Raw genomic sequence first — 72,089 nt, 5'->3', positions numbered from 1 at the left:
CTTAAGTTCACGTACTTATTTGACTACTTGTGTTTCATTATTATGGCACTACTATTTTATGTCCAATGGTCTACATAAATGTTGGTAGGTGGGTGGATGTTTTTTTGAGTGTACCTTAATACAAAGTGGTATGCTCACATCATTCTAAAATATAAAGTGAAAGTAAGTTCAAGAAACCTCTAAAGACCTTTGGAAGAGATGGTCACAATGAAGAGCTTGTAAACTTCTATTGGCTTCCAAAATTGATCATTTTTCATAAACCTCAATATGCTTATCTTAAGAATATCATTGGTAACAAACAAAGAGGTTGAGTAAGAACCTTCATTCAAACATTAGCACAATGACACAGTATTTGGTATTTTATAATGAACGCATATGGCTCTTTATATGTCACAGAAAGAACATCATGATAAGGATTTTACAAACTCTAACTTAAGAATGTATTACTTAATAGTCAATCACTAGACATGTTGCATAAGGATACTTCTCTTTCACTACTAGCAACCTAGAATTTGATGTTAAAGAGGAGAGCTTTTGAAGAAAAGGACATTATTTCCAAAAAGGTGACACATCCTTGGCTTAAGTCGTAGATTAAAAACTCGTCAATGAAAAAGACTCGCTCTTCGCTTATTGAAATCAGAGAGGGAGTTTATTTTCGATGAAGTTTTTTCGTTGGGGGAAAATTTGTGATATTTAATCAATGCAAACAGTTGACATATTCTAATCTGGGTTTTGTTTTTTCACATGGATAATGGAGTTGTATTCCCATGTCATACATTTTCATTAAGTTTACATGTTTATTCTCCAAAAACCTATGTAAGTTAGTAAGTTCGTCCATGCATTTTTGACATAGGTTAGTTTGCAAATGCTATTATCTCTTGCTAATTCAAAACATGAGTTACATTGGATGATTTTGTCATTGGAAGAGAAAGCTTTATTTAGGAGCCTAACAGGGCACATGTTGCTTATAGCTTTGTACTTTGCTTTGCCTTACATAAGCAACCTCCACTAAGATTGCCAATGACTTGAAGGTCTTTTAAAAACTAGGCGATTTCCAACCATCCACTTGCAAAAACGAGGGTAGCACTGTAGTTGAAATTGTTGTTTGCAAAATAATTGGTTTCTAATGGCATACCTATGATACATGAACGCTTGCATGATCGATTATTTGTATCTCTTTGTTAGAGTTCACTTCATTATTCTTTATGATATTTGTCCTAAATAGGTTCCATGTCTTCTCCAACTCAACATTTAAGTTGCCCCTATCACCAAGTATAGCTTGCTTCCAAATAATCCTGTCATGCAAGCGAGCCTTCCTCACCAAGCATGTGGTCTCTCACATTAGACATTTATTGGCCAATTGTCCAGGCAGCATACATTGGGTCTCTTAAGTTTCCAATGCAGCATGCTACTCCCACTTTTGACGTTTCTGTCACTAATCATCTCATGCAAATAAGTAGGTCCATATCTATGTTAAGATCACTTGCATCACCTATACGAAGAAGTCTTGTGATCATCCATAACAATGCCACAATTATTTGACAAGCACTAATCGATACTAACCATCCATCTACATTGTTGGCACCACATTGCTATATCAGCCCACCAATAAGCTCATTTTTGCATTCAAGTCACTTGATCTAGGTACCAATATGCTTCAAATTGATACATAATATGAAGAGTGTATCTCAAGGTGAAGAGTGGTAATAACATTTGGTACAGGTGATATGCTTGAAAATTATACAAAATATGAAGAGCGTATGTCAACATGAAGAGAAATGAAACAATGCGACTCATTATGTTGTGCCTTGTTTTCTCATTGTTTGGTCCATTTGGATGTAATGGCAAGAAGCTCTAATAGATGAATATGCTCCATTATATTGCCAATTTCAAGATTGCACAAAGTTAGTGTGTCTTGCATGCTTAACGTGTGAAATGAATGTTTACTCAAGGTTAGCTTCCTGTGTAAAATCAACTTGATATGATTATGTACATTCAAGTCCCGTTCATTTACATATCTAATTAAGGGGTACCAATCAAGAACTAAGAACCCACCCAAAATCCTTACACAAGGGTTAACTATGCATCCAAAACTTGGCCACCCCCTTGCTTTGAAGCACTTTCAAGCTTATAAACATTCAACACCCATGACATCGTATTCACTCTTACTTGTTGTTTGCATGCTTGGTAACTACATGTAGACAACAACATTGGCATGCATGTTGACTAGAATGCCTCGCTCACCCTAGACGAAACACACATGTGTCATGCCAAAAATTATGTGTTGTCCTATTCGTTACACACAAGTCATAAAAACAAAATATGCGATGAATTTGCAATGTAAGAGAATGATCCACGTAGCAAGGTTTACTCAAACGCCAAACGACATGTGTATTGAGGACTATCCAATTTCCAAAGAGAGTCTCGCACTACATCATGCTCAAGGGTGTGCTGCTCATGAGTACAATACCAACATCGTGAGTCTAGAAGCCAACACATGTGTCACCATTGACCCATTGGGAAATGAGAGAGTGAACTGGTGCTTCTCATTCTCACTGCTGTATTCACAATCAAAAATGGTACAGATGCCCTTGTAATTCTCGTCATAGAGTTGCACCATCCTACCAATCAGGATAGATGCCGCTGTATGTGGTGCATACCGTAAGGTAAGGGGAAGCAATGCATGGCATGTATGACATGAAAAAACAACCAAAGGGTCCACCAATAATGTTTTGGTGCAGCAGCGAGGACAATATATGCATGGTTTTGCATTGAACCTCACGTGGCCCCTTCCTCATTGATGCTTGCGTCTCAATACACCTATAGTGTAGGGATGCTTGGGTTGTGAGGAGGATCCACATTCCTCATTTGGACGAGGATGGTCACTCTTGCCATGTCCCAAGCGTGTATGTGTGACATTTGCCTCAACTTGATAGATCCCACCCTTCACAAGCATATCAATCTCATGTGGGGAAACGTGCGAACAAGAGACTCCCTCGCACTTTGCAATTGGTGCATACAAACTTCCCTTTATGTTGAGGTGTAGGATGGAGCCTCAACCTCAATGCATTTCAGGAGCCCTCTGAAGTCCTTAATAGAGGACACAAGATCCTCTTTCTGCACACCTCCATCAGGGCATGGCCTCTCCAAGACTGGATTTTCATCACCGCAAGGACTACGTGGTGTGTCATCAAAGGCCCGTGCACTATCGATGATGGACAGAACCTCATGAAGGTGAGGAAAATATCCCCTCAATATGAGCCGCAAGCCATAGAGATGTTTACAATTTGCAACCCAATCAACGAAATCACAATAGTTTCCTTGCACACTTACATTATACCATTTGTCTTGTTTTGTTGCACTTTCCATTTTGAAGAGCATGGTTCCCTTGTCAACGACTTGAAGAGACAACTGATCAACCTTGTACCACTGGAGTATCCTCTCCCCTATCACTAATCTAGCTGTGTGGCTCTTGCTCGACACATAGACTTTGAAGCACTCAGAGTCAACAGCCAGAAAATAATCACTTTCAAGAACATAATGTATTGCAACAAAATGATAAATAACATTCAAACTCAAAATCAAGCACATTATCTATCTCCTGCTTTTGTTTGAAGAACTCAAGTGCGGTTTCACCCATTCTCGATCTTGATGACGAGTTGCCAACAAGGGCATGCAATAGATCCAATATAGACCTATTGATCTTGGCATCAAATAGAGTGTACTTGACGTACTGCCATAGTCTCTCAATTAGATTGGTGGTGTCAACATTACCATGTGGAAGCATGCGACCAAACTTGGGCCATCTTGTACGCCAGATACAATCTTTTCCACACCATCCATTGGTAATGTATCGTACCACATTTAGATGAGAGGAGTAGCGGTGCAGTAGCTGTTGAAACAACTCGTCAATTTGCAATACTGTTGGATATTGCATGAGATTGGACAAGGATGCGTATACATGATCACGCTCATCCGACGGAACCTTGATCCACGAGCACATGGGACATTAATCACTACCAAGCTCATTGAAACACACGAAAAGTAAACCCTAAACCAAAACAACCATAGCAAAGTGTACCTGTGGGAGAAGATTCTCAACCCAAGCCTTCTTTGTATGGAACCAATAGAGAATAATATGGCATGCAACTTGGTGTCTAGTGCCATTGAGGTAGTTGGCGGTCCAATAATGAGGATCATCGAATATAACCTTTGAGAGTGCCTCCAACTCTTGTCGAGACTTATTGATGACAAGTGCAAAAGGGCGAATGTCACCCATTCTAGAGAGAATTATTTTCATTGTGATCTGCAAAGCGACGACCTCTTGGTTTTGACCAATTGTCACATGTACACAACATAAATCAAACAGGAATGCCCACTCCATGCTGGTTTGATAGAACCACCGCATAGAGAGGAAGGCCAAACACATTGGTCTTAAGCATGCTATCAATCGCCCAAGCACTATTATTTGAGAACCTCTTGCTCATTTCTAGCATCCATTCATCTTAGACAACCAATATGAATGTTCTATCCTTGTCCTCTTTCGCATGTGGATTATATGGTTGGCAATATAGCACCTGAAGGACCCAAGATTGCTTTATCAAATAGATGTACTAATCACTATAACATATAAATGTCGAGAGAAATATGACAAGTACCTTGTTTTGGTCTCGTAGATGAATCGCCTCCAAGTACATTGCAGTCCAATCATCCTTAGAAAGTTTACCTACAAGATGCCAATAGCGTTGATGCTCAAGGCAGTCCAAGACCATCGAACAATAGCTTAAAAGATGAGAACATACCTTCATTTCACATTTGGTAAGATAGTGTTTGCACCTCTCTTGGAATCATGAAGAACCTATACGTCACAAGATCTAATGGAGAGGCGTTTTTTAAATGAATTTGCTCTTTCGTCAAGCTCATCTTGGCGATGCGGCAGCATGTCCCCATGTCAAACAGATCGCCCTTGCAGCAATCAACCACATATGGATGCACTGGCAAGTGATACAAATCACTGCGAGAACTAGGTGTATGGCCCTTGTGCAGAGCATGTACCCGTAGAGTAACCTTGCGGAGACCATCTTTATACTCTATTTGCACCTTGAATGGGCAACCACATTTCTTCAAGGTTCTCAATCTACAAATTTGAGAGCCTTTGCAAGTTGCGCTGCCACCATGATAACATGCATATTCACTATTGTCTTCCCTAAACCATGCGTTTTGGTTTAGCAAACCTTGACTAGCTTGGCTTTGTGTTGAACCATGATCTCTTGAAGTTGGCACTCCACAAGAGATATGTTTGAGGTAAGCTCCAAGATAGGTACTTTTTAGTCAAACCATGGGGCTTTGTGGATGCCTTGCAAGTAGAAGCACCGATGAGCTCTTTCACATAAGCGAGAGGGATGCCATGCTTTCTCATGTCCCTACACCAATTGGATTTGATGGATTCAATCGCGGCATTAATGCGTGTGTGGGCACCTGTAACCCTATTTATGTGATTTGCAAGGAAAATACTCTCCCAGTCCTCTATACATGCAATGTGCAATGATGGCTCCAATTTAAGGGCTAGCACAACTTGTGCATCATCGTTTCTCCTCGTGCAAATACTTTCTTCGATCCTTTTCCACTTCTTCAGGTCTAATAGCTCCCTTTTGTTGTATTGCTTGAGCACCCCAATGTGATGGCTTTTTATCCATTCAAGTCACTTACCATCAATCCATAGCTCTCCCTGTCAAATGAGAAGTACTTTGATGAGGTGAAATTAAGCGCGCTTGGTGCAATGTAGTTGCTTTCTTGTATTGTTGAATCATTGCCTTTAGCAAATAAGTCAATCATCTCAACCTCATCGCTTGATGATTTATCCGATGTTTTTTCATCGATATCAACTTCCTCAATCTCAGGATCACTCTCCATAATCCATAGCCGTTGACTATAATAGCACATATCACCCATATATCATGAAAACATCATCACAACGTCGCAATGCATCCATTGCAAATATAAGAGAAAGAGATAGAGCTATGTGTATCTTGATAGGGAAGCTATGACCAACGGATTGCCAAGATTTCAACTTGTGATGCCCATGTATGGTTGGCATGTGGACCTCAGAGCTCCTACACAAAGATTCCTTCAATATGCATTGTGTGCAAAGACATTATCTGGATAATACTGAGAGCGCTTTTTACGTTGACAGTTTCCCGCTCTCTTCGCGTTTTCGTTGGCCGGGTTTACTATTTGGGTTGGGTTTACTTTTGGTCTACTTTGGAAGTCATACGAACAAGGGACTTCCCATGCCCTTCTATTGAGCTCAGATGCGCAAATGTCTCGTTTTTAATCCACCAATCACCCCTCAGCAACCATATAATTATCTGAGCCCCACTATATCCATTGAATTTGTCATATCCTTTTCTGTTGTCGTGATTACCCTGCCCCGTGCAATGCGCCTCGACGAAAATCACGGGCCCCATCCACGTGCTGTGTGACTCGCCACCTTTTATGACAACCCACCTTTCCGACAGATTGGATTTACATACCAGGCTGGGTTTACTTTTGTGGGCGGATTTACTTTGGCCAAAAAGCAGCGACCCAGATTGTGTTAGATATGATCAATGCCCCACCCTCATTAGGTGCTACCAATGATCCATGGTGCTCAAAGTTGTAAGGCCCCATTATGAGGAGAAGCCAAATGTGAGCCTGGACATTGGTTAAGTCCTGACTTGTATATCAGATGAGGTCTATGTGATCGGATGGCAAAAAGGTGACCGTTGTGGGTCTAATCTTTGGGTTAGATGGAGTGGTTAAGCTGGTAGCAACTCGAGGCGCATTGCATCGAGTTGCGAAGTAAGGGAGTTAAAAGGGGCCCCTATTGTGGGGTCCGGGGGCCGCGGAAGCAGCCCCAGATGGTAAAGGGAATATTCCCTGGAATATTCCCTGGCCGACTAGTGGAGGCTTATATGGTAGGTCAGTTAGGCCAACCTCATGACCTTCACAGGCTATAAAAGCTAAACCCCGTCACAGCCATCGATCACTCATCTTTCACCCAGTCAGAGTTGTTGTTCCAGCTAGCCTTAAGCTCTTCACCTATCTTCTGTCTAGATCGCCATCTAAGCTTCACACAGTGGAAGCGCACGGGTAGACAAAGCCATCTTTGTATCAGTTGTTTGGAGTTAAAGAATTTACTGATTCTTCTCTTATCTGTTGTGTACTCTCTATCTCTTTCTCAGATTCTGTTCGCTACGCCGTGTAATATTTTACAGATTGTCCCCACGATCCACGGTTGCCCTCTGTAACGAACCCTCCTTCTGAGGCCCATTATGGGGCAGGCAACACACACCCCGTGGAGCCCGCCTCATGAGGGATCACCCCCTATTCAGCAGTCCCACAGTTTTGCGGAAGTGTTTCACGACACGACATGGAACGCGGAAGCATAACACATCATGAGCAGTGGAAGGTAACATGTAATGGACAAGATGACACGACACGGAATGAGGGTAACACGATATGTGTATTATGATGTGCAACGAAGGCACGAGAATATTTACAAGAAAGCCGAAAGGCTCGCGGGACAAGATTTCACGTGTAGAGGGTGGATGCTATCAACGCGCATCACATGACGCCATCACATGGGTGAGGGAGGCATACTACCCTTATACACACCTCTCCTTGAAAGAACTTGATGACTGTGTTGAGGTTCGAAACTAGACTCACATGCACCAGGAGTGGTGTGATGAGACTCAAAACTTTGGGGGTCTAAACACGTCTCACTATTAAGACGGCCAGTGTCTACCTACTAGACCTAACCTATGACCACAAATTTGGGGGTCTTTGTCGACTCACTATCAAGCTGACCAGGGTCAGCCCACTAGGGTAGTATGCCTCCCTCACCCACGTGATGGCGTCGTGTGATGCGCGTTGATAGCGTCCACCCTCTACACGTGAAATCTTGTCCCGCAAGCCTTTCAGCTTTCTTGTAAATATTCTCGTGCCTTCGTTGCACATCATAATACACATATCGTGTTACCCTCATTCCGTGTCGTGTTACCTTGTCTGTTACGTGTTACCTTCTGCTGCCCATGACGTGTTGCACTTCCGCATTCCGTGTCGTGTCGTGAAACGCTTCCGCAAAACAGTGGGACCACTGAATAGAGGGTGATCCCTCATGAGGCGGGCTCCATGGGGTGGGTGTTGCCTGCCCCATAACAGGCCTTAGAAGGAGGGTCCGTTACACTTGGTATCAGAGCAAGCTCCTTGGCTGGTGCGCAATGACCCCTGAGTGAGTGAGCTTGGTCGAAGTAAGATGGGTAAAAAGAAGAAAGGTGCAGGAGAAGTGAAAAATGAGCACAAAGAAGTGGATAGAGCCCAAAATGAGGCCGAAAAACAGCGAATTGAAGATCTTTATGCACAGAAATATAAAATTTTGGCTCAATGGTTTGATTTTGAAGATGAAAGAAGAGTTCTCTAGGCCACAAAAGTGAAGTGGCTGCAAGGTGGCTATCTCTTTTCAGAGAATGAAGAATTAGATCTAAATAGTCGGTTGAAGCTTGTTAAGCAATAGCAGATACATCTCAAAACAACGCTTGAAGAGGTAAATGATAACATGGTCGATTGGTTTGAAGAGCACAAAAAGAATTTTGCATTTGACTTGTTAACTTTGGAGCGGAAATTGAAAATGGATATGATAGAAGAGTATGGTGAAGTCATTGCACAAGGGGGTATGCCAGATGAGAAGTGGCAAACAGACACAACCCCATTACACCAGACTACAACAGGTGCTGAAGGGCACCTTTCCGATAGTGAAAATGACTCAGAGAGTGACACTACTCACAGTGACTCAGAAACTGACAGTATACATCTGGATATACACTGGATGATAGTCAATGCCAAGGAGCAAATGAACAGGCTGATAAGCCACATCGGGCAGATTATGATCAAACCCCATGTCAAGACGAACTAGATTGGTCCAACGGGCCATATGTAGGGAAACAGGATGAAGAACTCGTGGCGGCACGGATGAGTGTAAATGAAACCGTGACCATGGAGACTCCAATATGCATATAGGGGGCCAGTGCGCCTAGCTACATGGTGGATGGAGTACTTATTGAAGAATATGAAGTGTGGCAGGCGACCTCTGGGTCGGATTCAGATACAGAAGAGCAGCTTGAAGAACTCGTGATGGCACGGGTGAGGTATAAAGGAAACCGTCGCCATACAAACTCTAGTGTGCTTACAAGTGGCCTTCGGGCCTAGTTATATCTTTGATGAAGTCCTTATAGAAGACTGTGCTGAAGAAAAGACGACCTTCGGGCCAGATCCATTACCAGACGGAGTGATCCTTGAAGAGTGCAATATGCTAGACGAGGTAGTTCAGGCCCATTCCCAAGTAGTTGACCGTTCGAACTTGCATGACCACTTTCTTGATGAAGACTCCTGGAGTTGGGAGGATAAATGTTGAGATATCGAGCTCCACTCGTGATACGCCAGGGTGACCGTTGTGCATTTATGTCACCGACTTGTCAGTTGTAGACGCGGTTGGTACACCGCCCATGAATAATAGCTAGATGACAGCTATCCTTATCTACTCTAGTTCGTGGCTTGGTTAGTATGCCACTTTAGTTATTTGAGTTTGGTTTTGAGACCCATATATAGGGTTCTTCTATTTCTTTGTATGAGAGCTTTTTTGGCTTACACAACTAAGAAGAGGAAAACTGTTTTCAGCCTCCACCTCTGTGTGTATTCCCCCATTGTGCAAGCAAGAAAGCTACAAGTGAGACTCCTTCCTTCTCTCCCACAATCTTGACATGGTATCAGAGCCTTGTTCGTGGTAAGGAGCTCAAGAAAGCAAGCCAAGCTCGCGGTGTTCTGGTAAGAGGAGCAGTGTTGCTTTCATTTTCTGTTTTGGGAGCAGATCTCTGCAGGTAGCACAGCCGAAAATTGCAAGAGTGCATTGTCTCAGGTTGAGACGCCCTTCGCAGTGAAGCAAGAGGGCAGTATATGCTGCGGGTGAGGGCTTTAGGCCTTGGCGACCCTTTTTTTTTATTTGAGGCCATTTCGGGGCCTGTTTTGGAGGCGGAAGTTTTCTGCACGCACTCAGAAAAAGGCCCAGTTTTATGCTGTGCAGCCACTATTCTACAGGTCGGTGAAAAGTTACTGTAGAAATTGCATCGTATGCTTGTATGCAGAGACATTGGGAGTTACAGAATCATCCTTGTTGCCTGTTGATGCAAAATCGTCACTAAGAAGTGACTGTGTGGTCAAATACCACTTTCGTCAGTTTTGCAGATTAGCCCTTGTGAGGCTGAAGCTGTGTTCTTTGCAGTGACAAAACTTTTTGCAGTGTTCTGTAATGGCGTCTGATTCTCTCTCACAGATTGTCACTGAAAAGCTTGACAAGAACAACTTCCAAGCATGGAAGTTTAGAATGATGAATTTTCTTATGGGAAAAGGATATTGGGAATTTGTTGCAGGAAATGAAGAAGAATCAGTTCTTCCTGATGTTCCCAATCAACAGCAAATGCAGGCATTCAAAGCATGGCATGAGAGAGCCAGGAAAGTTATGTACTGGCTGTCTATCAGTATTTCAGACTCTATGATTGTGCATATACAGGATGCAAGTACGCCAAAGGACGCATGGGATACTTTGTCAAAAATGTATAGCACAAATACTCAAGCCAAGAAAATGCAGCTCAAGCAAGAGTTGCATAATGTGCAAAGAGAAAGTATGAGCATCAATGACTACCACATGAAGGTGAAGAAGATTGCAGATGCACTTGCTTCCATTGGGTCGCTAGTGGAAGATGATGATTTAGTTTTTGTGACCTTGAATGGTCTAGGAAAGGATTATGCACAGTTTCGGACATCCATTTCAGTTCGTGAAAGATTTCCTGATTTTGAGGAGTTGATTGCTCTTCTAATTTCTGAGGAGCAGAGAAATGGTGGTGCATCTTCTTCAGGAGGAACCTCAAAAGAAGTTGTCTTCTACTCAAATGCTGGAAGAGGTAGAGGAGGCCGATTTGGAGGCCGTGGTAGAAATCAGAATATGCAGCAAACTCAAGAAAACCAGTCCTATGGAGGAGGACGTGGTAACTCTAGAGGCAGGGGGAGCCAAAGAGGTCGTGGTGGATGGCAAAGAGGGCAAAATGCAAACAGCAATGTTGAATGCTACTACTGTGGTAAAATGGGTCATATGGCTAAAGATTGCTATAAAAAGCAGAATGACATCATGAATGGAAAACTGCAACAAGGAAATTATGCATCTTCTAGTAGACAGGGTGATGACAGAAATTAACATTTGTTCATGGTGCAGCACATGAACAATTCTGTGACAAGTGCAGAAGAAAGCAACGATGTGTGTTATGTTGACTCAGGTGCATCAAACCACATGACAGGTCATGTAGAATGGATGGAGGATGCAAGGAAAATGGAAAACCAGGATTTGTGGAGACTGGTGATGATACTGCACATCCTATTGTGCATATTGGAAAAATTCCCTTGTCTATGCAGGATGGGAAAAAGAAATACATGTCCGATGTATTTCATGTCCCGAATATCACCAAGAATCTGGTTTCTGTTGGTCAAATGGTTGAGTAGGGCTTGCAGGTCAGATTTAATCCTCATGGATGCTTTGTTGAGGATATGAAAAATAAAGGTCGCTTGATAGCAAAAGGAAAGAAGAAGGGCAGAATGTTTACGTTGGATGCAGACATGTCTGAATTGAGTGCAGCAATGTTTGCAGATGGGACCGGTGTAGTTGCAGATATTGATATCTGGCTTAAACGCATTGGTCATGTTAATGTACAACGACTTAAATCAATGCAGGCCCAAAATATTGTTGCAGGATTGCCTAGATTCAAGGTTGCAGAAATGCATAAGGTATGTGAAGCCTGTCAGTTTGGAAAACAGGCAAGGAAACCATTTCCTAGACATGTTCAAGAGAGTAAGAAGCCATTGGAATTAATCCACTTTGATGTGTGGACTACTAAAGCTGCATCTCTTGGAGGCTGTCATTATTTTGTCAATTTTATTGATGACTATAGCAGAAAAGTTTGGGTGTATTTTATGAAAAAGAAAAGTGAAGTTTTTGGGCATTTCAAAACTCTTAAAGCTATGGTTGAAAAAGAAACAGGCCTGCAAATAAAATGCCTAAGGTCAGATGGAGGGGGAGAGTACCTCTCAAATGAGTTTGCAAGGTTCTTGCAGGAGCATGGCATAAAGCAGCAATATTCATGCAGTCATACCCCACAACAAAATGGTAATGCTGCACAGAATTCACAGCAGCAGTCACAAAATATTAGTGGACCTGGAGTGTCCTCTAGCAGTGGTTCATATTCTTCGCCATGGACAGGCAGATTGAGATCAGGAGAATCTCCTCAAAACAATGCAGATAGTGGTATGCAGGTTTCACGAAAAGGAAAAGAGAAGGTAGATCAGTCCATGTTTGATGTGAATGCAGGTCACTCTTATGTGGATGGTGAATCCAGTGGCTCAGAACAGAGCATTGATGATGAGTTGGGTATTCCTTCTATTGTTACACCTGGAGTAAGGAAGACCAGGGATGTTTTGAGAGCACTTGGGAGTGAACCTACTTTGCGCAGGTCTACCAGAGCTAGGTATCCTGTGGATAGGCTGGAATATGATGGATTTACAGCCATTCACTATGCATATATGGTCAAAGTGATACAGGAACCAGAACCCACTTCTTTTGAGCAAGCCATGGAAAAAGAAAAATGGGAGAAAGCCATGGATGAAGAAATGGATGCCTTGGAAGCAAATGCTACATGGGAGTTAGTACCTTTGCCTAAAAGTAAGAATGCAATTGGCTGTAAGTGGGTTTATAAGGTGAAGCACAATGCAGATGGTTCTGTGCACAGATACAAGGCAAGGTTAGTAGTCAAGGGGTATGCACAGACATATGGCATTGACTATGAAGAAACATTCAGTTCGGTTGCAAGGATGGCAACCGTAAGAGCAGTCATTGCTATGGCTGCATCAAAGGGATGGTCTTTACATCAGATGGATGTAAAGAATGCCTTCTTGCATGGTGATTTGCAAGAAGAGGTCTATATGGAGCAGCCACCAGGTTATGTGCATGCTGTTCATCCTGAGTTTGTTTGCAGGTTGAAGAAAGCCTTGTATGGCTTGAAGCAAGCACCTAGAGCATGGTCTGACAAGATAGGACAGTATCTTGTCACTATTGGCTTTCAGATTTCCAAGGCAGATTTCTCACTTTATGTGAGAAAAACAGAGAAAGGTATTATGCTACTTGTCATTTATGTTGATGATTTGATTATGACAGGTGACAGTGATGAAGATATCCTTCATGTGAAAATGCTATTGAAACAGAAGTTTGAGATGAAGGATTTGGGAGAGCTGCGTTATTTCTTGGGCATTGAGATGATTAGATCACCAAGTGGGATACAGCTCTTGCAGAGGCAGTATGGATTGGACATGCTGTCCAAATATGGGATGACTGGCTGTAAGCCTATTTCAGTTCCTTTGGAGTAGAATGTGAAGCTGAGCGCAGATGCAGGTGAGTTTTTGGAAGACCCTACTATGTATAGACGCATAGTAGGAAGCTTGATTTATATGACTATTACCAGGCCAGATTTGAGCTATGCTGTTGGACTGGTAAGTCAGTTTATGCAGGCTCCAAGGAAACCACATTTGGATGCGGCTAGACGCATACTCAGGTATGTGAAGTCCATATTGCAGTATGGACTATTTTATGAGACTGGGGTTCAGATACAGTTGCATGGATACACTGATACTGATTGGGCTGGTAGTATTTCTGATAGATGATCTACCAGTGGTTATGTGTTCTCTTTTGGGAGTGCTGCAGTCACTTGGAGCAGCAAGAAACAGCCTACAGTTGCCTTGTCGAGCACAGAGGCTGAGTACAGGGGTGCAGCAATGGCTGCATGTGAGGTAGCTTGGTTGCATAAGCTACTTTATGATATGCATCAGTCTATAGATGGGCCAGTTGTCATTTATTGTGACAACATGAGTAGTATACACTTGGCAAATAACCCAGTCTATCATGCTAGAACAAAGCACATTGAGGTGCATTATCACTATGTGCGGGAGAGGGTTTTACTAGGTCTTATTGATCTAGTTTATGTCAGCACAGAGGATCAGGTAGCTGACATATTCACGAAGGCATTGGGCACAGAGAAGTTGCGCAAGTTCAGAGACCTGCTTGGTATGCAGGAATTGGGATTGAGCTCGAGGGGGAGTGTTGAGATATCGAGCTCCACTCGTGATATGCCAGGGTGACCGTTGTGCATTTATGTCACCGACTTGTCAGTTGTAGACGCGGTTGGTACACCGCCCATGAATAATAGCTAGATGACAGCTATTCTTATCTACTCTAGTTCGTGGCTTGGTTAGTATGCCACTTTAGTTATTTGAGTTTGGTTTTGAGACCCATATATAGGGTTTTTCTATTTCTTTGTATGAGAGCTTTTTTGGCTTACACAACTAAGAAGAGGAAAACTGTTTTCAGCCTCCACCTCTGTGTGTATTCCCCCATTGTGCAAGCAAGAAAGCTACAAGTGAGACTCTCCCTTCTATCCCACAATCTTGACAATAAATGAACGGCCACATCATGTATTGAAGACTCCTCGAGCCGGGAGGATAAATGAACGGCCATATTACTGGATGATATTTGTAAAGACTCCTCGTGCCGGGAGGATAAACGAATGGCCATAATTCACCATGCAGATAATCCACGTTGCCGAGAGCTGAGTTTGAGCTCAAGTGATGATTTTTCTAGTGAGTACAGTTATGACTCGGATGAGTCCAACACTGAAGATGACTCTGCGGAGTCCAGTGATATAGATGCAGATGCAACTAATGAAAATAGGATTTCGGCCTGTTCTATCTTGATGGAGACCGCCATGACAAAATTTATGCAAATATGGACTGAAGCCCAAAGAGAAAAATAACAAAAGGGCCACATGGAGCCGAGTTCAAGCTCGTGGCTGGGTGATTTTCACAGTGGCACGCAGTCAAATGCGAACTTGCGTGGCCAACCTATTAGTAAGCTACTGGAGGCCAGGGGCGTGTCAGACGATGAGGAATCAGAAACCGAAGATCTTTGTAAACGCCCCGAACAACGTAGTATGCTTAACAATTATGATATTTGCTTGTTTTCGAGATTTAATATAAAAGAGAATGAACACTTAAAGCTGAAAATGAAAATTACTCACAAAATTACAGCCATGAAAATGTAAAAGTAATGGAGACAAGATTGAGGGTTGAAGATGGGCAACCCCCCCCCGAAGGAATGTATTTATGCTCAACCCAAGTCCCTTAGGGAAGAGCTCAGTTACAATCAACCTGAGAGTGAGAAGAAGTAATTCTCACTCTCACAAGATCATGCAAAGATGTACAAACACACATGCATTATCTATTATGCAATGATAAGAACTGATTTCTTTACAGTATGAGAGAAGAAAAAGGGGAATTCAGCCTTTCTCCATCGTTGATCAGCAGTACATGGATAGAGCTTGCTTCTTGTAGCTAAAATGGAAGAAAGAGCTCAAGAAGGAGGTGCTGTAATGAATTTACAGGCTTGTTGTCTTGTAAAACAACAGTGATAGAAGAGGGAATATGGAGGAATTTGATAATGGAGAAGTGGGGGATGATGATGGGGATGGATGGGGCCAGTTTCTGGCTATCTGTGGGTGCTGTACATGAGTTTACAGCAAAGAAAAATAATGTTGAATGAAGAAAAACGAGCTCTTATTTATAGGAGAGGGGAGAGCTAGTACAAAAGGGGAAAGTGGAGTAGCACAAGACAAGTGTCCAGCCACATGTCATGAGATGTGACAAGTGGTGGGACACTTGGAAACTTGTGTGACAAGTGTCTTGACACTTGTCTCTTCTCTATGGCCTTCCTTTTTGGGTTGAATACTGTCAAGAATAGAAACAACCAAATTTAGTAAGCACAGTCAGAGTACAGAACTTACTATTTTTAGAATGACATCCCTATTTTTTAGGACTAGCATTTTTAGGCTAATTCGAGGCTCCTAAAATTTAGGGATCTCCTAGAATTTAGGGACCCCCCAATATGGGTATCATATGAAAGCTTTTTCCGTGTACATCGCAAAAATGGTATCCGAATCTTCATGTGACTTTCCTATGCAAAGAAATGTGCATTTCAAGCTTTCAGCCCACACATACACATTATACAAGCATTTCATGATCATGCCATCTTGTTGATTGTAACTGTCTGTTCTGGTGGATCTAGCCCACACTTCAAGGCATCAATCCTTTCTGTGTGCGAGTCTAACCCTGATATGCGTGAGTTCTAGTCACAGGCGCCCAATCGGGTCATATAGGTGGAAGTGTGAACTATCTTTTCTCTAACCCACCGTGTGGGTCCACCATAACCTGTGACCACTCATCAGTGGCCAGCTCCAATGCACTTTTCTTTATATCTAATTAGTGCAAAGGAAATAAATTTAATAAATCATTATATAGATAAATTAATGAAAAAGGATACAAATTCTGTTTCTATAGAGTTGTGACAATCTTAGTGAGTCAGAACAAGACAGGGCCATCTTTGATGAACAATCAGGCCAATTTTACCAAGACGAGGATACTGTTGAAGACTCATGGAGCTGGGAGGATAAACGAACGGCCACATCTCCTGTTGAAGACTCCTTGTGCCGGGAGGATAAACGAACGGACACATCTTGTATTGAAGACTCCTTATGCTGAGAGGATAAACGAACGGCCAGTTTTCATAGTGATACCCGAGAAACCTCATGGAGCCGGGAGATTAAATTGACGGCCACATACCATATCGAAGACTCCTTGAGCCGGGAGGATAAACGAATGGGCACATCTCACATTGAAGACTCCTTGCGCCGGGAGGATAAACGAACGGCTATGCTTATTGACAATCTGTTCAAAGACTCCTTGAGCCAGGAGGATAAACGAAAGGCCATTTTCCACGATGATGCTTTCGAAGACTCCTTGAGCTAGGAGGATAAACCAATGGCCATACATAAGATCTTTGAAGACTCCTTGAGCCAGGAGGATAAACGAATGGCCATACCGAATGTTACATCTGAAAACTCGCGACGCTACGAGTATAAAAGAATGGCTATGCCCCTTTCACTTGGCGCTGTACGCACCCCTACCTATTTTGCAAACTCGCGTCGCCATGAGTATAAAGGAACGGCTACCCCTCCTTTATTGGGCGCTTTATGCGCCACCAAAAGTGCCACCTTCGCAAGACGGTGGCATACTCAAAAATTTTGGGCTTACTTGGCCCAAATTTTTTCAAGGGGAGGTGCGTCTTCACAGCACACCTCGCGCAACCATAATGTTCCTGGATTGACAGATCAGGCCAATTGGGGCCTGCATTCTCAGTTTGTTCAAGGATTGATAGATTTGGCCAATTGGGGCCATAAAACTCAGGGCGCCGCTTCATGGGCCCTTGCATTCATGGCATGGCACACTCCAAGCTGAGTTACGCGCCTCGCCTCTTCAGTCCACTAACAGTTTCTGCACACTCATACTGTCAAGACCTTCAGTTATTGCAAGTGAACACAACTTGTTTTAGCTTGATTATTCTCCATTCTATACTTGTAAATCTGGTCAGCAGATGGTTGAATTGAAGTGTTTTCAATATTAGTTGTCTTCCTAGTCAGCCAGTTTGGATCATTCCACAATTGTAAATTAAGTTAGTGGGTGATCTTCTTTGTGTCATGAAGACCACGTTTCCATGTTTGTAATTGAGTCAGTGGGCATGGCACCTAGTGGGCAGACCCTGGTCGGCTTGATATTGAATCGACAAAGACCCCCAAGTTTGTGGTCATAGGTTAGGTCTAGCGGTTAGACACTGGCCGTCTTGATAGTGAGACGTGTTTAGACCCCCGAAGTTTTGAGTCTCATCATACCATTCCTGGTGCATGTGAGTCTAGTTTCGAACCTCGACGCGGTTGTCGAGTTCTTTCAAGGAGAGGTGTGTATGAGGTTAGTATGCCTCCCTCACCTACGTGATGGCGTCATGTGATGCGTGTTGATAGTGTCCACCCTCTACACGTGAAACCTTGTCCCGCAAGCCTTTCGGCTTTCTTGTAAATATTCTCGTGCCTTCGTTGCACATCATAATACACATATCGTGTTACCCTCATTCCGTGTCGTGTTACCTTGTCTGTTACGTGTTACCTTCTGCTGCCCATGATGTGTTACGCTTCCGCGTTCCGTGTCATGTGTGAAACGCTTTTGCAAAACTGCGGGACCGCTGAATAGAGGGTGATCCCTCATGATGCGGGCTCCACAGGGTGGGTGTTGCCTGTCCCATAACGTGCCTCAGAAAGAGGGTCCGTTACACCCTCCACCGTCCATCCCGACTCTCACCACCCCGTGGCACATAGTGCTCAGGAGGAACCCTCCCCAAGGAACTTGAGGCGTCACGGGCAAGCCACCGAGCGAGCTTTCCCGAGAAGCTATCGAACACCCCCGCCTTCAAAGATTCTTCTTTAGGCGCGCGCGTTCTCTCTCTCTCTCTCTCTCTCCCTCCCTCCGAGGGGCACCACGGGGACAGCGGAAGAAGGAATACGCAGCTCTACTTCAGGCCATGGTCACATAGAGAGGAACAGGAGAAAGACCTCACGAAGACTATATCACAGACGCTGCCATGGCCTGCCATGGCGAGGTCTCCTCCTACCGTCTCAAGTCCCTCGCTGCCCCCATGCTACTCTCCAAAACCGGAGAAGTGTGCCATGCCATCCGCATAGACTCCGCCTTCTCCTACTCCATCGGCCGATCCAAGAAGCTGTGCCACATCGTCTTCCAAGACAGCCGCGTCAGCCGTCTGCATTGCCAGGTTTGCTTCTCGCCTCGGCACAATGCAATTGTCCTCTTTGATGGTGCCGTCGCGCCTCCATCCTTCTTGCAGAATGCTGCTGATGCAGGCATGCGGGGCGCTGCACCCGCCTTGTCGCCGGCGGAAGTGTGCAGCAGAGAACCTCATTGCAAGGCTACTCCATGGCGGATGCCTAAGAGTGGGACCAGGAAACGGCTTTTTTCACCAGTAGATCGTCTGGATAGGGCTGACATCTGCTTTCATGAGCGCAATGCGACCTTGAAATTGCAGGAGAAGAGGATGCCTGCAGCAGTAGCCGCAGTTGAAGCAGACAATAATACCAAGACCGTGCAATGCGAGCAATTTCTGCCTTCGACTGGTTGTCGCCACAGGGAAATCCTTGATCTTCAGAAATGCAATCCATGCTCGGCTGGAAAGAAGATGAAAAGAAGTCGCGATTTTGCGTGTTCGATGGAGGATATGGCACAACGCAAAATCTCTCATCAGAACAGCCACATGGGAAGGCATCAAGTGGCCTTAGATCAACACGGGTGTGATAGCCTGGGAAGGCCTCAAGCGACCATAGTTGAACAAAGGTGTGATAGACTGGGAAAGCCTCAAGCGACCATAGATGAACAAAGGTGTGATAGGCTGGGGAAGCCTATACTAGCCATAGATCAACAAAGGCATGATAGCCTGTCGGGTTGTGTAAAGCTAAGCGCATTACCACGCAGACCGTCCCTGAATGGGATTTTTGTTAACGGGGAACCACTTGGAGCTGCAGAGTACAGAGTTCTGTGCAGCGGGGACGAGGTATCACTTGTCGGCCCAACAAAAGCCGGCCTAAGCCTTGATTCTGATTGCCAGCAAGCAGTTGGTTTTCTTGTTGAAAAGCTGCCTTCTGCAAAGGACAGGCGCAATTCTTCAATCAGGGAATCGGCCTCAGCTTCTCCTCTCTCATGTAACAAGAAAGGGCAAGCCATGCATTGCACAGTCGGTGACAATTTCTTTCCAGAAGATGACTGTAATAATAGTCCTCTGTTATTCGCGTGTTCTGCACATACTGTGGGTAAATCGATGGAAAGGAAGCACATGCCTAGCACCAAAGTACAGAGCATTTCTGATGAAGCTTCAGAAGCGTCTTCGTACCGTCACAATGATGTACTCCTTGCACAGGATCAGCACGACTATGTGCATGAAAATGGCACAGGTGAGGTCGCAAGTCCTCAACTTGTTATCACTCTCGACCTTGTGGAAATGAACTCCCCTGGTAGTCAGGATGGCGCTCGTCATGCAAGAACCAGCAACATGTCTGCTAGTCCAAAGCTTTTGAGATTTTCCATAGATTTAGACAGCAAGATGGTTTCTACCCTTAATTTAATAGAAGCAAGCAAGAGGCTTAGGAGTTGTGTTACTGAAATGCTTACTCAAAATGACATCAACGCCTCCGAAAGCACGGGATTCTTGGATATGGTGCTCATTAAAGAACCCCAGTCTAATGTAAATAAGCAAATTGGGGACAGGGATAGTGTGCTATTACAACCTGCTTGTGAAAATAAAAATAGAGAATTGGATATTAATTTAAACACTGAACAGGTCCCGGAAAGGGAGAACATAGAGACAAAGCTTTTGGAGCCTTCCTATGTAGATAAAACATCACATATTTTGGAAACTTTAATACCCCTTTGTGGAAAAATTCTACAGCCCCCCTCTAGTGATTGTAGCAAACGCATTGAAATCTGTAATGGTACCCAAGGGTTCCTCGAACAGAAATACAACCAATGGCTTCCCTATCCAGAAATCCCAACGAAATTTGAAAGTCAGGCTGTCAATTCATGTGCGAAAACTGTTATACCCTTTGGAAGCCATATTGATAACCTGTTTTATTGCATAGATGATATGCAAAACTGCCAGCTGCCTTTGTCTGAAGGTCCCCAGGGAAACCAGGAACTTTGTTTGCAGTTTGAACAATCATCATCTCATTATGTCATGAATGTGGAATCAAGAAACGAGAAGAATGAAAATGACAAGATTGACAGTTCAGTCCAAAGAGAGAACGGTAAGATGTATGCCTTGGTGCAGAGAGAAAATGATAAGATGAGTGCTTTAACTAATGAGAGCATTGGTGCATTTTTAGAAGAAAAGTTGGAGCTGAGATCTGAGTTAGGTGTGAAATGTGAAGAAGTGAGCCGAGTAAGCAGTTACAACTCAGATAGCTTGCATTCGGCAGTGAAATTAGGCCAAAATCTAGTACAGATGGACATTGGATGCCCACCCAACGGGTATTTGAGCATTAATGAGATGGATGGTCATCAAACGGAAACGGTGATAGAAGTGGTACTAGATGAGAACAATCCAGTACGTAAACAGAATGCAGAAGAATATCCCTTGGTCAATGTTCATGGAATATGCCAAGGGATTGTTGAAAACCTCATAACCAATTCAAAGAAGACTGTGAAGAAGATAGAACTCGTGACAAAAACAGAAAATACTGCGACTATTGAAAGCCTTGGAAAGGTTGGGAGGAATGTAAAACTCAAGGCAGAAGCAGAAAATTTGATCGGTGATGGCTTATATACTGTGGGCGGAAGGAAAGACGAGAAATCTCTTCCTACAGATCAAGGCGTTCTTGCAAAACTGTCACCAGTGAATCTAAGTCACTTTATAGAGGAAATCAATACCATGGAACACATCAGTACATCCGGAAAAATGAAACTTTCTTTGCGGATGCATGATCTTTATCAGAGAAGTGGGTTCAAAATTGATGATCAAGAGGCAAAAAACCTTGAGGAGAGTGGTGTAGCACAAAGTGAGAGAGACATGTCCGGAATTCCAAGGGAAGAAATGGTAGAGTACTCATTTGACTGTCATTTAAAAGAAGCTGAAACTGGCAGTGTAATGGGAGAAGAGCTACAAAGTTGTCAACCAAAGGAGGCTGAATATGGCATTCATTTAAACGAACCTGAATATGGCATTGTGAGGGGAGAAGAGCAACAAAGTAGTCAACCAAAGGAGGCGGCTTCCAGCTTGCAAGAATTCATGGAATCGCCTCAGATGAAAGTTCAAGGAACCCTTCCTGAAAGCAAGTTCAACTTGAGCCTCACAAAGAATGATCCAGAGACTGTTAGACTAGGTTTGATACCCAGCGACAATAACTTGACTGCAGAAATAGATGAGGCATGCAGCACACCACCACCACTTACTGAGTTGCAGAGTCTAGAAGTGAAAACCACTGAAACTGAAAATTCTTACTTTGGCCACACTGTGGAGCCTCTGCTTGTGGTGCAAAGCGGTTCAAAGGATGGAATAGACCTCGACTTGGTAGAGCCGAGTTTAACTGGATTGAAAACAGCCGATGAGCTCTTTGCAGCTAATCAGGGGCAGGTTAATTCTTGCAGAAATGATGGGCAGGACGAACTTAAACTAGGTTTCAAACATCCTCCTGATTGTGAGATAAACAGGGGATGGTCACAGATTAGAGTGCAGCCGTTGCCTGTTCACACCAATTCAACGGGTTACTTTCTGAATCGGCTTGAGAGAGGTTCCCCGGCATCAACTGAACTTAGTAATACAGTCTCTCTCCAGGAGCTCTTAGCTCCTGTCGATAACATCCAGTCTCTTTTCATTGCCACATTCACTTACGACGTGCCATGGTAAAGAGAATTGAAACTCAGAGCTTGTTGCGTACCCTCTGACATTAATATGCCCTATTCGTTCACACAATTGCAAGACTGTTTTTCTTCTTAACAGGTTCTGGACTCTCCAAACAGGTTCCTGTCTTTTGCTGGCCTTTCTCGGGAGGTACCAGTAACCATTGCTTGCCACGATACTGAAAGATGCTGGAATGCAGCCAATAAGGATTGTTACGAGAGGCCCTATTTGGATTGGCCAAATGTAACCCTTGTGTAAGATAACACCCTTCAACTTGTTTCCCGTTCCTTTTTGTATGCAAGTTCTTATTTTCAATCGGCATGCTTCGTTTACAGGTATCCTCAATTTCCAACTGTATGCGCATTTGGCAAGGACAAAAGGAGACGAGGCATCGGTTGCCATCATCCGAAGATTTTCCTTATTCGTCGAACTGATTCTATCCGCGTTATTATCTCATCTGCCAATCTGACTTACAGACAGGTCCGTTGTACTTTGTAGACTGCGAAGATTTTGTTCCTTTGGTTTAATCGCTCTTAAAGCTTTAGTCCTTTCAATGCAGTGGTTTGATGTCTCTAACAATATCTGGTGGCAAGATTTTCCCTCTCGTTGTACTCCTGGCTTTCGATGGTTATTTCAAAAAGAAGAAAGTACCGTTTCTACCACAACTGCAGATTTTGCATCTCAGCTAGCTGGATTTCTTGCTGTGCTTTTAGCTGACGCTCCTTCAGAAACACACTGGGTGACAGACCTTGCAAACTTTGATTTTTCATGTGCTATGGGATCCTTAGTGGCCTCAATCCCAGGGCTGCATTATCCTCTGTACCACAATGCTCCCGAGTTCTTGATGACTTTGGAAAAGGTAGTTCATACTGCTTTTGTGGGTCCAAATTTACAATTTTGGCGTTCTGATAAAGTATATCTCATTGATGCCACTACCATCTTTAGGATTCATACAGCCTTTGTCAGGATGGGGATGTTTTTAATTTGAAGCATCTTGGAATTGTGCCTACCATTGTGGTTGGCATACCATATCGGTTTCGTGCTTCAGCTGATCCAAAGGGTGTGCGAATCCGTGCTCTGGCAGCTGTTTTGAAAGATATCAATGTTTACACAGGTTCTACCATGCCTGTGTTACTTAAACGAGCCAAATACTTAGCAGCAGACCCGAATGCTGTGAGTGTGGTTGTTACTGCCAATGCCACAAGGTGCAGTCAAGACCTTTATCTTCAAGAGGATCTGCATAATCCTGGTACTTTTCTATTTCAATGCCTATCTTTATCTTTGTCACTACAAAACAGGCAGGTAAACTTTTTACACAATTTTAACGGTTATATCTGCATTTCAGAAATAAACACTGTGGAAAGTGAAACTTTGCAAACCGATGCAAATTTTGTGAAGCTAGGGTTTTTGCCAAGGGCTGTTGCAGGCTGGATTTCGGCTCTGTGTGATAGTGGCTATTTTTCTTTTGCTGCTTGTATTTGGCCCAGTGAGGCCCTTGCTGTGGCTTCAGGCCAATCAGATGGCGTGGTGAAACTGGCGCTTTATGTTTTTGAGGTTGTGCATTGAAAATGGCCAAGCAAACTGTAGGTTTTTCTTGAACTGTGAGGCTAAACGTTTATTAACTTTTCTTCTTGCTAGGGTCCAAAGTTCTCAGCACTCTCCTCCAGTTTGCTTACTTATGAAGAGGTAACCGCTTTTTGTGGTCTGCTGAAGTCTTTGCATCGTCCTTGGGGTCTTTGGAGACTTGAACAGGTACTCCATCTAAAGAGATTTTCCTGGCCAAGTCCTTTCACTGGACTGTGCAAACGATGATTATTTTACTCATTGGTAACAACTTTCAGGTGCTTTCAAGATACAAGTGGCCAGATTCATATGAAACTGACTTCTTTTTTGGTAAGTGGAAGCTTATTTTTGCTGCTACAGAGTGCTCCTATCATTTTGTAGATGCATGTAGATGTGGTGATTGATATGTATTGATTAGGGTTTGTAATTGAACAAGTGAGTGTTTGTCGCTGCATGTTCGCCCCAAAACAACTGCTTTGACCAGTGTGCATATGCCATCGTCACTGCATAAAATCAAGCTTTCAACACCATATTATTTAAGCTGAACTAGTTTTTAAACATGTTCTTCACCTATTGAGGGCTGACTCAAGAGAGTTGGTGTCAGGGTAGTAGAGCTGGTTAGGCTTACCAAACCCACATTCCATGGAAATAATTTCTGATAATCTGCGGAACAGGGTTATCAAGGCACTTGAAAATGGTCTTGACCTTGAAGTGCATGCCATATATGTAATGGTGCCATATCTTTATTGTGTCAAGAGTTGCCAACATTTCTTGCTTATAAATGTGCAATTGCATCTCTTTCTCATTCCTCTTATATGCAGTCACAGCATGCTTTTGAGAAAGGACAGTGTTAAGCTACAAAAGGTTAGGTCAAGACTCAAAATTAAGCATTAGTCGTTGGCTAAGCTATTCAATTCTCTTACAGCCATAAAAATAACCAAATTGAAAATTGAATCTTAAGAAGTTTTGGTTGGGACATATGGTTCAGAACGTGTTTGCATGCCCACTCTTTATCCCCAATATATTCTTTTTTAAAAATATTGGCGCCAATTGGGGAGTGCAATGGAGGGATTGAACTCGTGCACCTACAATACTTGATCTAAATGTGAATAGATTGGTGCCAAATGGGGAGTGCAATGGAGGGATTGAACTTATGCACCTACAATACTCAATCTAACTAGGCTAGATTGTATCTTCGTTGGCAGCCCTATCATTTAGACCACCTCAGGTAAAGTTGCAATAACTGAGGATGGTTTGCCAAGTCATTCTCTTCCATCCACTTAGCATCCATTGGTGAATAAATTTGAAATTTCACCAAATAGGTTTAGAAAACTTTACCTTTGATCTTTCTCTCTTTATGTGCCAAAATGTGCTCGGGCACCAATATCTCATCTAGCTCCTTAATCTGTGGCTGAATTTCAACAGATATATCCTTTGACACATCACCTTGAAAATGCCTCCACAAGCTGACATGAAAGGCATTATGCATTAACATACATTACATTGAACAACATAGGACTTCTTTAGATCAAGCAATACAAGCACAAGATTTGAAATCATTTATCTTTTAACTTCTCAAATGCTGAAATTTCCACCACTTAAAAGGCACAACCTGCTTTTGCAAAGCATATAGTGGAGATGCAATTTTAGCAAAGGTGTGCACATACTTCCTATAATAGAAACATAGACCCAAGAGATTGTGGATCTTATGCACATTTTTCAAATGTGGCCATAAGCGTATTGTCTCGATCTTTGTAGGATCCATATGTATTCCATTAGTTGACAAAATGTGTCCCAAAAAGTAGATCTTATGCAAAAAAAAACTCACTTTTCTTGTCATTTATAACTGTCATGTGCTTAACACAATGTCCAAATGCTATCTATGCTCTACCTCATTTTTGAATAGATAATCATGTTATCAAAGAAAGTGCCTACAAATCCCTTATGTGGCTTGAAAATATGATCCATTATTCAATTAAATGTGACAGGAGCATTCGTATAAGTCCAAAAGACATGATAAGAAACTCATATAATCCAAAGGATGTCTTGAAAGATAACTTATGAACATCCTTTGGTCTAATGCAAATCTGATTTTTAGATCAATACGAGTGAATATAGCTATTCCTTGTAATCTATCCATAACATCATTGATTTGAGGGATTGAAAACCAACTTTTTATTGTGATTTTATAGAAAGCACAATAATCAATACATACATGCCACAACCCATCCTTTTTGTGAATGAACAAAAGGGAGATGAGCTGGGCTAAATTAACCCTTTTTCTAACAACTCATTTTCCTAACTCATTATTCTCTCTTGTTGGGCTGCTTTTACCTTACAGGGTGGCTTATTAGGAGGGCTACTTCTAGGAATAAGATCTATGATCTATCCCATAATCTTAAAACTTAGACATGTTTCCAACATTTTCATTATCAACCTTATCCTTAGTGAGAGCCAAGTACATTGAAAGGTGACTTTTCTTTACTTTAGAAATGGCAATAGCCATACAACAGGGATGGATTTCCCCTTAAATTTTACATCCAAAGTATGGGCCTTGTGTCAGAAGTGGAGCAGCGGTGGAAGCATAAACATGTGCTGAAATAAACTGCTGAAACACAAGACAAAAAGAGAAAAGAAAAGAACACGATACAGATGAAAACTCAGATGTATGCACGGGAAATGGAATCCATATATCTGAACACGAGACAGTCGCATACAACAGTGAGTCACTGGCTGCGTGGGCACTGGCACTGGCACTGGCTCCTCTCTCCACAGAGTCTGCAGATGGTGAAGATGATGATACTGACTGAGGAGGAGCCACTGAGTATAAATAGGCTGAAAAGTGGGGAGCAATAAATGCTGGTCGGCCAGCATTAATGCTGGCCGACTGGTGCATAAAATGCTCCACTGGCATAAAATGCCACACCAGAAAAATACCTAAAATACCTAATAAAAATGCCTAGCCCAGATCAAGCTCAGACTCACACATGAGTTGACAAATACTCTGCTAACACCCTCTCTCAGATCATGGGTGATCTGATACAATACAATAGTACAAGGAAAAGGGACTAGACAACATAGAACCACCAAGTAGAACCATGGATACCCAAGCAGTGGGTGATCAAGCCACCACCAAGGTGCCTCGGAGAGAACCTGATGTCGAGGTCGATCGTACCAAACACCTGAAAATAGAGAAGATCATAGCATGTCTGTGTGTCCGTCATCAATGTCTCGCAGTAGCATACAATACCATCCTATCAAAAATGCCCCTGAACATAGGTGACCATGGATTCCCTGCCTTTGGCCAGACCGCCAAAGTGTCCCCTCATGTGAGCTCCAGACGAAAGCCTTTCGCTCTCTGTCAGATAACCAGCTCATCATGAACCTGGATGTCAATCCCAGCTCCAGGATTTGATTCCGCCAGTCGATGCGTCAGGGACGTCCCTCTCTGGAACCTGTGCACCTGTATAAAAGTATAGATGAGGCGCGGCTGCCCCATCTGAACACCCGTTCACACTCCCTCTCTGGCACAAGAGAGTCGTGAGGGATGACCTCATCACCACCACTAGAAAGCAGCCGAGGAAGGGGCCACCAAGCCCTTCCCGCGATCCGAAGAAGAGGATCCCTTCCGCGCCTTGGACTTCACCTTAGTCGGAGGATCTGAGTCGGAGTCTGATGAAGGAGAGGACTCAGCGGTAGAGTCAACATCCCGCTTTGTCTTTGGCTCCTTCTTCCTGGAAGCCGCTAACGTCTTGCAGTCCTTCTGCAAATGTCCGTTCTTGCCACAGTGGTAACACTGGGCCTTCGACTTCTTCTTCCCGTTACCCCTCTCTGAAGCGACATAAGCCTCACCTCCATAATGTGCCCGAAGCCGCCCCTGTAATCTCAAGGATGTCTCATGCTCAAGAAGCATTGAGGTCATATGTGTAAAACTGACAGGAGTCGATGATGTCTGCGCCCGCAAAGCATTGGCCACTCCATCAAACTCCGGGGGGAGCTTGTAGAGGACCGTCCCGACGAGATGCACCTCGGGAAGAGCAGATTGCATGTGCCGAAGCTGGTCCTGTACCTGCGTAACACGAAGAAGAAAAGACTGAATAGTATCTTTCGGCTCAAACTTCATCTTCTGGAGCTGGCCATAAAGTGTGACGGCCTGCATGGTGGAAGGTGCCTTGTACATCTGCTGCAACTTCTGCCATACTTCAGGAGATGTCCTACAGGAGGTAACCGCCGGTAAGACCGCTTTAGAAATACATCGAAGCAACGCCGAGTAAGCACGTGCATCGTCCGAGTCCCATGTGAGCACCGCTTCCTCATGGTTGTCCTCATCAAAGTCGTCAGGAAGAGGAAAAGGACGGAGAGGTCGAGGAATAGCTCCACAGACGATGTACCATAACCGCTTCTGCACAAACCAAGCTTTCATGACAGCACTCCATGTGAGATAATCAGGTCCATGTAACTTATCATCAGTGGAAGTGCACGGAGGAGCCATATGGAGAGGATAAGAAGAGAAGTAGAGAAGAGATGGAATTTAGAGAGGAAACACAGCCAAAACACAAGCACAGACTACAGAAAATGAGAGTTCACATGCAATGTAACCCAAAATCTGATCAATAGAAGACAAAATCTGCTGCAGAAAGGCAAAAAATCAGTCAAAAACTGCCAAAAACAGCAAAGAACGGCCTGAAGTAACAGTCACCCAGCCACGAGAGACGCTGAATCAGCAAAACGCAGGCTGTAAACTGGAGAAAAACAGGTAGAAAACTGTCGCCAGCAGCTGCTGATGAAAAACGCAGGCAGCAGAGGGTGCGGAGGCAGTAAGCGATGGTAAAACTGCAGAAAACGCAGGTCAAACAGGTCGCCTGTATGGAGCAGCAGCCGCCTGAGCAGAAAAGGGGAAAATAGTCTTGAAATCAGCAATAAAACACAGCAGAAACACACATCCTAAAAACTGATACCATGTCAGAAGTGGAGCTGCGGTGGAAGCATAAACATGTGCTGAAATAAACTGCTGAAACACAAGACAAAAAGAAAAAAGAAAAGAACACGATACAGATGAGAACTCAGATGTATGCACGGGAAATGGAATCCATATATCTGAACACGAGACAATCGCATACAACAGTGAGTCACTGGCTGCGCGGGCACTGGCACTGGCACTGGCTCCTCTCTCCACAGAGTCTGCAGATGGTGAAGATGATGATACTGACTGAGGAGGAGCCACTGAGTATAAATAGGCTGAAAAGTGGGGAGCAATAAATGCTGGTCGGCCAGCATTAATGCTGGCCGATTGGTGCATAAAATGCTCCACTGGCATAAAATGCCACACCAGAAAAATACCTAAAATACCTAATAAAAATGCCTAGCCCAGATCAAGCTCAGACTCACACATGAGCTGACAAATACTTTGCTAACACCTTGCCCTCATGGTGAATAATGATCACTTTAGCATGTGCATTAATCATTGTATGCACACAATGGCACCAAGGTATACCAAGCAAGGCATCACAACCTTCAAGTGGTGCAATGAAACACTCTTCTCTGTCCACATATCCTTGAATGTGGAAGCGAAGCTTCCCAATGAGTGGTGTGATAAGCTTTGCATGACCCTTGCTTGGTATACTAACTTCTTCCATAGGTTCCATCTCATCCTCTATGATGGCTAGATGGGTTGCCATGTCCGTGGAGATAAAGTTGGCTCGTGCTGATTGTCAAAGAAGATTAATGCATGTTGATATTTGATTTTGTCCCATGCTTTGTATAACTCAATAATATCGTCATTGGGTTGATCACTAACAACATCTGGCACCAAACTAACGAATATTTTGGGCTTCTTTTCCTTGAAATCTCCTTGATTTTTTGCTTTTCTAGCTTACTGCCTATTAGGGTAATCCTTAGCCATGTGACCCTAACCCATGTTGATGATACTCTACCTTGCGTCAAGAGTGTGGACTATCATTGCAATGGATTCCTTCAAGAAAGTGGTTGCCTTTTGGATCTTTTAGGATTTGGTAAAGTTGCCTCTTGAATAGGCTGCATCAAATTGTTGAATAACCTATCTTGTGTCCCACTGAAGGCCTCAAACTTCACTCCCTTTCCACCCTCATCATAGTCCTTTGCTACCCCTTCGGAAGTTAAGTTTTCATACACTGCTAGTTGCTGTAAAAACGATGCATTTGTTGTATTTACATCATGACCATTACCATAATAAGCATTTGCATTATTGGTATGCATTCCTTAAGTCCCATTCGGATCAGGAGTTATAGATTCATTACCATACATGCCACTTTGTGCCCCAGGAATCACGCCAATGCTGTCGTATATGGGGCTATGTATACCACTAGCCACATTGGGATACATTTGGCTTTGCATACCATCCATTGGTTGCTCCATACCATCAATAATAGTGCCTCCATCAAAGTATCTAGTTGCCCCATGCTTGCATGTATGTTCGTTTGTCCAAAACCCATTGGATTGGCACTACCACGGTGGCCTTGCATTCATGTGTCCAATCCCACTGGTACCCATGGCTTTTGCTCATCACTAGTCTTTGGTGCATCTTTAGGCTATGGTAGTTGATTGTCCTTTGGGAACTTTTTGCTGCCCCAATGTCTTTGAAGATGACATTTTCTCTTCTCCTTGCCCTTGTTGTCTCTTTTTAGGAGAGTTTAAAAATCTCTCATAGTGTGGATCTTTGGGCAATTGGGCAAAGATGCCAACTATTGCCTTAAATTGGTCATCATATTCTTTACTTTCTTAGTGGTCACCTACATCACGTGGCCTAGAAGGACCTGTTTCTTTGTCAACAAACACATTTTCTCCTTGCTGTCCATGCTTAAGCTTGTTCCAAGATTAGTCATTGCATGTTCCCATTCATTATGTACATTTTTATAATGTGATGTATCATCATTAGTTGATCCCATCTCACTATAAAAAATATTCTTGTTGTAAATGCTCAGCTGAATACAAGTTTTTTTTGTAAAAGAAAATTATATTAATTACTAAAAAATGCTTATAGTCATCGTGAAGGTACAAAGAAAGTAGAGTGACTAAAAGGGGGCAAAAGAAACTACAGTGTGCCAAATAGGCAGATCTTGTCTAGAGAGTATTTGCTAACTCAATCAAGTCTACGTGCCAATGAAGAAGCCCTTTCAAGTTGGCTATATGACTATGCATGCTCGATGAAGCATCATAGATGAATGCATTCCTCATGGTCGATATATGCTAACAAACCCAAAAGTGTAAGAAAGGAAAGAGTACTTTTATAGGGTCCATAAACTTGGGATGTCCAAAGACCTAGTTCTTTGGAGACATCGAAAGCCCAACCATTGAAAACCAAATGGTCGATAATAGTGACTAAATCTTCCGTACGACTAAGCAAGTAAGGAATCGATGATGGGGGTTTCAAATGACGTTTGACAAAAAAAGCAGCAACCCTTGGAAATCCTTCTCACTTCGAGAGCGCTAAGGCAAGAGAAAGCATGCCACTGAATATTCACCAAATGAAGACCTTGGATTAGAAATAGGTTTTGTTAAGCCAACTTGTCATTGTCCCAAATTTCCACCATGCTTCGCGTTTTTGGAGATCCCAGGTGGTATTACATTTCTAGACAAGCCAATCCTTATCACGAATAAGCAAAGATATATTTGATTTGCCAAAGCACGACCCAAGAGCAGTTGACCATTAGTCATCCCAGTCATCCAATCCTACCAGGGGGTCTCCCAGTCCAAAGAGAGGAGAGGCGGCATGATTTGTAAAGAGGTGGAGATGGCGTTCCATAAGTTATGGTAGTCTCGAAAAATATGAAAGTAGCGCTGAGCCAACTTGAAGGACATAAGAGTCCCATTGATAGGTAAGAGAGTATCAACAATAGTGGGCGCCATTCTATTCAACATCGGCCTTTGTTTCTCTTTGCCTTGCCAGGAGAGACGCTTTGAAACTGCTAGCACTTTTACTCTCAGGGAGTTTGCCGTCTCTTGATTTGGAGGTGGGTGCCATGAAGATTTAACGAGGACTGATCTCCAAGAGTGGACCCAATGATTCAACATCATAGAAGACTCAAGACGGATAGCTTGTTCGGCATTGACCACATGCCACCATGAGGCAGAAATCCTGGTGTACCCATACTTGATGCCTTGAGTCTCAAGGAAGAATTTTGCAATCAAGGACTAGGGTTCTCTACCCTCGCACAAGGCTTGGAATAATGACCGACCGAAGAGCAATCATGTGTATCTTTAAGCACCACCTCGCCTTGCTAGCCCAAGGTTGTCAAAATGTCTAATGTCAGAGAGACATTAGGGTTTGCAAGGGAAAACACATGTATGACAACCACTGAGAGAGAAAAGTAACCCAAAAGATGATGAAAGATGAATCATGCTGATGAAGTGAATCTGATACAAGGGTGTTGGAGCACAAAGGAAGCCTTGGAGTGCAGGAAGATTGCCGAAGAAGCCTCTGAGTCTGCAAACGCAGGATGAGAAGGTGTCGCTTGGAGCAGGGAGACAGTCGTCGAAGGGTGAGGAGCCTTTGAATATGCAAATGCAGGGATGAAGAGTGGTACCTACGAGCAAGGAGACAGTTGATGAAGCCTCCGTCTGCAAATGCAAGCCTGATGAGGTGATGCCAGCTGTTGGGAGCTACGCCAGGTGGTGAGGATGAGTCAGATGCTGAAAATGCAAATGAAGATAGCCTTTGGGAGTGAAACACCTACTGTGGAGTAATGTCAAAAGGGTGGGAAGCAGTCAAGAACCAAATGCAAGGCGCAATTGCCTCTGATGAAGGTGATGCCTGCTGGAGAGAGACGCTAGATGGTGAGGAACCTCCCTGGCAGCCAAACGCAAGAAGGTGGAGCCACCAAAAGGGTGGAGGATGACGCCGGATAGGGTGGATGTTGATGCCAAGAGAGTGTGGACTCAAAACGCAAGGTGTAGGGGCACAAAAGATGCTGTCGCCAACAATGGAGGATGGATGCCAAATGAAGAGCACATTGCCACCATAAACACAACCAACTAGAGATGAAGGTTGGTGCCAGGAGAGTGTGGAGATGGTGGTAGGAGAGGAGAGAGAGAGATGATGGAAGAGAGAGAGTGTCAGAAGACTGATGAAGAGAGAGTAGGAGTGATAGATTGAAGGATTAACCGTAAGGAATGAATGAGCGAGTGTCCTATAAATAGTCACAGTCAGTCTAGGGTGGCACCCCTTTTTGGGGCTGCAAGCCCTAAACACAAACCCTAAACGCAAAACGTAGAAACACAAAAATGCAAACTGCGGGTGAATGGTGAAGGGTTTCTCAGGCACAGAGATCATTCTCGGTGCAACTAACAAGGGCAGACTTAGATGCATTAATGTGTAGTCCTGAGGCAAGGGCAAATAAGTCCCATGTGGCCATTGCTCTTTGTATATTATGCAGATTAGCCTTAAGAAACATGATAGTGTTGTTTGCCAAGGCCTAGCCCACCAACTATTGTTGTGAAGGGGGAGAGAGTCAAACCACCTCACCATTGGCCGCTAGATGTGACAATATCGTCAGAGTGGGGTACTGCCAAGGTGAAGAACAAAGGGCTCTAGTGTTCAATTTTAGCATTGGAGCAAAGCTTCTGATCTTCAATCAAATGTCTCGAGCCCACCAGCTCAAGGCAATTGATGGTCCTGGCAATGGAACCATGAAACCAGCCTTCCTCCTTGGAGAGGGTGGTAATAACCTAATTAATCAATAATTATAGCTAGCAATTGAAGCACATAATTGAAATGCACAATTTGCCACTTAATCTTGGATAGGCACAACCTGTTGGGTCCAAACTGGCATGCCTTGCAGTATTTGTTTATCTTTTATTGCAAATAGATGGAGTACATTGAGATTTTTTAATCTCCTCCACTAATCCAAGTGCCTTTTGTTGTCATAAATTACTAGTAAGTTTGCAAACCGATTTGACCCTTGGTTTGCTTGGGGGATTGGCCTTCAATTATGATACTTTGGTGACAAATTTAGCCCTTGATGTTTATTGCTTGAATGGCTAGTTGAATATCTTGAAATTGCCCCAATTTCAATGTTTGAAAATTCAAGTCTCTAGGCCTTCAATTTTTGAGCAGGCTTCGTGAGGTGGTTGTCAAATCCTAATTTCTACTGTAAATTAGGTTTATTGTGGAGATTCACCAAAATCTTTGCCTCCAACGATTGAACCTGTTGTTAATTATTGAGGAAGGATGAGAAATGGCTGGAGGATAAGAGAGAACATTGTTGAAATAGAAATTTCAAAGTTTCATCTTGAGAATCTCTTCAAATCAGTTGCTGTCTTGTTCCTAGAGTATTTTCTGTTGTTGCTTGTTGTCTAGTAGCCCATAATGGGATGTCTCGAGCCCGAGAATGCTGTTACCAGCTGCCAAACAGCGTTCTAGGCTGTTGCCTATTGGTATAGCCTCTTCTAGGCAGGTCGCCAGCTCCTAGAGAGCCTCCTGCAGGCTGGAAATGGCATGTCAATTGTTGCAGCAGCAATAGTAGCCTTCTCTGTCTCTCTTAGCTTGCACAAGGCTGCAATGACCCTCTCTCTGCCTCCCACAACCTTCTTCCAAATCCATTTTCTAGCAATTTTCAGCTTTATTAAATTAAATTTCAGAATGTTAATTTCAAAAGTTAATTTAATAATTATTTCTCTATATTGTCAATTGTGCCCTACCCCTGTCCAAGAGGCAACCAAATATCTAACAAACCAATGGTTAGGTTTTGAAGGAGTCGCAAAATAGGAGCCTGAGAGATCCCACCTCAAAGTAGTTGCGGCATCAGTCAATGGGTACTCGTTAGTTGCCTAAGAACCTACCAAGACAACATAGGTGATGGTTATCTTTCCTTGTAAGGTGAAAGGGCCATCCTAGAGAGGTCAAGGCATTGGACAAAATGGTGCATGTTGGTTGCCTAGTGGCATACCAAAATCTACAAAGGTGACGTATAAACCACCTTGAACCTTTTTTTGGAGTTTGTGTCCATTGAAAGGAAGGGATGGAATGGATGGTTAGCTTACAAATCATTAAATAGAGAGCATGGACACATCCACCTACAAGGTTGGTGATGATGAAGGAATGGTGAAGAGGCGTGTAGGTTATTGGACTGTGGGTGGAGACTACTCGAGATCTGAAGTGATTAGGTTGCTTTTGGGTGCTTTGCTCAATGAGATGCACAGAAGAATGCTACACAATGTAAATGATGATACTCATTTAGCAAAGTGCCATTTGGACAATGTGCCTCATGGGAAAATTAGAGTTGGATGAGGATGAAGAAGTCAAGTCAACCTTCCCTTTGTTGCATCCTTTTGGCAAAGGTGCACTCAAGGTTGTTTTGTGTCTTGGAAATGCGATTTTGTTCCCTAAAATTTGAAACTTTTGGCAACTATAGTGTGAATGCACTTTTGTGTATAAGTGTGCAGTGTATATGAACACACTTGTAGATTCAATGTGGTCAAGCTGTTAGCTTCAACCTTAGTCTTATATAGTAACATAATAATCTTATCATCTTCAATCAACTTAGTCTCTCTCTCTCTCTCTCTCTCTCTCTTTGTAAAGGGTAATTGTATTAATCACTCTTAGTGAAAAATACAAGGTTTACAAGTGAACTACATGGTGGGCAAGGAAATTGTAGCATGCCAAGAAACCAAGTCATCCTTGGGAAGGATGCTTACATATTGTATGATGTCAAATTGCCAGCCAGTGAAGAAGATCTCTTAGTTAGCACATGCTAGATAGTCCAGTTATGCCAACAACTCCACGAATGCAAAAAGTGGAAAACTATCTTCACACAGGGCCTCATAGAATCTATCAATTTTGGCTTTTCGAAAACACAATCTTGTGGAACGGTAGCTTTGACTACATAATGCCAAACCTCAGACAAAGGAAACCATATCTTTCTTGCTACCAGGCAAGAGATAAATTGATGATGTCAAGTCTCCAAACTTACAATATAGAAGAAGCAATAACCGTTGTGTCAACAACTCCAGGAATGCAAAAAGTGGAAAACTATCTTCACACATGGCCTCATAGAATCTATGAATTTTGGCTTTTCGAAAACACAATCTTGTGGAATGGTAGCTTTGACTACATAATGCTAAACCTCAGACAAAGGAGACTATATCTTTCTTGCTACCAAGAAAGAGATAAATTGATGATGTCAAGTCTTCAGACTTACAATATAGAAGCAGCAAGAACTGTTGGAAATATTCTTCTAGAGCATGAAACAAATGGATAGTGCAATTTCTTGGAAATCGATTATCGACCAAGGAAGCAATGGCATGTAATAAGAAATCGTGGGCAACATGATGTCAAGATGTGCTATGGTTTGCGTGGAGGAAACACAGAATGTACGAACATGACGAAAACACAATAACTCGTACAAAGATGCAAACCACAAAATGTAAAAACACAAACAAAGAAGAAAGATAACTTTGAAGTGAATGAATGAAGGTTGTAAATGAAGGAAAGAGTGTACAAGATGCTCAAAATGCAGAGTGTTCCAACACTCGATGACTCTTGTGAGAGCGGGTTGAGGGAGTAGTCGGAGAGTAATGTTCATTAGAGGTGGATCCCAAGGGTTGTAACCACTAGTCCAAGTTGAGATGGGTTGATAGAGACCTACAAGAACTTGGCAATAGTAGGAAAAATTGATGTAAGTCAAAACGCAATAGTGTTTGTCCCAAATCTGGTTAGGGTGATAGCTGGAAAGGTCAAATTAGCAGCTGTAGTAGTCATGACGTCTGTTCGAGTTGATGGAGATGTGCAGAAACTTGTTGCTTGGTAGTAGGAGGTGTAAACATAGGCTGAATAGGTGGAAGAGGCAATACAATAGTTGACATTAGTAGTAGGACTGAAAATGTAGTTGTAGAGATAGGGCACTTGGGGTGGCGATGATAAGACAACAATCAGGAAGGCCAAGCAGCCATTGGATGGCATGGGTGATGGTTAGAACTTGTAAAAAAAGGATGAACAAAGTGATTGGAAGGGTGCTATTTATAGATGTGGATCCTCCCAAAATTAGGATTTTGACTTATGGAACATAGAAACTTTGGTAATTAGGGAGCTTTGGCGCTGTTTTAAAAGCTAATGATTTTTGAATGTGCAATTCATTCTTTTTTAGCTTTATACCCTCTCTTAGGCCCAACATTGGAACCAGAACGGGATTGCAAGCATATGTCACCTTGTGTTTTTACCTTGAGATGTCTTGTTGCCAAAGGGGTGTAGTTTCTTTGGTTTCTTTGGTTTCTTCTGATGAAGGAGTATCACTCTTGGTTTGGGTTGTGTTATTGTCTCGAGAGTTCTTGCCATCTTTGGATTTCTCCTTTGAAGAAGTGGTTACTAGATCCCCTTTTGGAAATGAGAGTAAAGAAGAGATCTTTTTGTGGACTCGATTATGCAACCTCGCGTAACACTAGTACTAACATTCGACTCATAAAGTGGAACTGTTTAGAAGGCAGCTTGTTTAGACAGAATATAACTTGATTGTCATTTGGCTTTGGTGAGCTAGTAGTAGTGAACTCAACGAGTAACTGCCTATACTTGGCCAAATTGACTTTTAGATCATCCCCTTTTTTAATATAAAATTTTTGTTGCTCATAATTGAGATTGATATGTCGGGTTTGATCTCTCACGGCATAGCAGTCAAGGAGATGGCTCCAATGATTCAATGCTAGGGGAAAGTGCTATAACTCGGAGTGAAATTGAAGAAGTAACCCTTGCATTACCTCGACATTTGTTGTAGCATTGCAAGCTCTCTATTGATGGATATGGTGATGGTGGGCTAGTTGAGGGTCCGACAGCGGCTCTAAACAAAATACTAGGTCCCAATGACATTAAGAAACGCTTGTTGCATAAGATTAGACCAAGTGAAATTTGACCCATTAAAGCGAGTCTTACTTGTAAAGGCATTCTTGGCCATAACAAGTGGAGTGGTAGTGCTAAATGAGGAATAGGATGGATAGGGTCGGGTAGGGTGAGTAAGTGGAGTATACTTGGGGATTAACCCTAGAGTACCTGTGGGGTGTGTGCACAATGGATCCATAAGTGGGTGTGAATTGACTAGGTGTGGGCATATAGCTGCACAGTAGCCCAAGGAGGGGAGATAGGCACATTGTAGGCAGAGGATGAAATCCTTGTGTTGGAGTGACCCATGGAGTGTGTGATGGCACACCGAAAGTGAAGGATGGATATCGCTGCATTTGAGATGCCAATGGAATGGGTGGTACATGTCCAAGGGGATTGAGGGGGATACCCAACACAACCATCCCAAGATAGGCAAGTGTGCTCACTTACAAGTGTGTGTAAGGAAGGTGCAGTAGAGAGTATGAGCTAGAGAGTGTGTCATACTTTGATGGATCCCAAAACGCAGCAAGGCAACCTCTGAAGGTGTTTGATGCAGCAATGATGTGCCAGATCAATGTCAAACGGGCAATAGACAAGATAGACTCAAGCAAACACAAATAGCGATGATGATGTGGCAGCAAAACACAGCACATGAGAGACTATGTGGCAGCTGGTGATCAAAACACAGCCTCCAAAATGACATTTGTGGCTGGCTGGCAGTTGGCTGGTCAAAACACAGCCTGTTATGCAGCCACCAGTAGTAGGTGACGGCTCTTGCTGGTCCACACAGGCTGGAATGTGATGAAGAGTAGTAAACGCAGCTGTTTGGGCTGGCTGAATGCAGTGACAATAGGCAGAGAGCAGACTGCAGCAAGCCTGGCTGGACAATAGCTAAACAGTCGTTTGAGGGCAGCTGTCTGGTCAAAACGCTGCCTGTTATGCAGCCGCCAGCAGTAGGTGACAGCTTGTGCTGGTCACATAGGCTGGAAAGCAACGAATAGCAGTAAACATAGTCTTTTGGGCTGACTGAATGTAGGCAATAGTAGATAAAGTGTGGACGGCCGCAAGGTATGGCTGGATCACAACTGAACAGTGGTTGGAAAGTTGAAACTGAAGAAATCTAGGGGTGAAGGTTCGATAGCAGGTGCTTGATGATAGAAGTCAACAATGGACAGCTTTGGTTAAGATATCCTTTGCGTATGGGGTGTGGACAACAAAGCTTTGGCACTTGCAAGTTGTGAAAGCAAAATTGTGGTTGAGTGGAGGGCAACATGCCTAATTATAGAAAGTTTGGGTCCTCTCAATTAGGGTTTGTACTTATGGGACATAGACACTCTCTAGGAAAGCATTTCTTTTCAATGAAAAGTTTTATTCATTAATTAATTGAGTGTTGGGGCTGTTTAATAAAGCTAATTTATTTTAGCTCAACACCCCGTCTTAGGCCCAAAACTGGAGCTAGAAAGGGATTGTACTAGCCCAAGCTTAAATTTTCTTTTCTTTTTTCCAAAGCATCCCACCCCAAAGCAACTAGGGCATTGGGCAAAGGGTGCATGTTGGTTGCCTAGTGACCTACCAAGATTATAGAGATAATGGAAGGCCCTCAACTATCTAATAGCATGATAGTTCATAGAGTGAGTCATATCCAAGGTGTTCGAAGCGATAATGCCAAAGGCACTCATTGTTCATGCGCTTCCATGTGGTGGCTAAAGCTTGGAAGTAGTGGAACTCTTAAGTCCTTGGTGGTTAGATGGGAAAGAAACCGAGTCATCTCGTAGAGGCCCCTAGGCAGTGTCTTGTAGTGAGCAATCACTAAACCACTTTGAGAGTCTATGACCTTGATTTGCGATTGCTATAAAAAAACAGCTTGCCCGAATTGGCAAAGTTGTTGAACGTACAATAAGTTTAACTCAAGTTGAGGGACATAATATACATCATCCAACAAAGCGAGGTCTCAATCCTTGTTAGTATCAAACTCTACATAGCTTGGGCCATGGAACTTGATCTAGGCTGGGGAGACAAAAATGTGTTGAATGGGGGTCATGTGATGAGTGGCTCCACTATCCATCATCCAAATAGGAGATCATATGCTCGGTTGAGTAGAGTGGGTCTCTACAATCACCTTGTCGAGAGGTAACTTGCGAATGTGGACAAAACTCAAAATCTGTGATGTCTCCACGGAGACAAGTTGAGCCTCACGTCTAGTAGATTAGTCAAACATGCCCTCTAGAGTTGAGACCGATACTGATTGTAATGGTTGATTAGTGGAAGTGTGGGTTTGGCCGTGCTACTATCCTTGATTTTAGTTGCCACCACCTCGCTTTCCCTGTTGGGGTTTACTTGTCTGAGGGGTGGGCGTCCAAGTCTTTTTTGGGTGTGGGGTATTGTTTGAGCATTGTTTTTGTTAGCAGTCATGTTTGTCATGCACTGCCATATCTTGCCTATGAGTCTCAATTTGAGTTGACAAGGATATTAGGAGCTCTGACATGCTATCATATGTTTTGATGGAGGAGGCAGCTCATTCTAGAGTATGCATTTCTTCTCTTAGTCAATTAAGGTGTATTCACACTCATGAACATTGTGCGTTATCCCTTGTTTGCTAGAGATGGCTGTGATTTGCCACAAGGGCTGCTATGTTAGCATTTTCAGCAGCAATTAGTGCCGATCGGTCAATTCTGACTAGGCTGATTGCTTTTCTTTTTTGGCCTCAAGGCTGCTAGTCAGCCAATTTTGGTCCTTTTTGGCTATTTATATCAATGGCTAGTGTGGGGCAGATTCATTCTTCCTTTTGGTAGGTTTGTGTACATTCAAATTGCTGCTTTCTTCTTTGACTACAATGGCGAAGATTGCTGGCTGGATACTCTGTCTCTGTCACCATCACTGTCTTTGTCACCATCATAGGTGCTGTCATCATTATTTAGCCTGATCTAGTGCCTTCATTGATGCCTTGGGTTGCATACAAGACTAATCAATCCTCATTGTATTCAGCTTTTCTTCTTTGTTCAGCGTAGATCATTCTTCTCTTCTTGTTTTCTATTCTCCTTTCCTTTTCTCTCCACGTTTATGATTGTCTTCCGTTGTGCACTCTCACAATTTTGAGTAGGTGGGGATGAAAGATATTAAGAAACATTGCTAGATCCAAACATAATAATTAGAGAGGACTTTTTCTCCTCGAGTAGGGGAGCTACTCTGAGAGAGAGAGAGAGAGAGAGAGAGAGAGAGAGAGAGAGAGAGAGAGAGAGAGACCTTGGGCTGTGTAGGGATTGATCAGTTCTCATTGTATTCAGCTTTCCTTCTTTGTTCTGTGTAGATCATTCTTCTCTTCTTTCTCTTTTCCTTTCCTTTTCTCTCCATGTTTGTGATTCTCTTCTGTTGTGCGCTCTCACAATTTTGAGTAGGTGGGGATGAAGATAGTAAGAGGTTGCCAGATCACCTATTGCACAAAACGACAATATTTTCCAAACAGCTTGGTTTAGAAACAATGTTCAGCCAACATGACCTTAAGGTCATCCCGGTCAGCGATTTTGAAGTTTTGAAGTTCATGGTCAAGATTTATACAATGCATTCTATCGTGAGCCAGATAGTGGTTAGCTAAGTGTTCCCACGGCTTCAATGCTAGGTTGTAATTGTGAGTGGAATTTTGGTAAAAGACCTTGCATCAGCTTGACGATTGCGAAGGCAATTCTGGCCTTCCATAAGCGGACAAGCCTTGGTTGATTTCGACTAATGGGATGGGTCCGCTTATCAAATAAGTAGGTGGGATGGGTGGGTTTAAAAATGAAGATGCATTAAGTTGATTTTGACTAATGGGTGGAAATTGAAATGAAGATGATGCAGAATGCAATGAAGAAGAGACACCTGTCACCATACTCATTTTGATTGTGAGAAGCAAAATTGAAAGAAGAAAAGGAAGAAGAGTTACCAATCTTTTTCTTATAATCACTCCTTGTATTAACATACATGAGTCGATCTCCAATGGGAAATTTTCCATGGGCAACATATTGTACTCTAGCTTCATCTTGATCTTTACCAACATGCTGCAAAGGCGGTGAAGGGAAAGAAACAGAAGGTTATCCACCTAGGAAATGACAAAATGACCTCACATTTTAAATAATCATTGGCTTTTAATAATAATATCCTTGCTTCCAGCTCACTAGCCCCAGGAGACTGTCATCCTTGTTTCTTACAGAGACAGTATTGCCTCATTGATGACTTCCTGTGGGACTTTTGGCAGGCCCTTGACCATAGGTTCAGACCCTCCATATGGGTTATTTGCCAACCTGTTGTTCATAGATGCAGTGATCCACTGTGGTGTCCTGAAAACATTCAGGGATTTCTCTCATTCACAGTTAAAATGGCTTTGAGTTCCCTCTCGGCTTTCTTGATAATGTATGTTTCTCTGAGAAGCAGTGGGGACTGGTTCCAAAGGACTGACATTAGTATATGAGGACAATGCCAGGCCTTTGTCACAATGCAAACTATAACATTGATGGCAATCAAGTTGAATGTGCTGAAACTTCAAATGGCCTTGGGTTGATACTTTGAAGTACAGTTTAATGGGCATGATTACAATAATTTGATTACAATATTTTTTACATTGGGAGCACCGCAAATTTTCAACAGTTTGTTTCCTTTTGTCTTTGATCAAGCATCATCTTCCATTGGGACTTCGGTGGATGCGAGGTTTCTTGCTGCTTTCGCTGCAGCAGCAGGGAAGAGGTCAATGCCATCCGCATGGTCTCAAGAATCAGATCCAGAAGTAGTTTTCTTTTCTTGGAAATGACATGGTTCATTTGTTCCTTAGGTGCAGTTTCCGAGCTTATGCTGGTATGGTTTGTAATTGTAGTGGGGATGCTGGACTGCGGATCAGGAGGCCCACAATCCATCAATCGGTATAGTGTTTCCGAGCGTTCAAAGAGTCATAGAAGACAAATTTTCGCACTTTGGATTGCTTTGCTTTGCAGAGGTACAACATGGTCTTAGAACTTTGCCACACACAGTTTTGTATGCTCCCAACTTCCTCATAATACTTATTGTTTTGGTGGATGCATTGACTGTGACCAGCCTGCATGGTTACGCCTAAAACCTGCACGGTTGCTACATGACTCTATTCCGTACCCCTGTGAAAGAGAGGGTTTTCCCATGCATTCAAAGGTGAGATGCTGATAGAGTATGTCACCATCAGCTTAACATTTTGGAATATCATTGACACTGATGTTTTGGGATTTCCAGGTAGGCAGGAGACGGTTTCAGCAGTCATCATCATCTCGACCATTTGGTTGGTTCTATTGTGGTTCTCATAATTTCAGCCCTGCAGCATGGGGTAGACCCATATGGAGAGCAAGTGATGGTGAGCCCGCCACTGATGCAGGCATTGCTCTAGGTTCTTCTCTCCATATATCAAATTTTGAGCTTGGAGTCCTGCTGGTGGAACCACCACCTCAAATCGACCATCTGACTGGTGACTATCACAAGGATGTGAACAGTCCAGAAGGAGGTCTTGACAGGTTTGTGATGCCATTTAAAGTCCCGCCTCCCAAGTACACAGAGAGTGATCGGCCTGCTACAGGCAAGGCTATGCAGGAGGCGTATTTTGAAATGCAGCTCCAAGCAGCAATGGCTTTGTGGGAGAGTGAGGTTCCGTTGGAAGATGAGAAAATTCAAGATGAGGAGGAGCTAGCTGTTCAAGGAGAGGCCAAGCCTGAAGCAGAGGAACTGTATGTTGAGGCGCTTTGGAGTCAGATAGAGGATCAAGAAGGCTGATTGGACTGAGGCTTGGGCTGCGGAGTGCACCATCTCAAATCTGAATAGATTTGTACGAAGGTCAATACCCAGCAAGGCTGGTACAATTCGATTCTAGGGCATTTTCAAGTGTCTAATCGCCATTTAGCGCCTAGTAGAGTTCAACTCTACAACAGCAATTCAGGTAGCTAGCTGCCAGAGTCTAAGAGTGACTGGACTTTGATGCCAGAGTGTGTGGTCTGTGTGCTGTGATGGTAAGTGATCAGGACGAAGAGGTGCACGTACTTAACGAGTGTACTGAAAGGAAGAGATTTAGCCGGCCGGCGTCTTTACATTTGAGAAATGTGTACATAGCTCTCCAAGGCCAGCCTTCCTGCACTCGAAATGGATGTGGATTGACGGTAATTTGGGAACATTTTTCCCAACAGAAATCTCAGAAGGGCAAGCGAATTGCAAGGCTCCATATACACACAGATTTATCACTTCTGATAAACTACACCAGCTTGCAGCTTTGCAGGCTCTAACAGAGTTTGGCAACAAAGCAAGCAAGAATGCTTCAGTAATATCGCTCGTGTAAATACGGCCATCGCTCTTACCAAAAGCTTGATTGCAAGCAAGCATGCCCTTTGTAAGAAGGCAAACACAAGTCCTGATACTGTGACCTACCGAACATTGGAATATTCAATTCACTCTGCAATGGCCTCAAAGCAAACAAAAGGCAGCTCATTAAAATTGGCTATTTAAAAGACAGAAATCTAAATGATAAAAGAGTACAATTGTCTAAGGTTCATCCTTAAGAAAATAAGACCTTGCGCTAAATTTTGTTGAGGAAAGGGAGCAATTAATTGTGGTTGTTACCCTCTTACTTTTAGTGCATCTCACTATTGTAAACTTTATTAGTAGGGATAGAAATTTGGGGAATACATATATAATGGTGCAGTAACAAAGTGGTGCACATTCCAAAATATTTTGCCATTGTTAATTTCAGTTAAGTGGTCCAATTAACCTTGTAATATTTTTAAGAAACAAGAGTTTATTTTTAAAAGTTAAAAAAAGGTCTCTCTCTTTCTCTCTCTCTCTCTCTCTAAAAATGGCAATGCTCTTGCTTGTGATAGTGCACCCTTGTTGAATTATATGGGATAGGCTATTAAACAAAAAAATTGTGAGATGAAAACTTAATTATTTCTTTTAAGAGTATATCTTATAAAAATAATTGATACTAATGTGGATAACCATTCTTTACCATCTCTTCCAAGTTGATACAAAATGGAACTAGGTATATAATGTAGAGCATTCAATATTGATAATAAACTTATCAAGGTATAATTTGAAAAACTTGTAACAATTTATAATTACATTTGCATTAGTTTGAGCTTTTAATAAATAAATATTTTGTTATCATAATAGAGAATAATAAATGCTTAGATAAAAGAATATCACATTTTATTTAGTACATATTATATTTTTCAATTTGATCTTATAAGTTTTACATTTTTAAAATATAGCTTCTAATATGGTCTTTTTTCGTGTATCACCATTTGATTGAGATATGGAATACCTTTTGTTAATGAATAAGGGACTATTCATATGGGGCACCTTAGGTATGGAGAAATTTACTATATAGTAAAGATGTTTTTCCTTATAATAAGAAGGTGCGATATCATGCTACTAAAAGCATATAACAATAGGTTGAGAATGCATAGAATAGGATCCATGCGTAATAAAGGATGTTACTCAATATAAAGCTTTTAGTTATAAAGAATAAGATTACACCTTTTAGTTATAAAGAATAAGATTACTACAAAGTTATAAAGGATGTTAATGGAGCTTCTCATTAGTGTAATGAGAGTTTGTGTAACATATGTGATTTTAATTGCATCACTTTGTAGAGAATTCAATCAAACAATTAAATATTTTTTTCTTGTTACTAATAGTCAACTTTGTTATCCTTTTTTGTTTCCTTTTAGTAAGAGAGCACTTTTTGTGTTATGGATGAGATATCTTTTTCTATTATAGCATTGCAATGTGGTTTTTAGATGGATTAGTAGTCAAGATAAAAGGATTATAGTATGGGAAATATCTACATCTTGGACTTGTGAAGCTTGAATCATAGTTAAAAGTCTTAATTGCAACATACTTTTCAATAGATATAAACTTGTCCTTATAAAATTTTAAGCACAAAGAATGACAAGGTGGCATTATCAAAAAGTTAGCATAATAAACCTTAAAAATATTTAGATTAGATTAAGCTTTGCAAAGTAATGAGCAAGTGCAAATTCAGCTCAATCTTAGGCCTTGTGTTGCCAAGATAAGCTAGAAAATAATCAACATAAGAAACTAATACCTTTTAAGGAAGTGAAAATTGAAGTTAGTATTTTACAACTTTCAGAGAATCTAGGGTTTTAGTTTTCAAGAAGAGGGATTTCTTCATTGATGTGATCCACAAAGTTCTCCATCTCTCAAAGGTATGCAATGTATCCATGTAATAGTCTTGTCCAAGCCTTGTGAATAAGGAGAAAATAATTGATGTAATTATGAATATTATATATGAATAAATATAACAATTAAAGTATAAAATATAAAAATTTCACAATGCACACATAAATGCATAGCATCACTCCATTAAATAGATTGATACATAATCTTAACAACATGTGGCACTTGTAAATGAAACATCTCACAATTGGATTTTAGGTTCAAAAGTATCTATCGCTAATATTCCTACCAAGTGTTTGAGAAGCTTATATAGGATGTATTGCATAGTACATTGAAGATTTTGTTGGTAATATCAAAGTAACAAGTTTGTTTAGCTTTATAACAAAAGAAAAATGACTTCTCAGCTCTTCATTGATGTAATGAAGGAGACTTAGGAGGGAGAAGGAGAGAAGGGAGAGACTGCAGAGAGAGAGAAAGAGGAAGAAGACGAGAGAAGAAGAGAGAGAAAGACTGGCTGAAGAGAGAGAAAGAGGGTGACGAGGAGAGAGAAAGACAAGAAGAGGAGAGAGAAATGGCTGGCAGCCATGGAAGGACAAGAAAGAAGGTGAAGAAGGTGAAAGGACAGATGTATATTCATAAAAATGGTACCCTAACTAGGTCCTTGTACACCTTAAATACCCCATTCGTGTAATTGGGTATTCGCATGTGCTATCCCCATGTTAACCCCGTGTAAGACCCTCTAATCCCATTCTTTACATTCCATCCTGACTCGGAAGGTTTTTGCCCTCAAAAACAAAAAGAGGACGTATTAGTATGGCTGGGTGGGGAGGGGGGGATCTTGTGGAACGGTGGCCTATGAGCATGTATGCAGTGTGAGCATGAGGGGAGAAGGTAACTCGGTACAAAGATAGGCACCAATTCCAAACAAGAAGGGCTGGACAACACCGAACAACATGCTGTCCCGAACAGGCCTGCAGTGGAAAACTAATCATAACTTGCTATGGGCAACTCCAAACGAGATGTTCCACATGTCAAAACGAAGCTCATTGAGTGTGCTTTCAGCCCAGGTAGGTCATGCATGGGTGCAATTAATGCAGGCCCAAAACTGTTCGAAAACAGATGGCTGTCTACTGCAAAACATGCCCAAATCGAGTTGTCCTTCAGCCAAGGTTGCCACCTCAAGGTGAGGGGACTACACTGGGGGAGTGCTGATGTAGATAAAGCTTTGCTTTAACCCCTAGGATCAAATGGATAACCTGCATGGTAAGCATCACCAACATACAGGTCATCCATGCAAGCGTGGGTCTCTGCACTGCCATCGGGGTCAAATGGAAAGTGGTTATCCTTTCCATGCATTGGGTTACCATCCACAACTAAAGCTAGAATGGTTAGAACCACTAGCTGTTGCATCGAGTCTACCATAAGTATCATATGATTAAGCTCGGTCTGCGCTTGGATGTTGTCAACAACACACGGGTTGCATAAGCTAAAAAGTTTACTGCGTCAGCCCCTAAGTGCTGCATATTCATGGACCCTGCATTCTTAGTGATGTCCAAGCATTCAAACTGCAGGTCTGTGAACTGAAGGGGCTCCCCCATGGGGTCATGATCATCCAAATCCACATGCTGCCCATGATCTTCTTTCTTGAACTGAAGTTCTTATTGTGGACCCATACCAAAATGGTCTTCAACAAGATCTTCTCCATCCTTTGCATCATAATACTCTAATACCAAGAGTATTTTGGCAGTCTTTGCCCTGCATGTGGATTGATGATTACAAGATATTGGCTTAGCACATCGATAGCATACACGGGGATAGCACATGCGAATACCCAGTTACACGGATGGGGTATTTAAGGTGTACAAGGACCTGGTTAGGGTACCGTTTTTATGAATATACATTTGTCCTTTCACCTTCTTCACCTTCTTTCCTGTCCTTCCATGGCTCCCAGCCATTTCTCTCTCCTCTTCTTGTCTTTCTCTCTCTACTCCTAGTCTTTCTCTCTCCTCGTCACCCTCTTTCTCTCTCTTTTTCTCTCCTCTCTGCAGTCTCTCCCTTCTCTCCTTCTCTCTCTTAGGTCTCCTTCATTACAATTGATAATTTCTCATTCAAAATAATGATCTTTTATGTGAGGGTCCTCTAAGCCTTTTGCATCAACTCTTAATTCCTCTAAATATTAGTACTATCAATTACTTGGAGAAAAGGAAAACTATTTGAGCTAACATTGTAATCTTAAGGAGTACGATAATACTATGGAGAGAAAGTATGATAATGCTATTTACTTGGAGAAAAATAAAATATTAGGAGCCAAATTTTGAGATGTAAGGAAAACACAAGTAGAAAGATTAAATTTCTTAATGTTGATTTTTTAATGTGAGGATTTTGATCATTTTAAGATCGTTTTGAATACAAACATGACCCCATATTGAGATATGGAGTGAAAATTATAGTACTTTTTATGGTGTAGTCTAAGTAGGATCCTATATATAGAAAAGGCCCTTCCAGTTTGGGAGTTAGAAAAGCCTTTTCTACACCATAGGGTTTTAGCTAGATAGCACCACAAAAAGTGCCAAAACTTCACTCTAGAGCTTGGAATGGGATCATGTTTTACTTAAAATGATTAGAATAGGCCTTTTGAGCTAATTTATAGCCTTAGAATGATTGAAATCCTCATAGAATAAAAAAGTTTGCAACCACAATTTTCATATTTCTACTAGTGTTTGCCTTGTATCTCACATTTTGGCTCATGATACTCTCTTTTTCTTGAAAGATCAAGTGTTATCATATTCCTTAAGAGAGTGTATGAGTTGATACAAATACCTCAAAGCACCTTGGCATCTAGAAATATATTAGATAAGGAACTATCAACGTTAGGGTGAGGAATTTTGAACTAAGAAGTTTTTCCTTCTACATAAAGTTAGAGAAACACGTTACTTTGACAATGAAAAGAAATTATTCAATGCACCCTACAATATGTCAAAGCAACACACATAACATAGTGCAGTCTAGAGTGAAAGTTATAGGAATTTTGTGCTCCATTCTGACGAAGACCCTACCACGTACTACACACTATAGGGTCTTGGTTAAACTAGAGAACAAAAAGTGTCATAACTTTCTTCACATTGTAGGTTGCCTCTTAATATCTAAAATGTGTTTATCTTCACATGTATCCCCAGGCTACAAAATGCAAGAGCATCCTTAAGTTTCTTTGAAAAACTCCACATATGTTGAGGAGTGAAAGGAGATGATGGGCTACAACATGTAATATGAGCTCGAATTTTCTTTAAATTTTCCTACATTGTATTATTGCTTCTTGCATGTATTAGATGCATTAGAGAAGGAGGGAGAAAATCATATGGAGAGAGGGACCGTGAGTATGCAAAAGACCCTTTGAATGCTACCTTACTAATCCTATTAAGGACTAGATTCTATATAATTTCTCAAATTTAACACATTTCACATACTCTGAGAGTGACCAAACAATGTCTTCTCCATGTTCCACAGAACTTTCAATTATGTAAAGATTTCAATCAGCTCAAAGGGAGGTTGTTTGCAATAATTTCAACTTTTTATGACTACATAAGTGACAACCATTCACACGGCCAAGTGAAACTTGGGCACTTGTGTTAGATCTTAGATCATGTTTCCTAACTAGGAAAAAAGAAGAGGTTGCAAAGTTTATATAAGACATGGACATGCAATGATACTACATAGTGGAGAAAGGGATATGCCCTATCCATCCCAAGTCAAAACAAGTGTAAAAGCTCATCTGACTAGATATCATTGTAATCTTCTTGATGCATTGCATCAATCTCACACATTACAAATAGAAAGGATACATAGCTAACCATTCAATTAAGAAGCTAGTGGACCATGAATGGAATAGCCAACAATCCAATGAAGAATGCATATTAGGCCAAGATCAATTGGTGATGAGATGAGGCTTGGATCCTTAGTATATCTTGAGCACAATGTGTTGTTCCTTTTCATGTACTTTGATACTTACTTAAATGGAGGTTGGACCCTAGGGCATGCAAGGAGGCCATTTTGAAATTGCGTGCTATAGGATTCAACCTTCATTTAAGTAAGTACTAAATTTCATTGAAAGGAAAAACAAGTGACAACCCATTCATGTGGCTAGGTGAAACTTGGGCATACTTGCTAGATCTTAAATCATGTTTCCTAACTAGGCAAAAAGAAGAGGTTGCAAAGTTTATATATGACATTAATAGGGGTGATACCACACATAGTGGAGAAAGGATGCGCCCTACCCATCCCAAGTTAAAGCAAGTGTAAAAGCTCAATAGATATTGTTGTAATATTCTTTATACATTGTATTGATCTTACATGCTATAGGTAGGAAAGGTACATAGCTAACTGTTCGATTGAGAAGCTAGTGGACCATGAATAGAATGCCCAATTGTCCAACGAAGAAAGCATATTAAGGCAATATCAATTTGTGATGGTGTAGTCACTTTTACACGCTAGGCATGTTGAACTTAAAGAGAATGCTTATTGTTTCAAGTGCTTTGAGCAACACGGCTATGGCTAACCATCACAAACTCTCCAAATGAACATAGTGAACTCAACAATTTACCATCTTGTTGTAGTCTATCCACAAAAAGGGTTATTGATGGCTCATTGATCCAAGCAATGCACCTCAAGGAGCTCCACCTCCATAGCTTCAATTGTCGTGCAAGCGTTGTGAAAAAGAAAAAGAAGAAGACGAAGAAGAAGAGGAGGAGGAGAAGGAGGAGGAAGGAAGAGCTTCTCCTGCATCAGTCCTTCACTCTACCTCACACTCTCCCTCATTTTTTTCTTTCGTAATGAGTTATTATATTATCTGAAATGCGTACAAAATTAATATAACTAAAAGAGATACAAAAGTTAGGGCATGGTCCTTGAAGAGTCTATATGATGCCAAGGTTGTCAAATCATCTCCACTTCACAATCTCTCCCTCTCCCACTCCCCCCTTCTCTCTCTCTCTCTCTCTCTCTCTCTCTCTCTCTCTCTCTCTCTCTCTCTCTCTCTCTCTCTCTCTCTCTCTCTCTCTCTCAAGCAAGATGCATGCAAGAAGTAGGAAGAAAACTCACAAGATTGCACACCACAAGAATGAGCTCATCCCTTCACTTTTCAATTTTTATACATGGGGTTTTGAGTTTGGGCATCCACTCAAGTTGGGCACTCATCTCTCCTATCTCTTGGCCCTTCTTTTCCCATTTATACACATGCATTTAGATTATAATAATCATCACGAAAGTAAATGATAGCTAGTACCCATACCCTTGTTGAGTTGTGGGCCTTTCTTTCCAATAGAAAACAAATTGCACAAGCATTATGCCTAGCTCTTGAAATAATATTACAATTAGTTGTATGATTGCAGACATTGATAAAAAATCATTATATACATCGTGCTTTTTGCTTGATTTGCATGTCTCTTTGCTTTTGCTACTTTTATCCACCTTTATTTCTTGGCTTCCATTCAGCCACCTTTCCATTTTATGGTTAAATGATAGGCTAAATTTCAATTACATAGACTCTATTAGAGAGCTCACCAAAAATCTCGATTAGCTAAATAATCCACCAATCATGCTTGTGCCAACATGAAAGAAACTTGCAATTACTATGAGAATAAAATAACATTTATGTATTGATGGATTTTGTGAATTTTTACTTGTCTATTGTTGTATAATAGTGACTTGTTATGCATAGAAATGTATATGTTGCATTTTGCTTAGTAGCTAGATAGTAGGGAACTATTGTTTTTGTGTTGTGGTATGTAGATTACTAGATGGAGTTATGCATATTAATTATTTCCAATGGAGTGAAATTTAATATGCAAAGATTATGGTTCTTATCTTTGAGTTTTATTATAGCACAGAGTTATTTATGATTGTAGCCATGCACATGTGGAATTATTTTTGTAACCTTTGTAATGAAGCCTAAGGGTAGACAATTATGTTTGTAACATTGATAGGAGTTAGAAATTAATAGGTGAAAAACACATCATTCATGCAAAGAAAGTAAGAAGCCCAAAAAGAATGACTTTCATGATTTTTGAGCATAAAAAGCTAAGAAATACAAATCCATAAATACATGCATTTGGGATATACTTACCCATACATGGGGAGAGATTGTACCCATTTTATTGTGGTGCACTCTTATGCCTATTTTCTCTTGTGCAATTTGTGTTTTCTCACTTTTTAGTTAATTATTAGTTAATATATGGTGAAGGGCTAGAATTTTGGTATCAATGCAAAGGTGATTAGTTTGCATATTAATATCAAAGAGGAGCTATATCTCCATTCTTAAAGACATCAACATCCTCACATCAATCATCTTTCTATTATATCCGTTTAAAAGAAACACTTACCCCCTGGTTTATGACTTGAAATGTCCTCTTGACTATAATTTCAAGGCATGACCAAAGTTTAAGGAGCTACAAGACCACCTCGTTTTCCAAACAAACCATGAGTTCTCAAGGAAAACCACTTCTATTTGTGGTTTTGAGAGCTTGAATGGTTTTAGTCTAGAAGAAATAGGAATTAGATTGGACCATGCTAATTAGAAGGCATTGCCACCATGATTGGAAAAACACCAAAATCACCAGCATTTCTTTCTTAGCTATCAAAGAATGGTGTGGGATTTGCTTCGCTCTATCTTTCTATTCAATTCGAGGGTGGAGAGTTACCCTACTTAATAAGCCTAGTCAAATCATCATAGTAGATTGCCGAGATAGCATGGACTACATGCCATTAGCCATGACCCACCAATGGTTGTGTCAAATTAATCCAATTGCTAACTTCAACATTGCTACCCCTACTACAACCATAGAAGCTATCCCACTAGCATAATTTATTTGATACATATTTCAAATAGGTGGCCTCAATTGAAAAGCACCCTCCTTTCAAGGATATTATCGTCATGAAGTCCTAGAGATAACTATTAATGCAACACCTTGCTTCATCTACCAACATCATGTCACCAATCTACCACCGATAAGGTCACCTCATCAGCCACCCATTTGTCTGAACCAAAGGGCTCGCCATCTGGCTAAAGCTGATGATCTTCACCCCATTGCCAGCTCCTCTCCTATTATGACATGCATGTCAAACGAACCCTTGATAGCACGATTTGGGTAGCCCATCAAGAGATAGTGCTAGGCGACATTGTCTAGAACTCCCTTGGAATATCATAGACATTGTTGTCTAGGTTTGTTTGACTCTACCTTGTAGGGGAAGCTTCGCTCCATACCCACTAGGGTCAACTTAAATTCTAAGGTCCCTAAAATAGTATTATGGTCATCTAATGGTTTATCTAGCATCGATTGTCAAGTAGTTGCTTGTGCAAATCAACTCAAATCGAGGAGAACATGTGTCACACTCGGTTCAAAGAGAGTGAGAAACAAGGGGGAGTTAACACATTGACATGTCTATGTGTGAGGCAAAGTCTCACCTCGGCCCCCTAAAATGATATGAGGTTGGGCTCTCTATGATATTTTCTAGGACAGTCATATTGTCTTGCCATTTTCTAAAGATCTAAGTCTAACACTCTAAAAGGAAACTCTCAACTTACCAAGGCTACCCAACCACGTGATAGATTTGTCAGGGATTTGTCCTTTTACTTCCCATTTAAGATGGGATTTCTTACTTTTAAACATATAAAAATGACTTCTTTAATTAATCCGTTAGCACATGATTCATTGACATAATTTACACACACCTTCTTCAAGATGCAATGCCAATTTGACATTCCGTCCCCCTTACGTTGGGATTTGTATCCAAAGCACCTAGATACATATGCCCAAATCCCATGGACACAATCAATAATCCACCCTTTATCTTGAATAAGGGCTTCCAACATCCACATATATTAGATATAGAGGTTTTACATCTCCATTCTAGGCCCAACCTGGGGTGCCCAAATGCTCCATGATCCACAAGCTACTATAGGAGTGAACCAACTTTCTGTGGTTCCCTTCACACCACTTAACCTTCGGCTATTATATCAAGCAATGCCCTTTCGAGTTTCTTGCCTTTATTGGCATCTTTTTATGCATTGTGATGATGGAAGTGACCCAATTATGCATCAAACCCTCCTTTGAAAAGCCTTGAGAACAAGTATAAATTTGCACCTTAGGAGATATTAATCTCAGTACAAGAAAAAGCGGAAAAAGTGAAAAAGTGCAAGTTGCGAGCTCAAAGAGGCAGCCCAAAAGGAAATTAGACACAATATAAGAAGTAGGAAGGGAAAGGACGAAAAGCGCAAGGGCAGCCTCAAAAGCTAAGTCAAAGGCAAAAGCGCATTTTTAAATGCAAGGCACCCTTGAAAATTTTGTAAAAGAGTGCTAAGCTCCCTCCTGTGCAAATTGTAAGGGTAGACGGGCGGTAGAAAGGAAGCTAAGAAGATAAGAGGACAATATAGAAAAAGGGCCTAGGCGCCACGACTGACAGTGTAAAAAAGGGGATGATTGCCCAAAAGGGTATTAGGGTTTTGAATATAAACTCAAAATTGAATGAGAAGCTCATCCTTTGGTGTGTGGCAAACGTGCTTGAGAGAGGGAGTGTGAGTGTGAGGGTGAGAGATCAAGGAGAAGAAGCTCTCCATCATCTCCTCTCTTCTTCTCTTCTCTTCTATTCTCTTATCTTGCCTGCGGCTATGGAGGATGGAGTTCGAAGGTGGAGGATTGAGGTTTCTTGAGCTCGCATATAGAATTGTGGAGCTACCGGGTTGCTTGAGGGTGAAGGCTACTCATTCGAGCATCAAGGTAAGTTCACTGCACCCCCGTAGGATCGAAGACGTGTTGGCTAGGTGAGAGATAGCCATTTGTACTTGCTTGAAATGCTTGAAAGAATAAGCGGTCAGTGGATCTTGGCAGTTGAGTGTGAGCTTCCATTACATTTTGGTTCTATTGTTAGGACCAACAGATTCAAGCTTGAGCACTCGTGTGCCTCAAATCAAATGACGAAGTAAGGGATTCATCCCCGAATCGAAGCTTGAGATATATAGAAGATTTGGGATTTTCAACCTTCAAAACAAGTAAGTATTTCAATTTTTGATGAGTAGACAAGGAGGAGGATTCATTCCAGTATTTGTGTTTTGATTTTTGTTACATTTAGAGTAGGATAGGATTAAAAAATCAAAGGAAATAGCTTTAGGGTTTTTGCTGTAAAACAGACCAAAAGAGGCAAAAATGGAGAAAAATGGGCTTGCAATCCATTGAAAAGGCATGATCTTTAATGGGTAGCACTTGGGTATTAGGACAAGGGCTTAAGACCCAATGAAGAGGGTTGGAAGGCTCATTTTCAATTCTGTAGTAGAGAGAGAGAGAGAGAGAGAGAGAGAGAGAGAGAGAGAGAGAGAGAGAGAGAGAGAGAGAGAGAGAGAGAGAGAGAGAGAGAGAGAGAGAGAGAGAGAGAGAGAGAGAGAGAGAGAGAGAGAGTTCAAGCTTTTGGCGAATCAATTGGCGTTCCCAGGAGTTTTTCGCTTGGATTAGGTATGTAGAAACCTTCTTGTGTATCTATCCCCTTGGATTTTGGAAAACCTTGCTTGTGGGCATGGTCAAAATCATTGCCACGAATCAATTTTTTGTTGTTTGCGTGGCGACGGAATCAAACACAGTCCATAGGGGTCTAATTCCTAGAATCAAACACTCTGACATCCTATTCTTGGAATTTGGACACTCCTAAATTCGGACGGCCAGTTTGGGCTGAGTCCCCAAAATCAGCCCCCCTCGGCTGCTCACATTTGGCCCACTTGGCCCAACTCGACTCGAACTTTCCCACTAGGCCATTCAGCCACACCTCACTTGACCATTCGGCCTAATTTACATTTAGTCTAACCACTTGACCGTGACTGCTTGGACTACCATATTCAACCTGACCAATTCAGACGATTGGCCATTTAGCCCATCTTGCCAAATGGCATTTGGATAGCTCTACGTTCGGCCCTCGAACACTCAGCAATGATATTATTTGGCCCTAGGCCACTTAGACATGCCGAATCTGACACTCGAACCCTACAATTTGGACCAGCTAGATCGAATCCTGAATCTCTCAAATTTGACATCTGTAGACCTTAACTGACCTGGACCATCCGAGAGCAATATAAACAAACATAACACCTTTTTGGCATAAGAAATGAGAGAACTAGTGAATTGCAGATCTAGTAACAACGCTACCCAACTTTCTAAGAGTGTCAAACTAAGCCATAGACCCTCAATTAGACCTTGACTGAGTGGAAAGACGCAGCATAGACCCTAGAGACCGGTGAGAGTGGCTAGTGGACCGAGATTAAAGCCCTATCAAGCTGAGAACATAGACGAGAGTGTTGAAGCTGCATTTACCATTATGCATTGTACCCCACATTGTTTTTCGACTCCTAAAGTGCACTTGAAGAAAAGGTAAAAGCCTAATTTCACACAGTGCATGGAAAAGAGCACACACACGCACAAGCACATAGAGTGACAGTTAATTGTTGACAGTTTGTGAATAACAAGGAACTCACTCAGACTTAATAAACTGAACAAACCCAATAGTAGGAGAAGACCCTAAAACTTAGATGGCTGACTGAGAACCCCAAGTGGTAAGACCAAGAGGAAGATGTGAAGCAGGAGCTAGATGAATTGAAGGTTCGACATCATTGCCAGAGTGAATCTACCCGATTTAATCAGCCTCATTGACACCCTAGTGGAGCAAGAGGCTGCGGATATGGCAGAGACCAGCACAAACCGCGGACGCAACGAAGAGCTTGATTTGGGGGATTTCCTAGATGAAATCCAATAGATGATGACAAGTATGACTTGCAAACCCGGATGGACCACCACGGTAGGCCATCTGAGGATATGATAGCGGTCCTCGTGAAGTGACTATTAGACAAGACCTCTATAGAACTAAGTGCAATAGCACTTGTGACCTTGTTGCTCATAGGGCTAGGAATCAAGTGGGCTCGAAGAGCCAATCAAAAATCCCTATTGTTGCTAAGCAATTAGACAAGTACCATGCAAATGACGACCCCTATAGCTTTGTAAAGCAGTTCAAGTAAGTCTATCGGCCTCATCGATCTCACCTAGCACTCACAAGCCTTCGGTCTATGCTTAGGCGATAAGGGAAGGACTTGGTGCACCGGCTTAGATGCCGCAGAACGTAACAACTTCAACCATCTCAAGAACCTCTTCTTTAAGAGATTCTTGGAGGCTGGGTACTCGAACAATATGATCGTATGGCTCATCAATGTGAGGCAAAGAGATAAGGAGGATATTAGGGAATGTGAGGAGTCTCTTTACGAGAATCCCAATAAATGAACGATCCATAGAAAGAGCGGTGACCATGGAAAGAGCGGTGTCCACGGTCTTCATCAATGGAATACTAAGTGAGGAACTTTACAAGGCCTTGGCAGGCAACTCAAGCTTGCATCAAGACGTGCTAACTAGGGTCTTTGAAGAAGCCATTGGAGTGGATGACCAGCTCAAGGAGAGGAGCTCAAAGAGCTCAAACTGAGATGAGACTAGCTCTAGAACCTCAGAAAGGGCAAACATATCCAATGAACAATTGGTCCCAAGTAGCCAGAATAAGGGAAAGAGTGCTGACAGAACCAGGAGCTGGTGGAGATGAAGGTGGAGATAGCAAGGCTACAAGAAATGGTGAGAAGACCAATGCGCCCACACATCCAATCCTCCGTGTATTGTGGTGGAAATCACTTGCCAACTAAGTGTCAATACCCTAGGTCCCAACCTTGCACCAATTTGCGGTAGGTTCGGTCATGATGTGATGCACTTCAGACTGTCGGGACGACTCCCATACTCGCAACCTTACAACTAGCCTTACCTAGGCAATAGGCCACCAAATTTCTTTGGGAGGGGGCTCTGGCTCTTGCGGCACCTAATGATGCTAAACCAACCATTCCTAAGATGGAGATAAATCCCATAGGCATACCCTAGTCACTTGGACCTTTCGTAACCCATCCACCAAGCGACGCTCCACTCCACTATGTGGAGGAGCCAAATGAGGATGAGCCCTATATGGACCCTTACATCTCATAGAACGAAGAGGGAAATCCAATCATCATGGATTATCAACTAGTGGCTGTAATGGCAGACCCAAGAATCAATTTCTTGTTGGATTCGCGTTCACCCAACCAGGACACATCTCCTCACACTACCCCAAATTGGGAGCAAGCTAACCGAGAAAAGTCTGATCTTAGGTGCCCAAAGTGTGGAGTCAGTCACCTGTTTGCTGAATGCCCTAGACGAAAGCCACTCTCTAGTGTGACAAACGAGCCATTAGTACCATTGGGGTTGTTTGGAGTTGAGACATTTGACGGAGAAGACACACCTATCCCATTACACATCATGACTCAGGCAAAGCATGCCAGCATATCATTATCTGGACCCAACAATCTAGACACAGTCTCAATAGAAAAAAGAACCATAGGAAGGAAGAAGAGGACGGAGGCCAAGGTCATGCTTAAAATGGAGAGTGTTATGACATTGACCACAAGAAAGAAAGTCATCAATGTAGAGGCAGAGACATCTACTCCAAGGACTCCTGATGAGAAGGGGAGTACTAGGGTGGATAGAAGAGACCCAAGAGCACGTTAGGGATGCTAAACCCATCTTGGAGGACAAGATCGATGATCTCTTAAAGCACACCAACTTTGCCTCCATGACCAAAGTCGAAAGACACAGACACCACAAGCAATGTTGCTTAGACAGAGTTTAAACGCTACAGGCCAGCAAACCAGTTAAGGCCATCGACCAAGGAATGCAAGACTAGAAGGAGAGCAAGAAACTAGCAATCTTCTTACAATGCTAGTGACCACCCCAATAACTCTAAGCTTAGGAGATCAGCTCAGGAAACATCTGACGCTATGGCAAGAATTGAAGTAGTGGGTTGAAGGACCAATGAAGCAAGGGGTAGCTAATCTACACAATCATGATGTGGTAACTCAAATACCCAGTTTGTCGATGCACTTAGTACCCAAGTCCTTGCACATTAATGATTTTTGAGAGGGCATAGAGATGCATGCAGTCCTACCGGTCCTAGCATTAGGAGATGCCATACAAAAAGGGACCGTGGACACGGGGGCAAGAGTCAGTGTGCTTAGCCATGCAGTACTCTAGGCCCATCTATCGAGAATGCTAGGTTTAATGTTAGACCGGTCAATGGAATGAAAGTTAGGCCATTCAGAGTGTTGAAAATTTGTCCATTGAAATGTCACGAAGGGAGTGGATTATGGCATCTTGTTAGGCCAACCCTGGATGTGCAATGCACGAGTCATAGAAGACTAGGGCAATGGTTTGATCTTCTTAGACAATCGAACGAAAGCGGTAAGGGTAGAGATGGATACTTGGAAGACTACACTAGTTGACTTAGATGGCATCTCAACCATGCTGAAGGGTGATATGCAAGTTAGAAAATCGTATGGGTCACTCACCAAGTATATCCCTTGTCCCGAGGATGAGCAAGATTGGATGCATGTGCTAGCCATAATCAATCCTTCATTATCGGATATTGAGGAGTACAAGCAAGAAGTCGCTAAGGCAATTGATAAGCCTGGTGACATGCCCCCAATAATAGTTTGCATGATAGCAAGGAGCTCGCATAGACAACTCAACCCTATTTAGGTATGAGTGGCCACCATCACAAAAATTGAAGATGAAAATGAGGAAGTGGTGCCACCTGACTACCTATGCATATCAATGACTGCCCAGAAGACACACGTCTTTGACGCACTCATTGATAAGGAGGGATCTTATTATAACATCCTTACGCATGATCATTGGACCCTGATTGGTCAGCCCCCAACTATTGCAGCCTACCAGCACCAAACTCAATCCATTTGGAGGACAGTCCTACTCACCTCTGGGAAAGTATAAGGTTCTAGTCTCTATTGATTCTGAAAGCATACTAATGATCTTTTATGTGTTGTCAAATATGAAAGATGCGGATATAGAATCACTATTGGGATGTACATTTAAAAAGCAAACACTGTGCAATATCAAGTACCAGTCATAGCGCGTTCATCTAGCCATCGGCAATGTATGAATAATCACGGCTTTTAGCAAGGGCAGTGTGGCTCCATCGAAGCCTACAAATCCACCGATAGAACAACACATTACTAGCCTAAGGAGGGGGACCATGACTTGTCACAACCTGCCAAACCTCAAAGTCGACAAACTCTGAAATCAAAGCTAAGGCCCATGCACCAAAGTTCAAATGAATGCTTAAACATCAAGGGCTGGCACCTAAAAGCGCACAATCCTGACCTCACAAGGCTAGGAACTTGTATTCGAAACATAGGAGGCAGAGAAAGAACTATAGGCATTGACAAATAGTCAAGCAGTGATGGGTTCCCAAGATCTTAATCCAAGCACAAGGCTATTATGAGGGTAATGCCTGGATATGGGTATCTAAAGCCAAGGTGTCCAAGGGCACTACTCAAACACTGCCCTCAAACTTGGACACACCAAGTCATGTGACAAAAAATGCCCCAAGGCCCAAACAACTCAAGCTACGAAGCCCATAGAGCCTCAAACGCATAAGCCTATAGAGACTAAACAAGTCTATCGACCAAAGCCATAGCCTACTACTCACACACCGCCTCAACCTAGACCTACTAGTGTCCCTAAAACCTCACCAGCATCTAATAGCTTGACACCCACAAATCCAACCAAGGCCATCACACAAGAAGCCCAACCACACTCTCAGGAGCAACTAAAGTCACAACCATCAATTGTGCCAAATTATCTAGTTCAGTGAAACCCAACCACATGCAGGCCTTAGACCATATACAGGCTCAACCACCAAGACCCACGGACCGCTTATTGTTCAAGCGTTCCAAGTTGAGCACCAATGGCTACCTCTCACATAGTTGACATGCTATCTATCTCTACAAGTGTAGTGAGCTTACCTCCATGCTTGATCCTGTTGCCTCCTCTCCCGAGCACTCTAATAGCTCCACGATCCAAGTGCAAGCTTCAAGCAAGCTCCATCCTCAAGCTCCACGCTCCAAGCTTCATTGTTGCAAGAAAGAGAAGAGAAGAGAAGAAGAGAGGAGAAGATGGAGAGCTTCTCCACCACGGTCCCTCACCCTCACACTCTCACACTCCCTCTCTCAAGCATAAGCTCAAGCAAGCAAGAACAAGAAGAAGAAGGAGAAGAAGAGGAGAGCTACTTTTGGCCACACACAAGAATGAGCTTCTCATTCACTTTTTAACTTTATATACAAAACCCTAAATCCCTTTTGGGCGGTCATCCCCTTATCCCCCTTTCTACATGGCCGGCCATGGCCTAGGCCCTTTTTCCCATTGTCCTCCTATCTTTCTAGCTTCCTTTCTACTGCCTATCTACCTTTACAATTTGCACGGGTGAGAGCCCGCCGACGCTCTTAAAATAAATCATGGTGTGCCTTGCACTCTTTTACAAAATTATTGACTTGTGCTTTTTCTTGTGCGCCTTTCTCCTTGATTTAGGACTTTTTTGCACTTTTTGTGTTTCCAGATTCTTCTTGGCGCGCCTTCGTCTTCCGTTTCACTTTTGCCTTGGCCTTGTCTTCTGCTTTATATTTTTCAGATTTTCCAACTTGTTTGCCTAAGGGTTAATAGACCCTCTTACAAACGAAGATCAATTCTCACTTTGGCACAGACTTTGCTAAAAATACGGGGGATGACTTGGTTGCCTGCCTTCGACAGTTGGATGCCACATTTACCACACTTGCTAAAAGCTATGATCAACTAGACCTAGGTCTTTTGGACGAGCCTTTAGCAATGGAGGTATGTACGTTGCCTTTCTCATGGAAGAAATCCAAATTTGTATTTGTTCAGGCCCCCTAAACAACTGAGGAATTGATTGCCATCGGGATATCTCAAGAATACGCACGAAAACAATGCCTCATTACATTTTATAACAAGAGTGTAATCCTTGCCACAACCAGGAAATTGAGGAGTCGAAGCAGCTTGCTGACACCGATTCCTCTTTCTTGAAGAAATGGTATGCTCTCTGAATTTAATGGAAACTAGTGGGCTACCAAATCATGACTAACATTAAGCAACACTATGCCATCAAAATGTCAGTATGAGCCCACTTATGTAGCTCCAACCTCCTATAGAGTGTTGACCACCATTGGTAATCGACCCCTAGAAAAGAACCTCATGACCCACTTGTATTTAGATTAAATTTTGATTGAGGAGGAGTTACACATTGCTAGCAAGATCAACGTCAATGACTTTCTTACGGATGTTTTTACCTACATCACTCAAGTAGGCATCCGTCCTTTCAACATGGACCACAATGCTAATCTAGAATACAATCCAAACTTCTATGATTGGGTCATGTGAAAGTAAAATACCGCAAGCACGCGCTAAATGTCCTTGAACTCTCAAACCTTAATCCTAGGAAGGATTCTTCTCAATTCCAAAGGAGAGCGGGCAAGGTGGATCAAACATGCAAACATGTAAGGCAAATGGAACATGCAAGGAAAAAACCTCAATCAATGTCCAAAAGTGGAAAAGAGTGGATGAAAATCAACTTGTGATTGAGGAAAAGCGTCATAAATTTTTGGAAATGGATATAACTGCTTAAAGGAAAAGTCTGTTTCTATATTTAAGCATTTCAATTGCCCATAAGCACATAATATTTCCACAAGAAATTGTTTTAAGATAACTAATTGTGAGCATGGCTACATGAGAGGCACCTACAATGGCAAGACATGAGAAAACCAACAAGCTACCATTCTCAAAGAAGGAGCAGGCAAAATATGGCCTCTTAGTGGAAACAAAGGCCTACAGCCAATTCAAATTCAGGCACATCCTAAATTTGGAAGATATTGTAATGGAAGAGCCACCCATCAAGCAACTCGTGAAGCAGTGTAAGCTGCAGAGGTACGTGGAGAAGGTGGGCCACCTACAAGAAGTGCACGAAATTCCTTCAGACTTTCAACAAGAACTATGGCACTATCACCGTGCGAAAAGGAGAGGAAACCCACCAAGTACAGATTGAGTTGACATCTAAGCTGATGGAGAAGGCATTGGTCCTAGCCAACAAGGTGGAAAGATAGCCAAAGAGGTCTAGATGCATATGTCGTGCTAGGAATGGACAAAGTGATGGTCCACACTAATGATGGTATCAGCTTGGTTGATATTCCTAATCCAAAAATCTAGCTGCACGCAAAAATGGTACATGCATTGTTCTCTAGCCAAAAGTACAACTCGATAATGAGCTTGATCAATGTGCCTATGCTGGAGAGCATCGCCCCCAGATCTTTACATGTGAAGTAAACCTAAATGGGTTTGTGTGGAAGACCATTGAGTCTTCAGCAAAGGCATTGGCAACAAGAGGAAGACCCGCAAGAGGGGGGTCCCCTACTTCTAAGGCAACAAGAAAGGCATCATCCTCAAAGGCCTCGACTATCGGGTTTGCTGGGGTCTTAATTGCTATCATCAGTGAAGCCTTGGGGAAAGGACAGGGAGAAGGAGAAGGACTTGACGAAATACTTGACAGGTCACCCCTACACCAAGAACATGAGCACTCTAGGGAAAGAATAGTGAGTGAGAAAGAAAGAGAGCCACAAGCACAATCAAGTCGGGAAGCGGCCAAGAAAAAAAAAGACTTCACAGAAGAATGCTAAAGATGAGAGCAAGACAAAAGAAAAAGAAGATTTGACAAAAGCCCAAAGGGAGTCCAAATGTGCCGAAGAGAGAAGAAAAAGAAGAGAGGAGGAGACAAAAAGAAAAAAGGAGGAATCTAGGAAGGCCGAAGAGGAAAGGAGGAAAGCAGAGTAGGAGGTCGAGGAGTTAAGGAGGAAGGAAGAAGAAGACATAGCCCTCGCCATCCACCTCCTCTTAGTGAAGCATCCTTCAGGGGAAGAAGAGCTGGTTGCCATCAGTCCACCCAAATGCAAAGGTCCAAACACTAGCTCCAAAGCACCCAAAATCCTGCCACCCCTAGTAACTAAGGGTAAGGGCAAGGTTCTAATCAATCCCATCCCATGCATCCTACTGCTTGGCACCCTAGTCATTGCACCCACCCAAGGCTCCTCTACCACAGTGGATGCTATCAATCTTGTGGCTTGGGTGCAGTTATTGGAGAAGACAAGAAAATAACTGTCACAGAGTTTGAGAGGGAGATGATAGTAGCTTCTGAATTAGAAAGAACCCATCAAGTGGCCATGTATCAAAAAGAGATCAAGGAGCTAAAAGACAAGCTCAAGGCCAAGGAAGGAGAAGAAGAGAGGTGGAAGCAAAGCTTGCGGCAGAAACTCATACCCTCATGAGCCTACAACACCATTACGATGAACTGATAGTGTTGTATAAAGAACTGCAAAAGGAAAATGAAAAGATCCAAAGTGCCACAGAGCAGCTAACAGTGGTAGAAGAAGAGAGAAGTTGACAGCACCAAAAGCACATAGGAAATCTGGAAAAAAGGATGGCCTCGGAGCTTGGACAGCAACAATGCTTTGAAAGAGAAATCAAGGAATAGGAGAGGATGCTAAGGGTGTTAGTTTGTAGGCACAACGAAAGCCTGAAAAAAATGAAGAAAAAAGCAGATGAATGGGTGGATAGGAGCAAAGAAATGGTTAGAGAGTTAATGTGCCAGCTAGCCCTTGTAGAAAGCGACATGGTGTTAGCAGAGAGTAGGGCAAAGGCCACACAAGTGCCTTTGGAAGCCCAAAAACACGCCTTCCTCCACACTCTCTTGGACGCCATGCAATCTAAGGAAGAGGAGGTGGTTGATTCATTAAGGAGAGAGCTGGAGATCACCTACAGGGCTCTAAAACATGGGCTGCACGTCCAATCGTATACTGTAGGGCCTAAAGAAGCAGAGCCACAAAAGCACAAGGGAGAAGAGAGGCAAAGGTTGACTAAAGACACATGGTCAAGTTTTGAAAAGGGGAAACAAGATGCGGTAGAAGGTTTTTAAGACAAGACCCTACTTCACAAGCATGTTGCCTCCCACCACTCTTTTATTACCTCAACGTCAGCAAAAATATCGATGTAATAGCTAGACCAATGATGAGTTTTTTAAAAAAATCACCTAGGGGTCCTCAAGTTGAAAACGTTTGATAGTTTTGGTCATCCGGCTCTGTCCCTAACCCCCTAGCCCATTTTGATTCCCCACATCATGCTTAGGGTACATCAAGAGTAGAACATACCTAAGGAGGTCACTCATGCCTACGGTTAGACCTGTCTCCCTAAGCCACACTCACCACACCACCCTTATGCAAGAACTCGGTCCTCAAGTGCGGGACAACACCCAGGCCAACTCTCAATTCCACTAGCATGAGCACAATGCACCACACGGTAAGGTAGACACACCCCCAGGTAGTGCATCTTTTTTTTTAAAAGGTAACTACAAACGTTGCAACCCACCAACTTTTGAGGCCCCATCATCCACTCAATTCACTCTTGGCCTCCACCACCTCAATCGATTGATCAGTTTCTTCCTAGGACTAATCCCCCATGAAACCCATCATGTCGACTCACATGACTGCCTTTTGAATTGCCAAATCTTAATTAGCTCAAAATCGCAAGCCCCATGGAGGCAAAAAGTGAATGAAGAAGCTCATTTTGCCCAGGCAGTAAAAGTGGAGGAGAAAGCAAGATGCTCTCAAGGACGAAGGAAAACACTGAAGATTCTAGCAAGGTTCTCAGAAAGAACATGGGAAAGCACCGAATGTTGTAGCAAGGCTCTCTCAAGGATAAGGGAGAACCTCTGAGAGCTCTCACAAGGAAAGCGCAAGGTGCAATGTAATTCATGTTATAAGAGTGCCTGGCTCCCTCTTGTGTAAGTTTTAAAGTCTAAACAGACATAGATGAAGGAATAAGGCAACTTGAAGGGAATAGGGAAAAGCCTGGTTAAGATCATGTCGTATCAACCTCGAAGGGTGAGAGTAGGGATCCCCCCAACACCATCGTCAATTTCAAAGACAAATCCGCCCACCTACCATTCTCCAAGGGGGATCTGTCCAACACCATCTTCAATTTCAAAGGACCGATCCACCCACCGTCAGCATCAGGGAGGGACTCACCCCAATACCATTTGTAATTTCAAGGGCAGATCCATCCCACACCATCCTCACCAAGGGCTTGTATGCAAGCTCAAAAAGCCATCTGACTACACCCACCCCATTTCCCAGATACTACCCATCAATGCCATGGAACTAGCACTCAACTAGGAGTGGTAATGTTAACCTAAGCACAAGAAAAAGCAAAAAAAGTGGAAAAGAACAAGTCAGGACCTGAAAGAGGCGGCCCAGAAGGAAATTAGATACAACAGAAGAAGTAGAAAGAGAAATGGTTGAAAGCGCAAGGGTGGCCTCAAAAGCTAAGTCAAAGGCAAAAGAGCATTTTTAAATGCAAGGCGCCCCTGAAACTTTTGTAAAAGAGTGCCAGGCTCTCTCATGTGCAAATTATAAGGGTAGATGGGCGGTAGAAAGGAAGCTAAGAAGATAAGAGGACAATATGAAAGAGGGCCTAGACTGGCCGTATAAAAAAGGGGATGACCGCCCAAAAGGGTATTAGGGTTTTATATATAAACTCAAAAAGTGAATAAGAAGCTCATTATGTGGTGTGTGGCAAACATGATCTCTTCTTCTTCTCTTCTTCTATTCTTCTTGCTTGCTTGTGTGTGCTTGAGAGAGGGAGTGTGAGAGTGTGAGGGAGTGAGTGCGTGAGGGTGAGGGATCAAGGAGAAGAAGCTCTCCATCATCTCCTCTCTTCTTCTCTTCTCTTGTCTCGTGCGCGGTGATGGAGGATGGAGCTTGAAGGTGGAGGCTTGAGGTTGCTTAACCGCACATCTAGAATCATGGAGCTATCGAGTTGCTTGAGCGAGGAGGCTACTCGTGCGGGCATCAAGGTAAGCTCACTACACCCCCATAGGATCGAAGGCACATCGGCTAGGTGAGAGATATCCATTTGTGCTTGCTTGAAAGAATAAGCAATTCGTGGGTCTTGGTGGTTGAGTGTGAGCTCCCATTATAGGAGATCTAAAAAAACAAAACAAAAACAAAGCAAACAATTCACCTTTAAGCTAATAAAATCAATCTTTCCACATAACAAGAATAATATCTCTTCAAGAAAATATGCAATTCAAAACAATGACCTTAGGCATCCCACAAGGGTCAATAAAGTTGCCAATATGATTCTTCAAAGGGTGCAACTACTTAAGGAATGATATAAATAGCAATCTCAAATTATACTTAAGCTGCTAGTCAAGATGATGCATTTCAAGTCTTTTCATATCAAATAATTATTTCCCCTTAGAAAGGTGTAACCTTAACCATGCACAATCTCTTCTTATGATGTTATGACTCATCTACCTTTACATCTAATTTAATGTAGGGATCACTAGATCCCTTGTAGATTCATGACATGTTTCAAATCATAACTTAATGAGATTGAGAAGTCTAGTTTTATGTCTAATCCTCCCATGAAAGGGACTTGAATAGACATATGTCTTTCCCTTTGGAGACTATGAAGAAAATTCTTTCCCAAATAAATAGTACCTAATAATAAGTCAATAGAAAGGCCTTCACTTCACCTTTTAGAAGACGAACAAATTATCTTAACTTTACATGTTCATGTATGATTTTCCTAGTGCCTATGCCTAAGACAATTCTGTTAATGGTTTAGCCATGCAATGAAACTTCACAAATGTGTGATAAGCATTTCTAAGCCATGATATTCATTGAGTTACTTGCATGTTATTTTATTCAATGTAATATGAGGGCATTTGATGAGCTTGAGTAGCAGTCAAGCAAGTTTGCAAATGTCATCTCGATTACGTGCCAAAGTGATCCTTTGGGTGCCATTTGTCGCACTTTTCTTGGATGCTTTTGTTCTCTTGTTTGCTCCTCACACCTCAGAAGTTTCTGTGATTTCCAATAGCATTTATGGTAGACATAAAGATTAGAATAATGAATTGTTCTACGAGTATCAATGGTCTAGTAGCTCTACTTTGAAGAGGTTTCTCTCTCTCTCTCTCTCTCTCTCTCTCTCTCTCTCTCTCTCTCTCTCTCTCTCTCTCTAGCATGCCCAATAACTTTAGGAAGAAGATTGAAGGTCTTTTCTCCTAAGTCTTATAAAGGCTTAGATATAAGTTCTCCCCCCCTCTTGTTTTTTTATCGCTTGCTCTCTTCATCGATCAAATTTTGGCTCCATCTCCTAGTCTCCCTCAACCTAATCAACCACATCTTCCACTTTGCTATGGTGATCATCGTCCTCCCTTTCATGTTGCTTTCTATTTGGATTTGATTGATGAGTTGAGGTGAATGTTGATGAGTTGGAGGATTAGTTTGTTGATCAAGATGGCAATGATTAAAGCAACATTGTGATTTGTAGTCTTCTCCTTGTCAAAGCATTCAATTCGATGTGTAAATCGAAGACGAGATGACAATTAGTTTGGCATTGATGTCAATGATGATTCCCATGATGACATCAAGCAGAAATGATGGTTCAATGAACTATTACTTTCTTTTTTTAAAGGTTCTTAGACCTTTACTTTGATCCCTTCACTTTAAGCATCTAGTAACACACGGTTTTCAAGGTTTTTGGGATTAGGGATATATTACACCTACAACATTGTTTGACAATATTCTATTCTTGGGGGCCCTTTTCAAAAATTATCTTAGTTTTCCTTTATTATGGCTTTTAATTTATTTGAACCTATTAGGTTTCACAACCCTATTGTACTCCATGCTTTCTACCTTACATCCCACCATTGCTTCCCTCTCAACTGTCTGGCACTCTATACTTTCTATCTCACATTCTACCACTCCAAAGCAACCCACATTGATAGTTTGCCCTCAATTATCTCAAAGGGGAACTAAATTCATTATCCTAAGCATCCAACTCTACTATTTTTCTAAAGCATATGGTTTACTAAGGTTATAGTCTCTAATGAGAAGAGAATCCCTAACTAGAAATCCATGTAAGTCCAGATTGCTTAAAACAATAACGATTCACATAATTTCTAGTCTTGGTTTGTTCCCCTCTCTTTCTCATCTATGCTAGCTAGTGGATTGATTTTGGTGAGCTTTAATATTAGCATTGTTCCTAGGCAATTTTTGGTACTGATGTTGGTGTATGATTTAACAGTATAAATGGTCGAAGGGTGATGATCCTAATTTTGATACTCCCTCCAATCACAACATTTTCAACATGTCTCAACAAAAGGTTTCCACTATATGTACAAAGCAAAGGGTCTTTGGCATTTGGGCAATCTAGAAAAGTTTTAATTACCTATGTAAGAGTATAAGATGTAACACATAGTGGAAACACTAGCTCACTCATATATATTCAAAATAATTAGATGTGAATGTACCTTGTCTTGTACCAACTTTGGTGTCAATATTGGAAGAGAAATAGATATTTTTTTCTAAGTGGCAATGGATATTTTGGTGTTTGTTACCTAGGTCACAATGTTTGTATAGTTTACATAAGGGTAGACTTATTAGCATCATGGTTCTAGTAAATCTTACTACTAAAATTTTGACTAGGGCCTTCTCATGCAACAATGATTCTAATATGTTAGAAAATCTCAAGTATACATCTTCCTTAAAGCATACCCTATCTATAAGCAAATATCAATGTTGAATTTTTTGCAAAATCTCCATGGACAAATCATTGCGATGGCTGATAGCATGATCTTAATATATCCTTAGGGATAAATTTCATTGTCCAAATTAGATAGGTTTCTACTTCTCACCTTGGAGTTTGGCTTGTGAAATGCATGTGGATTTCTTTGAAATGTTCTGTGATGCTTTGTCTCTAAGTCTTTATATGGACAATGATATTTCAATATAAAATGAAAAAAAAGATGAGGTGACGGCCCATTGCCCCTAGGGTTGGCCAATAAGGATACCAATACCACTTGGACCCATTGTCATGCACCCACCAAAGTGATGCACTAGTGCACTTTGTAGAGGAACTAGCTGAAGAGGAACTGTATGTGAACCCCTACATTACATATGATGAAGAGAGGTATCCAATCTTGATGGACTTTAGGCCAGGTTTGATCATGGCCTTGGGCAAAGGGCAAGGTTGTGGTATGGGAAACAACCAACCTTAGGAGCCTCTCATATGTTGGACATGTGGCCACCTAGGACATATTTCATCCAAATGCCTAGAGAAGGATCCAATGAACAAGGATCAGGTGGACTTGAGATTTTTAGAGTGTGGTGTTCTGCACCTATATGTTGATTGCCCAAGGCCTAAGCCTTCCACTAGTTTAGCAATCGTGCCATATGTACCTCTAGGACTTGTTAGTGTTGAGACACCTTATGAGGAGGCCACACCTATTTCATTTAATATGATGACCACTTCGCAAGCAAAGCATGCCAACATTTCAATGTCAAGGCCTAGCAATCTAAATGCCTCATCATTAGGCAAGAAAAACAAGAAAAAGAAGAAAAAAAGGATTGAAGCAAAATTCACACTCAAAATTGATAGTGACACAATGTTGACACAAGGCATGCATGCACTAGATATAGAGGTTAAAACATTTGCCCCAAGAATGAAGGAGAAGGGAAGTGCCAAGTTGGGTGGGTATCCTGATCCAAACCAGTAGCTAGAGTTTGTAAAATAGGGCAAATTTTGGGTAAAGGAGATGTAGGTGCACCTTCAAGATGTTGAACCAATCTTAGAAGACGAGTTGTAGGATCTCTCAAGTGTAGGCCCATCTATTTCCCTCAAAATTGGAAGTTTAAGTGACCATGAAACACCACTTTTATTGCCTCACGAACAAAGCCATGCTACTCAAGACTAGCTTGGTCACAAGCACTATAAAATGTAGAACGGGATGAGTAGAAAAGCCTAGGTGCAAGCATGTTAACCACCATAACCTCAACTTTAGTGAGTCTACCACTAGGACAATTACTAAAGCAAGATCCTACTTTGTGGAAGGCATTAAGTAAGTGGGTAGAAGAATCAATGCAATCAGAAATAGGGGCCACATGAGGCTGTGACATAGACACACATTCCTTGCCTTTCTCTAAATCATGGGGTGGAAACTCTACCCAACTAAATGCCTTTTGGAGGGGATGGAGATGGATGATGTATTCCATGTTGTTGCATTGGGGGACACAACCAGAAAAATGATTGTGGATAAAGGGGCAAGGGTTAGCATCCTTAGGCATGTAGTTTTGCAAGCGTGGGGCAATCCACTTGTAGAGTCAGCACCTTTCAATGTCAAACTAGCAAATAGAACAAAGGTAAGACCATTTGGAGTATTAAAGGATCAACTAATTAAAATCACAGGAGTCGAATTCTCACAAACTTCATTGTGATGCACAAAGTAGACTATACAATATCTTGCTAGGGTGGCCTTGGATGATACAAAACACTTGGGCAATTGAGGATTGGGGGAATGGCCTAATGCTCTTTGGCAATTACTCAGAAGCTATGAGAATTGAGATTGACACATGGAAGACCTAACCTATCAACGTAGATGCCATTTCAACCTTGCTAAAAGGCAACACAAAAATAGTGCCTTAACAATGGCCTAGTCAATTCATTCCTTGTCCTAATAATGAAGATTGGATGCATATTCTCACTACAATAGATTTACCCTTCTCAAATGACGAGGATGACTATAAATGAGTAGCTAAAGTAGCCAATAGTAGGAAAACAAGAGAAACAATAAAAACCCTAGGCAAACCCCTTTCAAAAATTTTGATTTGTAAGATGGTCGGAAGCACTGAACCAATTCCTAGCATGCCCTGCCATGTGTCGACGAATAAGCTAGAATTATTAAGGATTTTGGAATTCACAAGAGAAAAGTTGCATGATGACCATGGCACAAACCTAAAACCACTCGAAGAAATGTTGGAAGCTAGATGAAGGAAGTGAAGTAAGGTCCATGAATTGAACCTATTGTATAATTGGGCCCTCATTGAAAAGAATAGTAAGCTAAAAGAAGGAACATCAACCAATGACAAGTTTTTTTATGGGGAAGAAATAGAAAGTACGTACACTAATTGCAAATCAAGGGATGAAGCCTCATTGGAGAAAATTGACTATGACACTAAGGGGTAGGTGATTGAGCAAA

The 72,089-nt window shown here is 42.1% G+C and overlaps 1 protein-coding gene and 1 long non-coding RNA gene across 9 annotated transcripts; one reads left to right on the top strand and one right to left on the bottom strand.

The window, feature by feature from the left end:
* Window positions 1-18,418: 18,418 nt before the first annotated feature.
* LOC148022201 (forkhead-associated domain-containing protein / FHA domain-containing protein) lies at window positions 18,419-44,608 on the top strand. 8 transcript variants are annotated; one of them, XM_087697844.1, is made up of 12 exons: window positions 18,422-22,470; window positions 22,588-22,722; window positions 22,804-22,948; window positions 23,028-23,327; window positions 23,414-23,717; window positions 23,814-24,022; window positions 24,116-24,220; window positions 24,310-24,361; window positions 42,518-42,627; window positions 42,715-42,834; window positions 42,933-43,022; window positions 43,101-44,608. In XM_087697844.1, exons 1-12 carry the CDS (start codon window positions 18,650-18,652, stop codon window positions 43,629-43,631), a joined length of 5,922 nt encoding a protein of 1,973 aa, XP_087553970.1. In that variant the 5' UTR covers window positions 18,422-18,649; the 3' UTR covers window positions 43,632-44,608. The 8 variants fall into 8 exon arrangements, 4 of the variants coding, with proteins under 4 accessions (XP_087553971.1, XP_087553972.1, XP_087553970.1 ...); XM_087697842.1 differs by having other exon boundaries at window positions 18,423-22,470; window positions 24,107-24,220; window positions 43,101-44,607; XR_015694465.1 differs by lacking the exon at window positions 43,101-44,608 and having other exon boundaries at window positions 18,420-22,470; window positions 24,107-24,220; window positions 42,492-42,627.
* LOC148022202 (uncharacterized) lies at window positions 26,430-29,492 on the bottom strand. The gene is made up of 2 exons (XR_015694469.1): window positions 29,449-29,492; window positions 26,430-26,584 (listed from the first exon to the last, which is right to left on the bottom strand). It is a non-coding gene; the product is annotated as an uncharacterized LOC148022202 (long non-coding RNA).
* Window positions 44,609-72,089: the final 27,481 nt, after the last annotated feature.

Source organism: Lygodium microphyllum, chromosome 17 (assembly GCF_053477565.2).
Source record: "Lygodium microphyllum isolate KBCC chromosome 17, Lygodium_microphyllum_v1.1.10, whole genome shotgun sequence".
Classification (NCBI taxonomy): Eukaryota; Viridiplantae; Streptophyta; class Polypodiopsida; order Schizaeales; family Lygodiaceae; genus Lygodium; species Lygodium microphyllum.
The sequence above is the reverse complement of the archived record's forward strand: the minus strand, read 5'-3'. Positions and strand labels throughout refer to the sequence as shown.

What these genes read in the sequence shown, in the direction of transcription:
- LOC148022201 (XM_087697842.1), top strand. Translation starts at nt 18,650, where the DNA reads ATGGCCTGCCATGGCGAGGTCTCCTCCTACCGTCTCAAGTCCCTCGCT. An exon ending in TGGCCAAATGTAACCCTTGT is followed by an intron (nt 22,723 to 22,803) that starts GTAAGATAACAC and finishes CTTCGTTTACAG; the next exon opens with GTATCCTCAATTTCCAACTG. An exon ending in GTTTTCCCATGCATTCAAAG is followed by an intron (nt 43,023 to 43,100) that starts GTGAGATGCTGA and finishes TGGGATTTCCAG; the next exon opens with GTAGGCAGGAGACGGTTTCA.